The following is a 72089-nucleotide window of genomic DNA, read 5'->3' as shown; positions in this document are numbered from 1 at the left end:
TGACTTTTTTGTACCAAAAAGAAACAGAAAATTTACCGAACCGAGCGCTATGAAATACTGAACCAAACTGAATTGAGATTTTAGTGTACTGTTACACCCCTAATCACACCTGGAGCAGCTCTGTGCTTGTAAGAGAGTCAGTAGTACGTAACTTTTGGTGGCACTTGTATAATGCCAACAATGTCAAGTAATAAATAGCTTAATATTTTTTGAATTTAGAAGTCCAACACTAGTCCTTTGCTCTGTCTAAAGGGCACTGCCCTAGCTAAATGTACTTTTGTGTTTTGCTAATATAAATTTTTTGTATTACGTTTATGTTTTGCTACTTGTGTTTTTACTGGTTTTAATTATGCAATACTTTGACATTAAACTATTCATCTAAATTACTCCAAATTGGAAATAAGCGATTCTATTGTTTACATGCAATTGTGAAGTAAGTACAAAGATAAAAAGAGTAAACCATTTCCTGTTGCGTGGCGAACAGCTTTAGCTGGTTTAGTTCCCATCTTTAAGGCCTTTTAAATAGATTGCTTCTGTCAATGAATAGACTGCAATGTTGTGACTCACATTTTCATTGATCCCTTTAATTCAAACTTAATAAGAAAAAAATGAATTTAAATTGGCAGAGAAAAGAACAAATAAAAAATATTACATGAAAAATCTGTAGTGAGTTAAAACATCTCTTTTTTAATCATGGAATAAATGAACTTCAAAAGATTCTTAAAAGGCATGAAAGATAGTTCCAGTAGAGACATTTTTGCTGACATTTTTGGAATGTGAATTGATCCATTTGATGTCAAATAATCATACTACCCCAGTTGCTCAAACCACAGGAGCCTTGGAAGCATAATTTGTAACCTACAAGAGCTGTTTGCATGTCTCCTTCCTGTCTTCTTTAATGGCTGGAAAACATTTTCTAAGATTAAGAAATTATTTGGGTCTTGGTTGTTTAATAATAATCAATTTAGTTGTTTGACAACTGCTATGATAGTCATGAAATCATGCAAATAGGTGCTTAGCTTTTTTTTATAAATCTATTATGTAATTTAATACATTTTAGCTAGTTTCTTTTTTTCTTTTTGAGAAGACTAAGCATTAAACAAGTTACCGGTAAGTGAATTTTTTTGTAGTTAAACATTTCAATTTGGAAATTTTTTAATTAATTTCTACATCTCCTTGAGTTCTTTTAAATCATTGAAAAATGACTGGAATGATGATGACTAAAACAGCAAACAAATGTTTGTTGTTTCTTTTGCTTTTGTTGTTCTTGCCCTCTTTCCTTCTGTACTCTTTGTAATGGATGGGATATTGTTGGTTCTGCCCTCTGGGCAGGCAGAGTTGTTTACTTGGGTATAAAAATCCCCATCCACCAAGGGTCTCTGTAGGGGATGTTCCTGCAGCCGCCTCACTCCAAACCCCCCCTAAAGCTCCAAAAGTTAATAGCATAGAGGAGAGGTGATTGATTTCAGCCTGGGCACCCGCCACCAACAGACTCACTACTTTGTGCTTGTGGCCTGTTCAGCCGTCTCATCGATAAAGATCAGTTTTCAAATTCTCACCAAACTCAAGAAATCATGATTTGACTTCTGAAAAGCTTTTTCATAGGAAAACGTTTTGCATGCTATGGAATTAATGCCAGAAAAAAATATCTAAGGTACTTATATTGCAACTTAAATGAGGATTAGGAGCATGCATGCAAAGTGAGACTTCATTAGAAGCCTGATTAAATAAAATAAATCAGGATTTTGAAAATTATATATGATTGGAAATTACCACTTTGGAATTTTGCACTCGTTTTGTGTACCAAAACATCTGAAACCTATCGGGTTTTTTTTGCTATACAAAATATTTATTGGGTTTTATTGGTGGAAATTTAAACCTACAAATTTCATAATCTGAAAGAAATGTAGACACTGCGCAACTCTCAAGCTACAGACACAACGTGCATGTGACATTTTCAAGACTGCTAAATGCAAGTTCTCAAATGCGCATTTAACCTTTGGTGTTCACTCAGAACCAGGCAAGGCAAGGCAAGGCAAGTTTATTTGTATAGCACAATTCGTACACAAAGTAATTCAAGGTGCTTCACAAAACAGAAAAATGCATTAAAATCACAATACATCATAGAAATAATCAACGTAAAATTTACTTTAAAAGAAAAAAAAAAAAAAAAAAAAAAAAAAAAAAAAACAGCAGTGAGGGGCTTCTTTATCTTTTCCTTCTGTTTACTAGCGCACGTCTACCACCTACAGGCTTGGCGTGAAATGTTGAAACGGTGCAAATCTCCCAAAAGTTTGCTCCAGGCTTTTTCTTTTACAGTTCTATTCCGATATATGAAAGACTTAGTGTCATATAATTCAGGCAGGGCACAAAACGCAATTATTAATTTCTCCTCCATGATCAATTTCCCAACGGTTGGCAATTCCATATCAGAGCCATTGATTTATCAAAGTTTGACATGGTTTAGCTGGAAACACACGTTCAATGGACACACGTTTTGTACACAGAGCCCAAAATCTGTTGTAAAAACTTGCATAGCCACACATGTGAGAGTTTTGAATGTAGACGCCCAGACGTGCTTTTACATAGACTTGTCATTGGAAGTGGCTGCTTGAATGCACGTTGCAGATGTTAAATTTGGCATGTGACAGTATCAAAAACAAGAAAATAGAAAGATTTGTTTTTTTTTCAGCTTTGACTATCCCTAACTCATCTAGAAGCTTAGATTGTGTCACTGGAGGGTGATTTGTCTCAATATTCCTTTCAATTGGCAACCCAAAGTATTTACACTAGCTGAAAAGATGTGGCCTTTCCATTGGCTTTTGTGCCGTCTGTGCCTCCTCCTCACAACAATAACTGCCATATTTTGTGTAAAAATGTGTCTGCACCTTCTTTGCAGACATGCTAAACAAACCCAGCCACGGCAATCATATTTCATGTTTGATAAAACGTGTTTCATGTGTGACATTGATTTTTTTTGCAGCTCTTCTAAATCTTCATTTTAAAAATTCAAAGACAAGCAAAGTAAATAGACTGCATATAGCATTTTGTGAGTTTAACACGCACAATCCTCTGTTAAGTTGGTTAGCAAATCAAGTAGAAGCAAGCGTGTTCTTGTGTGGAATATAACGCCTGAACAAAATGTTACACTCAGACATCTTTATTACTGCATTTACCAACCCGCCCGTTTGTCTTACTTCCAATGTTCTTTTAAATTTTGTGTTTGTAATATTCCGGTTTCCCAGACGACAACCAGTCACTGCAAACAGTCTCTCGTCGAATCTGGTTCTGCCGGAGGTTTCTTCCTAATTTTACCATTTAGAGAATGATTGTTCACTTTCAGTCATTCTTTGCTTGCTCAGTACAGCAATTACAATAAAAACGTTTCATTGTTATATGTTAGTCACATAAAACATTTCTGTATAATTAAGATAAGAGTTTCATCATATTTATTTAAAACAATGAATTTTATTTGATATTTCTTTTTCTTTTTGAGCCATCTTCAGTTGTGAACTACATTTTTAAGGCCCAGGAATACACACATTGAATTGGATTGCAGATTCTTGAGTAACAAATAAAAGTTCTGGGATCACTGACAACATCCAGCCATCTGTTCTCCATATCTGCCCATTTCTTTTTTTCCTCTTCCTCTTTTTGGAGTCACATGATTGCTGGAGCCTATCCGAGCCACTGTTAGGTAAAGGCAAAGCACACCTCATGTGGTTCATTAGTCTATTGCAGGACCACACTGAAAGACACTCACATTCACACCTAGAGGACACTTTTAGAATTACCGATTAACCTCTGAAGTGTGGTTTTGGACAGAGGAAGGAAGCTGGAGTTCAAACCAGGGCCTGTGAGGACAGATTGCTAACCACTAAACCACCGTGCAGCCCTCACTGACAAAACAATTAAACCCAAACAAATACATCCAACCGTCATATATACGCTTTGTCCTTGCGGTTGTAGCAGTATGGATTGCAAATTACATTTAAACCCACTTCCCACACCTAAATCTATCCTCAATTTCCTTGGTTATTAGCCTCTCTTCAATTCTTTCACCGGTCATTACTGTTTAGGTGTTTCTGTAATTTCCTTGTATCCTTCTGTATTTTAACCTCTATTTTGTTTGCTTTTGACAACATGCGTTTCCAGTAGGGTTAATGCCAGATTGCTTTTAATTTGGCAAAAATGGTTTGAACACATCTGATTGTGGCAGAGGTAGAGTCTGATACGTTCCCTCAAACAAATATGTTTTATGTCTGCTAGTCAGATCTACTGACCTTAGCTGGTGCAGACTTTGGCTGACTAGACTTCATAATTGGTCAAATCTGGTAAAAGAATTTGGCTTTGGATAAAAACCTACATTGCCTCAACATTACCCACACCATCCAACAAATATTTTCACTGGAATTTTATACACTGGCACTGCGAAATAATTAGAGAGCAAGGGAACAATGAAGCTTTTTCACTGTGTCAGGCTTCATCGTAATTTACTTCCAAATAAGATAAACAAATTAGCACATCATAATTCTCACATGAAGGTGTCCCTTGCTCATCTATTGTGACCATATTTGGCTTGTTCCTGCAGGCCATTTAACTGATATCCTGAGTTGAGATTACAATGAGTCTTGTTTAGAGTTGAAAAATGAGGGGTTCATGCTTTTTGGCTGTAACAGTTTTCCTAATTTTTGAAAGAATTCTAGGCACTGAGACTGATTCCTGTTGTGGAAGCCAGTGGTTGCCAAATGATATATTGTTGTCTCCTTGAATGTGTGTGTGGATGAATTTGTGTGTGCACACTGGCATCATTTTCATTTTTAAATATACAGGCACATTTTGTTACTGTAATGCGAGCTTTACCAAGGAGAAGCAATGGTCCAGCTGCTTCAAGATTCAATTTAACCACAACTGTTTACAGCTGTCAATATAAGGACTAACAACACAATAAATGCATTAAATTGCATCTGGCCTCGTGTCACTGAAAATAAGGGGAGTGGGCTGGCTGTGTAGGTGTTGCTGGCTTTCAGTATTATTACGTGGCTGTGTCTTAAGGGTTGTCTGGGCTGCTGTCCATTGGATTTAATCAGCCTCTATTACCTGCTACCCTTTTCACAGTTAAAATAATCACCCACAATTACTGAGATAAAGGGGAGAGCTAACAGGAGAGTCTGAGGCACAGAAATCAGTAATTTCTCTCCACCTTGGTTGCTTACATGGCTTTTGATGTTTTGAGGTGTATAATAAAAAGAATGAGGGTGCCCGGTACAACACTCCTTCTGTAGTGCCGAGATATGAAAATGCTCTTTTTAAGTGCAAACACACGAGTAAATTAGACAAGAAAAATATATTATACTACCAAAAAATATGGGGCACGGTCATATTTACGAAATAAAACCTAAAAAAAAAATCCTGTGTTCATATTTGTGCAAACATGCAGGATACATGGACTCCCGTGCACAAACAGACACCCACTACCATTAATGTAAGAGGTCTGCACAATTTTTTGTAGTCTGCAGATGAAAGAAGAAGTGCAAATAATTTAATAACTGACCATTTATGAAATGAAGAAAACAGAACCAGGGTAAAAGGGACATTGTGATCTGTTGTACTTTAATCCTCAGCACACTGCTGACAAATAAGAGACATCATTAAATGTACCTTTGAAATAAATGGGCTCAATTATTTAGACGGCAGCGACTCTCTAATAAAGCTTTTGTCAAAGCAGACAAACATGGTTGGACGTTGGCTTTAACCTGGGTGAGGTAGAAATCGTTCAGAAATGCTATTTTACGTGAAAGTTAAATTTAAAATAAAGATTGCCCTGCTGGATGCAAAGAGAACTCGAATAAATTGAGTGTAATTTCTCTAGATAAAGAATGATCATTGTTGCAGCTGGAACAGTGATTAAAAAAGATGACCCACGCAATTAAAAAAAAAAATGTAGACAATGCGAACATTAGTGGCAATCATTACCACGAGGGTTGCTCAGTTACATTAGTTGTTATGTGTTCAGCAAGTAAGTTGTGTTAAATGGGTTTAGGAGAGTTGTTTTGATAATAGCATTATGTGCCATCTCTGCTTTTTAATTATCATGTCAGAGGGTAGCAGCTCAAACTCCCTCTCTTTAGTCCCTCTCAACAGTGAGTGTGGCCGACCCTTCCCACAGTAGTACGGATCACTCTGCTGTAAAAAAAATTTAAAAAAAGTCTACTAAATTGTTTTTGTCCAGACTCTTTTCTGGGAGAACTTTGAGCAAACAAAGGCAGCAACTAAATAATAAGCACTTTAACGGGGCATTAATTGCCATGCTCACCCATTTCCAAAACAATTATGGTAATAAAGACCCGATACTGTTACACAAAGGAAAACAAATCTTTAGCAATTCAAGATTTTATCCAAACAACATACCTTATGACCTTTCTATCAAAAATTTCCACCCAAAAAGTCTCGAGTTTTATCGATCTAGAAAAAAAAGACAGATCTTGCATATGGATATTCTGAATGATGTTGAATGCAACAGCTTGTCAGGGGGTAAAGGTTAAGGCCACAAGTGTCTATTAAGGGCCAGACAGAGGTCAAAAGGTCTCAGTCAGGGTCATGAGCTGATGTGACCCCAAATCTGTACTCAAAAGTTGCAATTCCATGTGACAGACATCACTCTCACCAGTTTTTTGTTGCTTTTGTTGGCTGACCCACTCCAATGGAGGACATAAAGAAACAAAAATTAAATTCCTTTTCTGGATATCTTTTTTTATTCAAATTGTGGTGAATCAGGAACAGATTTTAAAAAATGCAGTTTAAAAAGAACTTGTGGTTGTTAACTAAAATGAGAAGGCCACAAGCTTCCCGCTCCTCTCCATTCTGATGCATCCACTTGCAGAAAGACAAATCCATGTACATCTTTGTTTTCCCCATCTGAGCTGGCATCTGGCTCAAAACTGTACAGCTGAATAGCTCCAATATTGCTCATCATTAAATAGATCAAACGATGATTGGAGTGGGACGTCAAAGAATATTTCCCTTAAAAATTTTTATGATTTGTAATTTTGATCTTGAACTGATTTCGACCTTCAACAAGGAACTATGCAAACTGAAAATTGTTACCGTCTTGATTCAGGTAAAAGATTAGCTTCTAGGTTCTTAAACAGCTTTTGTTCAGTCAAAGCGAAAACGTAGCTTTTACGACTCTCAAAAAAAACAAAAAAAAGCCTCCTGCAAATAGCAACCCGTTACACATGATGTGATAATGTGTACGTGTCTTTTATTCACTAAAACACCAAATCATCCGTTCACAATCAAATATTTGGGCTAGACAAAGGGAAACGTTTACTTACCATTTTAGAAGTAGTTGCATTTAGAACTTTTGATACAAAAGAAAAATTACATTCCCAACTTGATGCTATTTTGCCAAATACAATCATTTAGTCTGCATTGTTGAAATTGAAAGTTAAAATTAAACAGAAATTTACTGTCTAAACAAATAGATTCACCTTGAAAAAATGTAAAAAAGTTGTTGCAACAACAACACTGACTCGTAGTGTTTTTTGCATCATTGCAGTAGAAAGAAAAAACCTATAATGTTGACACAAAAAGAAACGCAATTTAGGATCACATAAAATTCCCACATTAGCTTGAAGAATTACTTGAACAGAAGCTTAACAGTTTAAGAAGGGAAAGTGAGCAGAACAGTTTTTTTCTAGAAGGCAGCAGTTTGAGTCTCAGTTGGTGCATTAAACATAACAGAGTGTAATGTGTGCTACCACCCTACTGCACTACTCTTTTTGTCATTACTATTTTATATATGCGCATGATTAACACTCATTGTATGGCTGAGCTCACAGTCTCGGAGGCCTCCACCAAAGAGAGCTCAAGCTTGAATTTTTTTTCTCCTTTTTTATTGGTCATTTAAATTTTTACACTTCCATTTACCCGCCTTTTAATTTACCGTATAATGATGCCATTAGAACAAAATCCATCTGAAAGTTCTGCTGGGAGCAGTTAATGTTCCGTGGCTTTTTGTTGCTAATGCCATTGTGTCTGCATTGGCAACAGATGCTCTGAAAGCAACAGATACATTCTCTCCAATCATTACAATCACGCCCATGTCCAGGATAAATGTCGCTGCTTGTACACAGCCGACTGTGTCAGAGCCAAAGCGGTCTACTCTTCATGCTCCCAAGCTTGGAATAAAAGACCAAATCTCTCATCTAACTCAGAAGTGAATGGCACTTAAGAGGAAAAGCCATGGGGAGAGAATGGGGAAAAAGGCAGACAACGTTGTGATTAAACCTTGCTGTTGTTTTGCTCAACCAGTATGCAGTATGTTCAATTTCTAAACTTAAGTTCTTAAACTCTCACTGAAGCCATCTCAGTGACCTCTCTCCCACCCACAAACAAACACACACACATGGACAGGGCATCTTCTGTGACATAAAAGCTGGAGGGAAAAAAAGAGAAACAATTTGTTTTTAGTTGCAATTAAAATGATTAACCACATATGATAATTAATTGGAATAACAAACAATTTCCTCCATGGACGATTACTGATTAGTGGTGCTTCCATAAGCAGCTATGGCCTTTTTATCCTCTCTGCTTTAATTACTTTAATGCTTACTTTCTCTTCCAGAAATTGTTGTGATTAATTTTGTGTTTTGAATTACAGCTGCAGTGGCTTCTTGCACTTTAAAGCATTAATTAGTTCCCAATTAGATATGTTTGCTCATTTGCTCCAGTGCTGCACGGTTCTGTAGCGCTTCGTGTTTAATGTACTAATTGGGTGAGATAAAAAAAAAAAAAACTAGAAAAAAAATATAGACCTCTTATTAAAAAGAGAAAAGTTTTTCAGCTGTAGAATTCAGATAATTTATACGTGGATACTTTGAATGTTGCGTAGTCATCTAGGCCCCTGACATAAAAACAGAGTAAGTTCCAGTCCAGGTTGATGTTAATATTCACTTCCTTCCATCCTGAGAGTCTTGCTAATGTGCGATCTGAGTCTTTCCAAGCATCCAATATGTCTTAGACTATGGTGTTTTTTTCAATTTGTTCATTTTATGTCTCTTCAGTGCTTTGTTACAACCACTCGAATAGCATTAACAGCTCACTACTCCATTTACCCAAGACTTGGATTGTCTCTAACTCATTTACCACCATCAGAGGATCGACGCTTCAGGCGAACATGAGTGGGGTTGAATTCAAGAAAGAAAAAAAAAAAAAAGAAGAAAAAAAAAAGGACTGCTTTCATGTCCCAATGTGATCTTTTCAAATGGGACCTGGAACAGGAAAGTAAAATACTGTTGAGCTGTATGTACTGCACAAGCTTTTTCATCATAAGAAGAGAGATCTTGGTGTGTGTCGGACCAGAAACTGGCCTGCAGAGGATTGGCAAAGAACTGAGGTTGTGCAGATCAAAGGAATACAAACCTTGATCATTGCATCCATCAGAAACCTGTATGTGTGTGAAGCGTGATTTTTTTTTTCTGATCTTGCTAATACAGTCTTTCGTTTCTTTGAGGTGATAGAATTCTAAAAAAATAAACAGGACTCAAATTTCAGTTCTTTGCTGGTCCTTCAGAAAACTTTGAAATGCCAATAAATTGGAAACAGAAGTAGTAACTCAAAATAAATATTCAATTATTCAAATTTAATGAAGGGAGGGATTTTATTATCTTTGCAAAAAATTGAAATTTCAGTTGAATCATATTCTGTATGCTGTTGACAACACATTTATGAAAATTAATTCAACTGGTATGTATTGAGATTCTAAAATTTGACTTACATTAACTAATTCTCAATGTATTCATCATAATGTACCGAATCAAAACTACATGAAGAGAGTTACAATTACAAAAGATTACCCAGTGCTTCAGGGATACAAGTAATTTTTGGGAGCATTTGTATATCTAAGAACATTTTAGCAATACATATAATTTTCCATTTTCATCCAAATACATAAAGGCATTTAGACTTTATTGCAAGCCAGAGAGACAAAAAAAAACATCGTTAATGAACCAATTTAGCATATAAATAAATCAAAGAACTTCATCAGCTGCTTATTTGAGATCTACAACTGCTAAGCCAACAGACAAACCAATACAGGTGGACATCAGTTGTTGCAGTTTAGAGAACACAAAGAGAAGTAGAGATGCATATGCGGAACCTGTTCTTTATGCAAAAACTGTGGCATTTGTGTTCATCTCATCTTCTAACTGCCTACTTATTTCAACTTTATTTAAATAGCACTTTTTGAACACAACTGAAACCAAAAAAAAATAAACACAAGTGACACATATTTACTATGACAAATATAGTTATGGTGAATGTCCTTAGGTTTATTTCCACAAGCAAAGTCAACCATGTTACACTTTCTAAAAATAATGTCAGCTGACAATCAAATAAAATTTATAACAGATTTGCAGGAAACAACATTCTTGAAAGTTGTAGGTTTTCTAGATCTTATTTTGCCTTAATGTAGTTAAAGTATATTATAATCTGGTACACAGTCACAAGTTTAATACAGTGTATTTTGAATTTTGAGTTGACTTTTGCTACTTAATCCATTCATTGTTGTTCTCAGCTGTTTTCTCATCCAAAATCACATAGCTTGAAATGATCATCTATGCATTGACAGTTTTTATTTAGGTCCACTATACATAGAATTGCGTAGTTAGGCACAATAAGAAATACATGCACAATGAAAAGTGCTTTGGTTTCTGGTTTCCTACTGAAAATTTCAGTGACTGAGCCACATATGAAAACGTGTTATTTAGACCGTCATTGTTTAACCAAACTAAGTTTATCAATTTTACAACCTAGTATTGTGACTAAACCGTTTCATAGAGTATCTTTGCCGTCAGGGAAACTGTTGCAATGAACTGCATGATGCAAATGAAACCAAAGGCATTTCCCTGAACAGAAATACCTCAAACACAAAAGGTATTTGGTTATTGTATGTGTATCTGTGAATGCACTCTATGCCTGTACTTGAAAAAGAAATGTGCTTGTTTTTTCCGTATTTGCATGTATCAGGCGCTTTTGGTACAAGCCTTTACAACTTTTCCAGCATACAATTTTCCAACTCTGTGGAGGAAATATATCTGTTTTCCTCAGAGGGACAGAGTGGATCTAAAGGGAAAGACCCATATTCAGGATATCAAAAGAAGGGGGGGGGGGGACTTAACCATTAAAAAAAATTACAAAGACTGCAGATGATTGAAATTGCACACTTTGTTTGAGGCAACAGGATGACATGTTCAGAGAATACCCAAATAATCATCAAACTGGTATAAACCCCCCCCCAACAATCCAGGCCTAAATAAACAGGTCATCTGAATGAATTTGGAAACCATTGGTTTATATACTTGAGGATAATCAAGCTAAAAGGTAGCAGCTGTGGTAGATTCAAACTAAAACCAGGTGTGAACATGACTTTGAAAATACAAACACCTGAAAATGAAAGGCAAGACACACTATATTATGCCTCAAGCAGAATCATAAAACTCTATCACAGATATTTACAATTAAAACATCATAGAAGCAATTTGTGTCACCTTTTGAAGAAGACAAAAATTAAAATAAATAATTTGTATTTATAAGAACAGAATATGATGCTGAACGAGACGATAAATCTGTCCTGCCAAATTAACCAAATCAATTTGAAACATATAACAAAATAATTTCTTGGCACTAAGGAAGCGCATTTAGTTTAACATGGTTTTGGATGCCTTTTGACATACGGTGGTGAAGATATTCTCTTTTGAATTGCACATTCTGTGATGAAAAGAAATGTTCATAACAGATTTTTTAAAGTTGTCAAACAAATAAACACACACCCACACACATGTGTGTAGATATATAGATATGTCTGTATATCTATCTATATATATATATATTGATAGATATAGATCTATATAGATAGATAAAGATCTCTATCTATCTATCTATCTATCTATCTATCTACATAGATATATATCTATATCTATAAATCTTTATCTATATCTATATCTATCTCTCTCTCTCTATTTATATATATATATATATGGGTGGTTTTGTTTTTTAAATATATATGTTTATAACACGCCACTCTCCCCCTCCGCGGGTGGTTTCTCACCCAAGCTCTACAAGAGGACCCGATGAGCTTGAGGGTCCTGCTCAGTATCTTAGCTGTTCCTAGCACTGCACTTTTCTTGACTGAGATGTCTGAGGTCTTTCCAGGGATCTGTTGTAGCCACTCCTCCAGCTTGGGGGTTACTGCCCCGAGTGCTCCAATTACCATGGGTACCACTGTCACCTTCACTTTCCATGCTTTATCCAGTTCTTCTCTGAGTCCCTGGTATTTCTCCAGTTTCTAAAGTTCCTTTTTCCTGATGTTTCCGTTAGTTGGTACTGCCACATCGACCACAATAGTTTTCCTTTTTTTTTTAAAATGTCCTGTCCAACAGATGGGCAAACAGATGAGAGCTGAAGGCCTCTGGTATTGGACATATTTTACTTTAACAACAGGGGTTATGAATTTTCTGACAAACCAGAGGTATGTCTAAATAAACCCCCTTTTGTAATCAAGGCCAAACTTTATTCATTTTAATCGTATTTGAAAATCTTTTCTGTTGGAACGGACGGAAAAGGAAAGGAGGGAAGAAGAAAGAGGGATGTTGGGGGGGGGGGGGGGGGGTGTAGAAAGTGATTATAAGTGGGGGGTTAAAACCATCAATAAGCATAAAGCAACAAGTTGCTGGGTGTTTATCATTCCGGTGAGGTTCAGATGTAATGCAAATCTAGAAGGGGCGGGGCCTGTCCACACACACACACTCAAATGTTATAAACACACCTGTTGGCTGCAAAGATGTCCACATGTCAACATGTAAACAATACAGATAGTGTTCACACACGCATACTTATGCCTTAAAACCAACTAGTGCGAAATATTTCATTCAATCGCACAAAATATTGGTGCAAAGGTGAGCTAATACCTGTGCTTAAGTGAGTGTTTATGTTCTTCTAAATGGATGGTGGAATGTAACAAAAAAGGAGGGAGAGTTCCCAGCCACCCCCACACCAAGACCCCCGCGGCAGCAGCCGCGGCAGCCAGAACGCCCCAACGCCACTCTGCAGCAGGCAGACAACAACCGCCCCCCGGTGGTCACATCCGCCACCCAGGCCAGGGCCAGCAGGACCGCCACGGGGCCCCCAGAGACAGAGAGCAGGGAGGCACGGGGGGGACAGAGAGCGCAGCCCCAGCCCAACCAGGAGAGCAGGCCCCCCGCCGCGCTGGGCCCCACCCGAGAAGAGTGCTCACAGCCCCAGACGAGCACCCCATCACCACCCAGGAGTTCTGGGCATCTCCCCGCCCCACCCCAGGTACGGGCCAGGACCCCCCAAGGGAGACCCGCTCCGCGCTCCAGGCAGCCACCCACCCGGCCCACGGCTGGTCCAGGAAGGAGCAAGGCAGGGGTCAGCCGTCCCTGCCCAGGAGGGGGGCACCCAGGAGAAAAGGGGGCCCACAAGGGGTGTTGTAAACTTGACCCGACCAGACTCGGCCACTGTTGGAAATTTGGCGAGGCCAGCACTCAGGGGCAAGGACCAGAACCCACACCACAGGGACACGGACACCCCCGGCTCAGGTGTGATATGATCCCCGGCTCTTGGCCACAATAGTTTTTCTTTGTTCTTTATCCAGTACTACGTCTGGTTGGTTCGCCATTACCATCTTGTCAGTCTGTATCTTTAAGTCCCACTGGATCTATTTTCTACCACCTTCGGAAATGTTTCCGATTTTCACTTTGGGGTTGCCAGTTCATGTTTCTGCACACATGTTCCTGCATGTTATTCCAGCCACTTGGTTGTGGTGCTATATGTATGCTTTCCCTGCCAGCATCTTACACCCAGCAGTTATGTGCTGGATTGTTTCAGGCTCCTCTTTGCAGTCTACACCTTGGGTCTTGCCTGGTGTGGTAGATCTGAGCCTTTATTGCTCTGTTTCAGTGCTGTCCTGTAGGCCAGCCCTTTCTAGCCATTGGTAGGACTTCTTGATATCAACCACTTCAGTTTTGGTCCGGTGGTACATCAAGGGGCTTGTCTTCCCATGAGGATCTGTCCTCCATCACCGCATCCTCTGCTCACCATTGTCTGAGACGTTCACTGTGTACACTGTCATTTGGGGCCTTGAGCTTGATGTATTCATGGAGCTTGGATGTTTCATTCTGGAAAGTGGCTTGGACGCTCACAAGTCCTTGGCTTCCTTCCAGCAGGGTATCTGATAACTTGCAGTATGTAACTGTTTATTACCCGGGTCTTGTTCTTCCCATTGAGCTGGCTTCTCGGGACTTGCCTTACTCATTAGAGGTATTTGGCTGTTGCAGCTTTCCGTGTTGCCTGTTCCAGGTTGCCATTCCCCATGGAATTCCAAGGTACTTTTGACTATCCTCAATGTCTGCCTCTTGTCTTTCTGGGAGTGAGACATGTCCTGTTTGGGCTACCTTGCCTCTCTTTGTCACCATCCGACTGCATTTCTCAAGCCTGAATGACATCCCAATGTCAGTACTGTAGATCCTTGTGGTGTGGATAAGGAAGTCAATGTCGGGCTCGCTCTTACCACAGAGCTTGATATAATCCTTGTAGAGGAGGTGACTGATGGTGGCCTCATTTCTGAGTTGGTATCTATACCCAATCTTGTTGATTATTTACCTACCAATGCGCTTCAGTGCGTTGCTCATGTAATGATCCATTTGCCTGTTTATGTTGTTAGCAATGATGCCTGACATGAGCTTTCATGTTGTGGAGGGACAAATTCTTCGCCGGTAGTTTAATGGTACTGCACCCTTTGAGGTATCCTTCTGGATCAGGATTTGGCGTGAGTATAATATATATAAATATATATATATATGCACTGACCAAAAATATAAACGCAACACTTTTGTTATTGCTCCCATTTATTATGGTATGAACTCAAAGATGTGAAACATTTTTCACATACACAAAATAACCAGTTCTCTGAAATATTGTTCACAAATCTGTCAAAATCTGTGATAGTGAGCACTTCTCCTTTGCCAAGACAATCCATCCCACCTCACAGATGTGCCATATCAAGATGCTGATTAGACAGCATGATAATTGCACAGGTGTGCCTTAGACTGGCCACAAGAAAACGCCACTCTGAAATCTTCAGTTTTGTTTTATTGAGGGGGTCAGGGGACTCAGACAACCAGTCAGTATCTGGTGTGTCTACCATTTGCCTCATGAAGTGCGACACATCTCTTTCGCATAGAGTTGATCAGGTTGTCTATTGTGGCCTGTGGAATGTTGGTCCACTGTTAATCAATGGCTGTGCAAAGTTGCTGGATGTTGGCAGGAACTGGAACACGCTGTCGTATACCCCGATCCAGAGCATCCCAAACATGCTCAATGGGTGACATGTCCGGTGAGTATGCTGGCCATGCAAGTACTGGGATGTTTTCAGCTTCCAAGAATTGTGTACAGATCCTTGCAACATGGGGCCGTGCATTATCATGCTGCAACATGAGGTGATGTTATTGGATGTACGGCACAACAATGGGCCCCAGGATCTCGTCACTGTATCTCTGTGCATTCAAAATGCCATCAATGAAATGCACCTGTGTTCTTCGCCCATAAGAGATGCCTGCCCATACCATAACCCCACCACCACCATGGGCTACTCCATCCACAACATTGACATCAGAAAACCGCTCACCCACATGACGCCACACACACTGTCTGCCATCTGCCCTGAACAGTGTAAACCGGGATTCATCTGTGAAGAAAGCACCTCTCCAATGTGCCAGATGCCATCGCATGTGAGCATTTGCCCACTCAAGTCGGCTACGACGATGAACTGGAGTGAGGTCGAGACCTCAATGAGGACGACGAGCTTCCCTGAGATGGTTTCTGACAGTTTGTGCAGAAATTCTGTGGTTACGCAAACCGATTGTTTCAGCAGCTGTCCAAGTGGCTGGTCTCAGACGATCTTGGAGGTGGACATGCTGGATGTGGAGGTCTTGGGCTGGTGTGGTTACACGTGGTCTGCAGTTGTGAGGCCGGTTGGATGTGCTGCCAAATTCTCGGAAACGCCTTTGGAGATGGCTTATGGTGGAGAAATGGACAATCAATTCCCTAGCAACAGCTCTGGTGGACATTCCTGCTATCAGCATGCCAATTGCACGCTCCCTCAAAACTTGCGACATCTGTGGCATTGTGCTGTGTGATACAACTGAAGATTTCAGAGTGGCCTTTTCTTGTGGCCAGTCTGAGGCACACCTATGCAATAATCATGCTGTCTAATCAGCATCTTGATATGTCACATCTGCGAGTCGGGATGGATTGTCTTGGCAAAGGAAGTGCTCACTATCACAGATTTAGACAGATTTGTGAACAATATTTCAGAGAACTGGTTATTTTGAGTATGTGGAAAATGTTTCACATCTTTGAGTTCATACCATAAAAAAGGGGATCAATAACAAGTGATGCATTTATATTTTTGCAATATATGTGTATATATATATATATATATATATATATATATATACACATATATATATATATATATATATATATATATATATATATATATATATATATATATGTACACATATATATAATTCATTTATTTATTTATATATATATCTATATATATATATATAGATATATATATCTATATATATATATAGATATAAATGAATTATATATATGTGTATATATATAAATATATACATACATACACAGTATATGTTAATTGCAAACGCAACACAAACTCAATTGGTATACATATATATAAATATATACATATAAATATATATATCTGTGTATACATATAAATATATATATCTGTGTATACATATATATATATATATCTGTATATATATATATATATATATATATATATATATATATATATATATATATATATATATATATATATATATATATATATATATATATATATATGTATGTATGTATGATACATATATACTGTATACTGATAGTTTACATATTCCTCCCCTCCAATACTCAGACATTTTTAAAAACCACAGAAACATCTCAGTGTCATGGTGCAATGACAGTCCACATATTTTGTCTTTTGTTCAGGTCTTTATGGAGCACTTCCACTGAAACTGAGGTATCAAGATGAAAAGTATTGTCCAGTGTGAACAAATGGACACTTGATTATTTCATTGCATTTCATCTATATGGAAATCAAAACATGTGCTTTTAGGCCTTGCTGGCTTGTCTGTGTTGTCCAAAAGGAACAATAGAAAGAAAATAGGATTTGTTTGCTGGGAACTATTATAGCAGATGCCCTCATGACATCATTCCAGATCAACAGGAGAGGAAAGCAGGATGAAGGAAAAATGCAACATCAGAGAGCCAAAAATCCCTATTTCATTAAAAGGGATGTACTTTTGAAAGTAAGATTGTGCTGTACACAAGTCTTTGAAATTCGAGAGACCTGGAATTTGTTTAAATTGAATTTCATCGAGATGTGTGGTAAGACATAAGTGTGAGTTAAGAAAGGAGAGGTGTCACTATTCAGGACAAGTACTAAGAGTGTGTGTCTCTATGCTATATTTAGCTCTGTGTGTGCACATTTATGACTGAAGACAAACATCTTCAGACCTTTCAACCAATTCTTCAACTCTCAACTTTGTCCTCCTCCACCATTTCCTGCTCCAAAGGGGGACAAAGGGACCCTTGTCTGCTGGTGGTGTCCCCTACCGCTGGGACGTTAAGGCGGAGAGAATTAGGAAGGGGCAGGAACGGGGCTTCCAACTACAAGGTAACAAGGGAAAACCAATCCCACCTGGAATTATCCTGATACTGGAGACAGCGCTCACCAGACTGCAGATCAATGGAACTCTCTGGGAGAAGAAGGAAGGAGGAGGGGACCAGAGCAGGATATGTTGCCTTAAAGAAAGTGTGCCAGGCCGTGTCCAAATTACCCCCAAAGTCATGGTAGATCCAGTTACCTGTTCAGATGTTTTAGTTTGAATGTTCACTTCACTGTTTTGGCTGTGTGCCCATGCTACACCAAGCAAGGATCTGTCTTTGTGACTAGTGTTACAGAGTACAATGACACAGAATTGTCCAACAAAGCTTTATTCTGTAAAGATCTAATACAAGGTGCTCAGAAAAGTCAAGATGACATGGAGGCAAAAGAGTGTTGCAGTTTGGAGATGGAATTGGTACTGCATAGCTTTTTTTCTCTATTTTTTCCCTCAGATAGATGTCCTGTGTTTGTTCAGGTTACCTGTAAATTTAAAGCTGCTTTAGAAAAAAGGAAGTGATTAATAAGCTGGGCAGGCAGACGGTTTATAATCTATTCAGCCTCAATGAAAGGCTTTCTTGTCACATAGTCCCTAGCAGTGTTGCTATTGCTGGTGCTTTTTACATTCAAGCAAGACATTAAATTCTTAGCGTTCACAGACCGAAACACAGAAACATCCACCATATCTGTTTAAAATTGCTCTATTATCAAACAGAACTGCCTAAAAACATCTGGAAAACATGCTGTGGAAATTTTGTTAAACTCCGAAATTATTTTAAAACTGTTAAGCACAAGAGAATAATCTACACAAACATATTAAATTTGAGTGTGACCAGTAAAATCACATGACCCATTTGTGGAAAATTTCAGTGCAACCTGAATACAAACATCCTCAGGATGGCAACAGATTTACAGACGTTTAACTTAAAACATTTCTAAGAATCCCTAATATTACATTTTAGACCCTATGTACAAACAATGCAAATTGCTATAGACATGTGAATTGACCGCCTTGATTCCCGTTGTGCCAAGTTTAAACGCCTATCGGGAAACTTTTAACCACTACCAGTAATCCCTATTTTTAAACCATTTCACCATGAATTTGGACTTTCCCATTTTCCAGCATCAAGGAGCATTAGCTAATTAGCTAGCTGAGATTGAACGATTCACCACCAGTTCATCACACAGTGCATCCTTGAAATGTATTTTGTGTAGTGACAGGAAGTATTAATGAGAGAAAAATTCACCAGAATTTAAGCAAATTCAATGCTTTTTAAAGCTCCGTTTTAGTTTGATAAAAGTTTAAAAAATGTAAAGATCCACAGCCACCCCGGTACTCTCATAAACACATGAACTGCAAATGGTTATTTCTACCTTTTTTGACAGATTTGTACATTTGCTTAAAAGTCAAGTCTTCCTTCCAAAAATCTAAATAATAATAATTTTACAGAATTACCTGAATTATGAATAAGTATACAATGAAGATTAAGGAGAATTGTTGACCTTTCATTATGAAGCATGTTTGAAAAGAGAAACAGAAGACACCCAGTTCACCAAATACCCACTAGTGAAATGTTGCACAAGTCGGTCAGTCCCATTAAGTTAAAAGGAAAAAGCACTGGCTATAATCTTGTGATTCCTCTGAGACTTGTTTCATGATCAAAACAGGATCCTAGCTTTAAACATTTTAGTTTTCAAGCTATTATTCAAATCTTAAAACTCCCTCAAATGCAATTTGCTTGAGTCTTGCTTGTGTGGAAGACTTAATTCAATCTCTCTAGACAAAAAAACCCATAAAAATCGAATTGACAAAATAACCAATCATCACATGTTCAGCCATACGTCTGGGTTAGCTTTCACAAAAAATCTACAAAGTGGCTGTCTTAATCACCAAATACATACAATTAACTGCTTTTGCAAATTTAAAGAATAAGTTACACTTTTGTAAGACACTAGATAAACTGAAATAAAAAAATAGATGGTGGTGGCACGGTGGAGCAGTGGTTAGTGCTCTTGCCTCACAGCAAAAAGGCCCCTGGTTCAAGTCCGGGCTGGGGGATCTGCAACAGAACATCAATGGAGTTTGCATGTTCTCCCCGTGCATGCCTGGGTTCTCTCCGGGGTCTCCGGCTTCCTCCCACTGTCCAAAAACATGCTGCACATGTCAATTGGAAACTGTAGATTGTCCCTATGTGTGGGTGTGAGAGTGAATGTGTTTGTGATTGTGGCCCTGCGACAGACTGGCTAACAGTCCAGGGTATAGCCTGCCTTCGCCCACGGGTGGCGAGGATGGGCTCCGGTAGCCCAGTGACTCCGAAAGGGACAAAACAGTAGAAAATTAATGAATGACACTTTGATTTAACAAAAAGAGAAAGATCTCTCTATAAACTTTTAACTCTATGGTCAATTTACTTTAATGACCCAAAAATACAACAAAAATAAGCACAATAATTTATTATTTATAAAAAATTAGATTACTTATGTGTCATGAAAACATATAATGTGTTGACTGCAACTTTCCATTTGCTTGAAGACTGTTGATAGGCTCCAACTGATGCTTGCGACATTAAATAGTCAATCAAACTAATAAATATTTTGGTTTTGGAGATGGATGTACAACTTGAGTGACCATTTTTCTATATTTCCATTGTTTCAATGATCCATAATAATAAGCGTTTGGATGTTGCCATGAAGTATGTGTGAACAAGTTTTTTGTTTGAGGGAAAAATTAGGTTTTTGAAATTTCTACAGTTTCTCCAGCGCTTTCATCTCTATAAAATGACGCTCTTCTGTCTTCCTTTATTCAATAAAGCACATTGCTCTTCCTCTCGCCTGTTGTCTGCTTTTATGAAAGCATTACGCATCTTCTTTGAATCTGAGCACACTGGAAATGAAAGAGCGGAACACTCCTGGTTCTCGCCCTCCCTGTCACCACCACCACCCTAGCCATACAATGGACTCTTGTCCTGTACCATGGTTCGAGTGAATGTCATCATCCAACATCTATGAATGAGTAAAGCACACTGCATCACATATTGATCCACTCCCTTTGTGAGGCCTTGCAAGCTTGTGATAATTAACGTCGTCCATTAGCGACTTTGCCACGCTTACATGCCCATTAAGAGTCAAAGCTTCTTTTCTTCTCTGTGAGCATTCATTTGGCCTGGATTTTCGTCTTAAAAGAGCATAACAAGGAAATGGTGAAATACCTTGTGGAGAGATGAAAAGTGGATACCATAAAGTGGGTGTTTAAATGCATTAAAAAGCATCTCGATTTAATTAACACCTTGAATAGCTGGCAGCTTTGTCTGGTGTGCTGCAAATGATCATCTCAGCAAAGACAAGAGCTATAATTTTGAGTATGTTTTCAAAAGATGCTCCTCTGAATCATCGCAGAGGCCTTCGTTCTCAACCAGAATGCTAAATTTATTTTTGTAAGTCTCAATGAGAATACAAATTATTTTTTTAGCTCAGCCTTGTTCTTCTGCTATGTTCCTGTATTCCTTTTTATGCCCCCCCCCCCCCCCCCCCCCCCTAAAAAAAGGGTGTGATCCAAAGGGATTTAATTCATTTATTTGCTGTTACCACTTCATCCCATTTAGGGCCACAAAACAAGTGAAGCTGCTGAGCCTATCACAGCTGTTATGGAAGACTTGGGGTGACATCTAAATAGGTCGTCAGTGGACCGCACAGAGACAAAAAGCTTTGCATACTCACACTGACTCACAATAACATTGTAGGCTCCAATGTGCCAAATTAAAAAAAATAGTATTTGCAACGTGCGCAAATGCTTTATTTGCACTATATTTGCTGATAACATCAATTTATCTTGGGTAGAAATATTTACATTCTGAAAGATTCCTATTGTTTTTAATTATTTCATAAATGTGTTTAATGTTGGTTTTCATAGTCTAATAAACCAAATTAAAAAACACTTGGAAATTTGACATCAAACTTCTGGGTTGTTCATACTAGAGATTAAGCTGGAAGTCAACTGAAGATTACAATAAAGATAGAATATTAAATAAAAGGGAAATATACAGACCTACAATTTGTTACATATACATCACCTACTGTGTGTTGCAGGAACTACTCATAAAACTATTAAAAATTTTGAACTCATGCTACAAGAAAACGCCGCCAGATTTATTAACAATTCTAATGTTAAAAATCTTGGTGTGCCTAATTGTGAAAGTTTTAATAATGGAAAAGGATACATTTTAATTTTTTTTACCGTAGATGTTTGTTTGACTTTCATTTATAATTTTTACAATTTGAAACAGTTTATGCAAAAGCTGCATATTTTGAATACGAGTACATAGAAGGAAACTAATGTTTAGGAAAAAGTAATAAATAACTTTTCAAATATGTGTCTCTACCTAATGTTTCAATTTATGGAAGTAAAGGTTAACACAAAACATATGTTTACCATAGGTTTCATATTTCTTAACTATATTATAATATCAACGCATTAATACTGTTAATAATTATTGCATTTTACAGTTTTTCTCAGTCGCTTTAGTACAATTCTCAGATCAGAATTGAAGTTTGCAAATACGTGTGTGCATTTCTCAAAACGATTTGTACAAACAGCAAAACACTATGGATTTCTTGCAAAAGCCTGTAACTTGCTCAAAATCTTTAGTTCATCTCTCAAAACTAAGTCTTTATGTCATTGAACATGTCAGTGCCATCAGAATGTCAAGTCCTTGTGTCATTGTCTACGAACAAGACAGTCAAATTACTTAGTCATGTTGTCAATATAACTGTGTACTTCAGAGGGAGGTTCTGATGTAAACTATGGCTAAAGTTTTGATGACAATTATTGTAAAATGTAAGTTACACCTTTTTTGTTTTTTGCAAGAGACTGGACAAGATTCACATTTACACTTTTATTGTTCATATTGTAATTTGTTGACAGACCAAGTCATACCAGCATAGAAAAAACCCACTGCAAACAGTAACACAAAGGGAAAAAAAAGATAGGACAATGTTCTGTACAACAGTACAGGCAGTCCAGTAGGAATTGGTGTGGTCTTCCTACACCTCTTGTCGTTCCTGTATGTTAGGCACAAATTCTCATCCACAACACGCCGAATATCCTCTCTTGCAATGCAGCGAAATATGTTTGTCACATTATGACAACTTGGTCAACCATTTTGCAGTGAATGACTTATACGATGAACTAATGACTAGGTGTTTTGAGGAGGAAGACTATTGCACAGTGAACTGTATAATACATTTTGATCAACATGACATAAACAATTGATAATGTAGCAAAGAGCAGAGAATTGTACATAATCATTTGCATGGATGTACCAAAGCAATTGCAACTTGTTCAAAGAAGTGAGAAACTGCTTATATGATGTGCACAAGTGACATCATGATGTGAAGATTGAGCAAATAGTTTTGGGAATTTCATTTTGATCTGATAATTGTACTTAAGCGACTGAGAAAAACTGTAATACTGATGTATAAAGACACACATTGTTTTCAGCATTCAGGCACTAACTATCTATCTCTCTCTATCTCTATCTAACTCTCTCTCTCTCTCTCTAATTGTTTTTAATGTTTAAATCACTGTAAAAATATACGAATATACAAAACTGAATAAATATTTCAGAATCAATGATACATTTGTGTGTCTGTAAAACGTATCTGAGTTCAGTTAAATAGAGAAAAAACTTGGCAATCACACAACAAGACAAAGAATTTGCACCTGACATCTAATTTGTGAGAGGAGAAAAAACTGAACCCCTTAGTAAAATCCCTTCAGGGATTTATTAACTTTATGCAACCTTCTGACTTGGTCTGAAGAACATTTGGTCAAAGTTTATAAATTAATAAAACCAGAAATGAAGAAGTGGATGACATTGTCAGGTTCTGGCAGAAATGTGGTGCCAAGAGAACCTACCATCCAGAATATAAAAAGTAGCTTCAAGCGGATCACATTCACACTAGATGGAATTGTTCCTTGGGCAGTCCAGACGGGAGCTGTGATTGCAGCACAAGAGGTTCACATCTACGTGTTTACTTTCTCTGTTTACTGTTTGTATTCCTCTGGCAGGCAAAGATATTATTTTTCTGTTGAGGGCCCTAGAAATGCGACCACCCTGCGCTCAGTGTTCGACCCCAGCACCCACTGTAGCACTACGGATATAATGAGAGAGTGTGGAGAGAAACTGCCAGCGCCAGTAGATGCTCTCGGGTAGGCATCCAAACAGCAGCCTCTGCTCTTGCCTCTATGAATGGCATTCTAGGATGCATGCATGTCATGTTGACCTTACTGGCCATCAGCCGGCTAAGAGCAGAAATGAGCGCAGAGCATGAGAAGCAGGGGGCACCAAAGTAAAGTGCTCACCCAGGGCCATTATGATTAACCATCAGCAGTTTTTGTGTAATCATCGTCAATGAGCTTGCTGCAGGAAAGAGCTGCAGAGGAAAATCAATCACATTATATTACTGTGGACATGCTTTATTGACTTCTGTTGGTGTTCACACATTTCATACTTGATTTGTATCTACTGGCAGGCATTTAGAACAATGTGGGCAATTTGGGCAATGAGGAAAAACAGGGCAGCATTTTTGGGTCTGAAGCCCATGCCTATTGATTGAGTGCTGCTTTTCCCATTTATTTGCACTTCCTGTATGCATTTCCTACCATGAGTATACTATAGATAGATAGATAGATAGATAGATAGATAGATAGATAGATAGATAGATAGATAGATAGATAGATAGATAGATAGATAGATAGATAGATAGATAGATAGATAGATAGATAGATAGATAGATAGATAGATAGATAGATAGATAGATAGATAGATAGATAGATAGATAGATAGATAGATAGATAGATAGATAGATAGATAGATAGATAGATAGATAGATAGATAGATAGAATTTGAGGACAGCACTCAATAAGGCTAAGATTTTCATTATCTGAATGCCAAACCTTGACAGCTACCGTCTTTCAAAATCTATTGTATATAAAGGTTAAGAGTAGTTATGAGAAAAGTAATGTATTATTAAAATACCTTTTGGAGTGAAGTACTTTCTGATATATTTTTCTTGGTAATGAAAGTAGGGTTCAGTGATGTGGTAATTTGGAGACCCATTTCTTTAAAGCCTTTATTCCATCTCTCCCACTTCAACTATTTTTTCCGGGGGGAGAGTGAAGAGCTCACAGCCAGCGAACAGACAGTAAACAGTTTGTTATAGCTGGAACCATCTCTTATTACGGGTTTTTCATTAAAAAAAGAAAGGCTTTCGAAGCATTCAAAGCATTTCGGCAGATGAAGATGCTTCACAATTTTCTTCCTCTCACCCTCTTTCTCCGCTCACTATATGTGAATCCTTTCTCTTTTTCATGCTGTTAAGAGAGTAATTGAGTGCAGAAAATGGCTTGGCTTATTTGGACTGAGCCTGATCCAGAAATGATTAAAGCTAAAGGGGCTTGAGGTATTCAAAGGGAGAGAATGACAGAAAGAATATGGTTAATGCTTTTTTTTCTTCTTTTCTTTTTCCATTTTGTGAGAAGAGAAGGAGACAGGAGGGGTGGACAGGCTGAGCAGCCAGACAGGTTGGTGTTGGAGATGGGGTACGGAAAGGAGGGGGGGACACTGAATAGCTTCTACTCATACCCCTATTAGGAGCATCAGGGTAGTCAGAGACAGTAAAAAGACAGGAAATCACTGCAAGAAATGAAGCTTCTTTTACCAATTACTGAATACCGAGTGCACACCTTGGAGCTCTTTGTCCTCTGTAGCACCAGTTCCCTGTCTCTCAACCCCTTTATCTTTTTTCCTGTTCTCCACCTTTCTGTCTCCTGTACTGGCTTACAGCCTTTGAGTCGGATACATTAGTACCGAAGCCTGGAGAAGAGGCAACGTTTTCAAAGCCTGGTTGGACTCACTTCTAGCCTGTCGTTGTGGCTCCTTTTCAGGCTTTTATTCACACACAGCAGGGGCAGGTCTGAAAGGGACGCCCTCAACCTCTCCACTCAAACAGTTATCTCTCCCTTTCTCCCTTGCTAAGCCAGAGATGATTAGCAAAGGGAGCCATTTACCGATTTGCCTCGTCTTTCCATAAAGCGTGTTAAAAACTAAAAAGGGAGCAGATTCAGCATGTCTGATTAACACACACCCCCACACAGGCAGACGTATGCATTCAAATACATTTTCTCAAACAAACAGGTTGTATTCATGGACAGTCAAGAACACAAATGGACACAAATGTGTATCAGTCTAATTATGCACTTTGGTTAAGGGTGAGAGCAGCCCTTTTTTTTTAATAAATTCTCTTTTGTATCATCAATAATGGATGTGAGTTTGAGTCTTTAGTTGAGCATCTGTCAGGTCATTGAGCTTGGATAGATGGGCTCTGTCGCGCCCTCTCACCTCAGCCATGACTCTTGGGACCTATAAACACCTCACAGACTGGCTCTCCATTCCACTTATTGACCAAGTCAGTTAATTACTTTCCAGTAAAAACAATGCCAAAAAGCTAATTCAGTCTGCAGAGACTATTTAATGCATTTTGTTGTGCAGGTTTGTAGCCTGTTCACGGATGTAACAGCGTGGTCCAATGTGGGTGTTCTTGATTCACTTGTGAGCATTGTTGCTGTGGATGCAGTTATTCTAAAGCCACCGGTAATGGTGTCGTAAAAGAAGATATAGCTTCCAAATTAGATGTGCATGAAGCATACTTACTATGGATATAGCTGCCTTCAGGACCCATAACATTGTTAGCGGGTTTTCATAGACCTTGCAGACAGATTCTGTCGGCTTGCTCTGGGTTTTCTTTTATCAAGACACATGAGGATATTATTATGAAAGATTACTCATTCTGACAGGATTTAACTCAGGGTCTGTTCCTGTATACATCCACTCCAAACACCTCTACCAAATCTGCGCCCCACATCAATTCCTCACCACCTCATAAGTCATTGCTGGTCCCAGACAGCAGGAGACACTTTTCAAATCCCTGTGTTTTGCCACAAGCTGTGTTGCTAAATAATATTTTCGTGCACTCATATTTTAGCCGGCCGTGTGAGTGCTGGTATTTTTAATGGTTAAAGATTTTGGGGTTTCCTGTTAATGTCAGCCATAGCAGAAAGTTGACAGCAAAGGAAAGCAGCATGAGCCATTGCTTTTCTCTGGCAGCCATTTGCAAGGTTAATGTTGTAGAAACAGCATCCATCTCTCGGCTCCCCCTTTCAGAACACTTTCATTAGTCCTAGTGCTCTGGCCCCTCTTCTTAGCGTATTGTCAGGTATGACATGCTTCGTATTATCAGAGAGTGAAGCAATCAATAAAAATTCTAGCCAGAGCTGCTAGCAATTTACTCAGCCAGTGTGAATATTTTAAAAACACTGGGTCAAAGTGGCATTGTGTAGTCGCCTATCTAGCGTTCATTCAGTCAGATGATAAATAAGACATGCTGAAGGCAAGACTATCATTAATAACAGCCGAATAACTTTAGTTTCATGATGAGGAAAGCTTGTGTTCCTGTACACAGCTTTGTTGGGTGTCACACTGCAGTTTTCTGAGTGATTAGGTCTCAGAAAAATACTTTGTTTCAGTGAATTACATTAGGCAACTGATATTTGTTTCAGTCCAACTTATTTTGAGTCACGTCTCAAAGACTTTAAATTATTTGCCACCAAGAGTTATTTTAATTAAAGAGAATGTATTTATTTGTGGGCATCCACAGTTAATTTTATCATTTGGTCGATGGCTAATGTGTGATTACACTGCAGCACACCTAACTGCAGAAAAAGATGTTAAACGTTTTAACATTTATAGCTTGAGAAAAGATTATGTAGTATATTTCTGCTAAAAAACAGGCAGGATAAGACTGTGGGTGAATTTTTCTTTTTCTTTTTTATTGTTCTGTCCAGCAGCTGAGCAAACAGATAAGAACTGAAGGCCTCTTGTGTTGGACAGATTTACTGTTACCTAAGGGGGTTAAGGACACTTAACTTAAGCTTAAGCCCCTTTTGTATTTGAGGGTACACTTTAATTATATTAATTATGTTTGTATACATTTTTGTTGGTAAGAAAATTGGAGAATTATTAAGAAGTAGAAAAGAAGTTTGACAGTACTGAGAAAATGCTGGCGCTTCTCCAGCCTGGCAGCTCATTGGAATAACTTCCATTCCTGTCATTTACCACTTAGATTTAACTAAAAATTCAACTTCATCTGACTTAGCAAGGCTCTATTCAGGTCTGGCATGTTCCACAGTTAGACTTAAAGTAACTGAAAGTGAGGTTATTGTTTGGGAGGAAATCTACCAACAAGCAAGAGGTTTTCCTCTTTCTCACAGCAAATAATTTATTAATGGGTAAGTTTTTTCATGGTACAGGTGTGTAAGATGTGCTGATTTGCTCTTTTAACCTCATCCTTAAGTACAAATTATTCACTCAAAATTACATATTCATAAGGTTTTTGGAAAATTATTATTTTGATTCATTTTACTATAATTGTGTTGTCATTTTTTTCAACAACACATAAATCGTGTCTTTGGAATCCTTTCAGTTTAGATCTAAAAATTGCAGTCAGAAGGCATAAATGCTGATCGAATCAAAAGAAGGAGTCTGAAAGAGAAGTTGTTCCTGTTGTCTTACGTAACATGATCAAATAGTAAAAAAAAATTGCAGCAACGGGAGGTTTTCCAGAACAGAAAAAAAAAACTATCCACAATGAAGCAATAAAACAAAACAAAAAAGGAGTAAGATACAAAAATAGGCCATCTAAAATGACTGAGCGACAAAAATATTGAAAATCTATTATTCAAAGAGTTGTATTTGTTTTATTATTAAAACTAACGTATTGCTTTGCAATTGTTAATTTAGAATTCTCTCTCTACAAGTATTTTAATGTTGCTTGATGCCTTCATTGAACAACAGATCATTGTTATTTCCAACACGGATGCTGCCACAAATGCTGTGGCTGCAGTAAGTGTGTCAAATGCACCAGACAGGACAACGGATTGAAGGTCTCATGCTCAAATATTCTGAGAGCCTGACACATTTGCAAAATGACCTGCAGGTAATCAGTGAATAAAATATTCTGATGCCTGAGCCAACAGAAATGGACAGAAAAGTACTGATAAATTGCTTTGCTCATTGTAAATTTCATGCTCAATTGTCACATTTTCCAGGGTAAATGGAATTATACATTAAAGTCTGAATATGCCTGACTTTGGGAGACTGTTTCATTTTATTTTCTCTTTTTTTCCTGCAGATGTGGCCTGTGAAAGCCACAGTATTGCAGTGCTTTCAGTGAAAAGGCCATCTTTAGGACCTCTTGATCAATCTGTGACCTTTAAGTACATAGCCATCTCGTAAATAGTAGGGTGCGCTTACAGAGACTTCAAAAGCAAGGGGACCCGATAATTTCAAAATGGAGCAGTGTGGAGTGGCGCTGGTGGGGAGTCCATAAAAGCCTGCCTTGTTCTTCACACACCTCCTCTTTGCTCCACAACAGCCAGTTAGGGTAATAGCTCAATGGAGAAAGGGGAAGAGGGAGAGGAGGAGGGATAGATGGATGGATGAAGGGAATAAGGGAAAAAACTGGTAATTACTTGTAGTCATTTGTTGAGGAAGAGCTGATGACCCCTACGGTAAAACAGATTGTATTGTTCGATGTGCAAAAACCTGTGTAGGGATCAGATGGAGACCTGAATGACTCGCAAATCAACTGCAAACTTTAATTCCATCACAATCATGCAGAAATATTATTTGTCACTTAATAGATCTCATAGGTTCACTCAATGAAAATGGCCATGTCCTTTATGAAATTGCAACCTTTTCATGTAGATCAAGCAACTGTGGTTCAATACAAAATGGGCCAATTCCACAAAAGAACTGAAAACTGGGTAGTGGAAGCACCTGGAGCAGAGTATTATCAACTAAATACCAAAACCTTCTGTTTGGTTTTGGGTTTTTATTTGGGCATTGGAAGTTGGACAAAATCATTCCACACCAAGTGTTTTTGAGGCCTACAATTCATTCAGATTATTATTATCTTTAATGCAGACTGCAGACCATTCAGCTTCCAGATTGAAACCTGTCTAAAAGCCAAAGTAACTGGAGCCAGAAACAATTCATCTGGTAATGAATAGGGACAGTTGCTTTAGCTGGCCAGTCTTGGTTTAACTTTAAAAAAAAACAAAAAAAAAAAAAACATACAGGTTCTTGTTTTAATTGTTGCTGCTATTTTAGACATGTTCTCAAGGACTATTTTACAGGGCATTAGCCATGAACCTGAACAAGTCGCCAGTCTGTTGCAAGACCATACAATAACAAAGACATACATTTACACCCAGGAACAAAGTAGTATGTATTCAGACTGGAAAGGTCTGTTGTTCCGGACTAATTTCATTTAATTTCGACCGGATCGAGTCTGTGTTTGGTCTGTATTCAGACTGCCGTCAAGCGGACATTTCTGTTTCAAACCAAAGCTTGTAAACAAAGCAACCTGACTAAAGATATCTTCAATCATTGGCAAGGAATTACGAGAGTGGGGCAGAGCAATGAGAGAAAGAATAATGGAAGTCCTAAGCTTTGCAATCCTTGTCGAGATAGTTCCCCTTTTCAAACGTTATATTTTGCTGAACAATTTTGAACATCTTAATTAATGTAAAGTGCAACACTTTTGACTTTGGGACAGCAGAGGCATGCTGCAAGGCGATAACTGAGGAGATGTCAGCTAAGAAGATACACTGATAAGTGTTTATGACATATGCAGTAGACTGTCAGGAAAACAGTGTGAGAGACAATGTGTATCATGTTAAAAGTTGTTTTAATGAGCCTGCATTTATCCAATGAAACTTCAATGAGTTGCTGTGTTTCGTCATCATGGTTGCTACCTTTCTACTCTGTTTACATTACGTAATGCCCGGCTACGTTGGTCGTTTTGGTCCAGTTGTTCCGCTCTGAGCACGGAGCCTATTCAGACTGGGAAAACTCAGAGTGAACCGAAGATCAAACGATTAGAAAGAAACAAATCTAGACCCCCTCACAAGATGGGTCCAAGAGCACTTACTGGTTCCACGGTTTGCTTTGGTGTATTCAGACTGAAAATTTGTTCCAGATAATGGAGGAAAACTAACTTTGGGCGAGCCAAATGTGTCCATCCTGAGTAGACCCTTAGATACACCAATTAAGCATGTTTTTGGACTGTGGGATAAAGACAGATTGGCTGGAAGAAATCCCTGCATGCACAGGGAGAACAAGCACAACTCTAAAAAGAAAGGTCTCAGCTGGGATTCTAACCAGGCAAGAGTTCTCACCACTACACCACTGAGCAGTGCTGATCTAACACTATCTGACTGGTTTATAGCATCTATTGTCCCATTTTTGGTGAGGACTGGTTGACATCTGGGCAAAAGGCTGACCTTTGGTGACAGAAAACTGTTGTCAAATCTGACTAGTCAAGACCTCACAACACATCTGACCTCCACTTATGAAATGCCAATAATCTAAAACATAATTTCCATGAATGTCTCTTAAAGGTTTTTATTTTCATCTTGACACCTTTTTATTGGAAAAATCTCTCACTATTTGGTGGAAAGTGCATAATCCTTTCCTTACTTTTAAATCCAGTTAGTAAATCTCTATACCCATAGATGAAGTAAAACTGTGTTGCTGCAAATTAAAACCTTAAACATGTGGTACAGAACCTGAACAAAAATCAGCCTTAAAGCAGAAATGGGTGTCAGATTGCAAGAAATGAGAGCGCAATTTACTTTTGAATGATTTCTTTTACTGCTTCACACTGTTCAGACCTTAACGGAGCCGGTGACACAGGAAGACTTATTGATTTTGAGCAGTGTCTCTTCCTAAACTCAGAGCGACTAGACGGTCGCTTCATGACAGTGGGAATCTTTATTAAATCAATTGGGAGCACTTGTCCCACTTGTACCTGTTTGTAACTGATAAAACAACACTTCAGACAACTGATATCGATTTGCTGATAAATAACAGCTAATCCCTATATTGGGGAAAAGCAAAGAAAAAACTTGGAAAGAAACTTGCCTGAAACGCTAAGCTTCATGTGTTAATTCAACAATAATGTTCACAAAGATGCCATCGTATTCAAATTACAAATCCAAACAGGCATGATTATTTTTAACCCTCAAAACTTATCTCATGTTTTTCTTGGAACTGTGTCAAAGGCTGTGCTCTGTAGAGTTACTTAACACTCATGAGATCATTGCTATTTCCTACATATCCCATAACAGTAATAAAAGAAACCCTCGTTCTGATCCTGCCCTATTTAAGAAAAGAAAAAACCTTGATCCTTTAAAGTTGACCTAACTGCTAAAAAATAGCTTAAATTTCCAAATCAAGTATAAAACTTATACAGAATATTAAAAAAACACAACATCTTTGCTAAAGAACAACATAATAAATTATGAATGGTGAGTGGGAAAGGGATGAATGAAGCAGACGCCTCTTGTGTTGACATGTGACAGCCCGAAGTGTTGTCATGGGAAACTCATCACTTAAACAGCTCACATCAAAATGTGCCGCTGGGGGGTTCTCTCCATCAGCACTGCCAGACAATGCAGGTGCATATCCTACTCTGTTTGTTTTCAAAATTACTGTATCACTAAAACACAATCCACACCCTTGCAATATCCTGTTTTGTTCGAAGACTCAGCCCATGCTAAGTTTTTGTGGTGGCCATTCAAAGGGAATTACCAATAACACCACTAATGATAAAAGGCCTGTAATGGATAGTGGAGAGGGGGGGGGGGGTTCCTACAGTTGAATCTAGCCTGCAGGTACTTCAGCAGTGGAGGACAGGTAATGTGAGACTCAAAGATTCGCTGCATTAGTTCTGCTCAGCTAACCGTGAATGCTAATTGCAGGAAGAACAAACTGCTACTCTCCCTCCTTTTTCTCTCTCCCCCCTCTTGGTTGACTGTATCACCAGCCAAGAAGCCCAAAACACACAACTTTTCTTAATGAAGAAAAACAAAGAAGATTGTTCTGCAAGGAAAGCTTCAATGTGTTGGGCATTTAGCTCATGCTGCTTCGTTCTACGCTGAAACTTTATTCGGTCAAATAAGCCGAAATCCACAAGAATTAGCTTCATGTCACAAATCATATGTAAATTGATGCCCATTTGTACAATGATGAGCTTGGAGGATGTTAGAAATAGAAATCTCATAGATTCTAAGTCTGGAAAATATAATTTCAGTTCTCTAATACAACTGTGCTGTGAAGAATCAAAGTCATACACTGACACCAAACACAAATAATTCAGCTTCAAAACTTCTTACAGTTGAAAGAAACCTGGGCTTGACACGTCCTCAAAAGAAAAAAAAAGACAAAGAATGGAAAGGTTCAATCCAGGTCTTCCTCCGATATTGATACTAATCTGTGGGCAAGGTCAAAGACCTAGTTACTCACCAGAGGCTATAAAAGCTGAGAAGTACTGGTCAGCCTTATCCACCCAGCCTGTGATCACACTGGGGTTCTGACCTGGGCAAAGAGGGGGCTACAACCCTGTTGGCAACCACCTACATCTTATCAATCTTATATTCAGACATTTATAGACAACCTTCAGGCCACTAGGACTCCCCTATCGTATAGCCCCTGTACCAAGCACTTCTGTCTTTCACTCGCAATGGAGATTTATTGTCATTTGAAAATTCCTTTACAAAAGCTTAGGATCAGTGTTTCTCTAAGAATCTCTGTGCGGTCCCAAGGGGACGTCCTTTGATCCTGACCTTCGAACCCTTTGGGTTAAGCCTTTCCTTTGCAAATGAGCTTGTCATGATGAGCCACTTTCTAGTTTGAGAATTGTTCCTTGCTATTTGTGGCTATTAGGAGATGAGAACTTTTAGGTTAAAAAAAACATTGGAAGGTTAAAAAAAATAGTTAGGTTTCTTCTTATAAACAATGTGTAGTATTTCGTTGAGGGTTTTGCATGTCAGGATTTATGTTTTCTCCTTGTCTCTCCCCTCACCTTAGTCCTAACTGTGAGTCTGCCTAATCATGCTAAAGCCTTGTAGTTTTCTTACCATTAGAATCTTTAGAAAAGAAATTGTTGTTGAGTCCCACCCTGTAGCATCTTTTTATCAGTCACAGGACTTGGTGCAAAAAGCAAAAACTTCACCAGTGTCCCTGCAGGTTTCCGCAAGGCAACACATCAGAACTGAAATATTATATTGAATCACTGTACTGAAGCAGTTTAAAGTTCCACTCATCATCTTTAGATCTTTTGTAAAAGTGTTTCCAGTGGTCTTTTAGTTATGAATTTATGAATATTCAGTTTTTAGACAAAATCATTAGACCTGTGTCGTTTTCTAGAATGTAGTTTCTGCAAAGCAACAGGAGTTGATTAGAAATTTGCCTCTGAGTTGTGGGTATGACTGTTGATGCTGAGTAAGCCTCCACTCCTTTCCCATCAACTATTTGTTAACGCTATCCCGCTAGCTTACAGCCTCTCACAACCCCAAGCTAACATTACTCGTGCAACAAAAATGGCGAGCAATATCGGAGCCGTACAGTTTTGATCCAGATGCCAGCTAAGACAGGGAAAACAAAGACGTACGTGGATCTAGCCGTCTACAAATGAAAGCATCAGAATGGAGCGTAGCAGAGAGCTTGTGGCCTACCAATTGTAGTTTGAATGTAACAACCACAAGCTTTTTCAAACTGCGTTTTTATTTTTTTTGTTCTGCTCTTAAATCCCTATGATTTAAATAAAGAAATACTCAGAAATGTGATTCAAGCTCAATTTTCTTTTTATATGTTCTCCATCATAAGAAAAATATATACGAACATGTTAAAAACACAATTTTCAATAGAGTGGGTATTTAAGGCGTTTTCATTTTGGTTTATTTAATAATTTCAGATCATTTTCCATTCATTCTAGACCACATGCAGGGAAATCCTTGAAACCAGTAAAAAGCAGAAGAAGGTAGAGCATCAAACGATGTAATGATGCATCAAGAAATGTAACTCAAGTAGGTAAAAAGTGTTCATCAAAATAAGTACTTGAATGTACTTGCCGTAAAAACTTAACTAGGGACAAAGACAGTGAAGCACAGAGTAACAATTTGTTAGTTTAAAATATTTTCAGATTCTGAAATAAATATTTGAATTACCTGTGCCTTTGTTTTATTTATTGGAGAAAATCCTTCGCCACACATCAATGCTGCTTCACAATTATTACAGACAAGACTGCGAATTCTCCCTGGGATTTCCCTCCTCAACCGAACTGATGTCTTCAGCATGCCATGCAGTAAAAGCTGCACACTGGCCCATTCACATGTGAACCTTTCAGCCTATCATCTCCTAATGCCAATCGTATATTGATTTTATTGTATATTGTAGACTGTACAGACCTTTACAAACAAAAAGGTAAGACAGATACAGATCAATCTAACTGGTTTATAATCAAAAACCTATTTGAGTAAAATTAAAAATAGAAAAACCTCTCTGAGGAGTAATTTTTTTACCAAAACTTATATAAGTACATGCAACGACCAATAAGTGAATGGAACTCGTTACTACCAATCTGTGGTAGCATAAAAATGCCCATTTTAACACAATAATTAGTTCTGCGAGTTGTATGTTTGATATGTGACTCCTTTTATTCCTCCTTTAAAGCTCTTCAATATTTTTTTTCTGTCACTAAAGAAACATGAAGTAAATGATCTTTCAGATCTGCCTGCTAAACATGAGTCAGATGGATTAGTCAGTAACCTTTCCCCATGACTTCTCTGAGGTTTGTCCACCTGCAGGAGCATGGGAATCCCCTCCAAAATGCATCTTTCCCCAGCAGACACAGAGAGCGTGCCTCACCAGCCACCTTGCACCAAGACAGATTGTTGGAGTCCAGAATTAGAGCAGGGAATCCTTGGCCTCGGGCCTCACTAATTCCTTTCTAATGTGACAACAATTCTTTTGAAGAGCTGTTTTCTCGCTGACCAAATCTCTTAAAAAGCACCTTGGGAGAAGAAACGGGGCTGAGAGGGAGTGCGTTGTTGCAGGCCACACCAGGGCCAGAGGGGGGGCTCAAGTTACGCCTTGCCTGCCGTGATGCATTGTCGGTGGGACGCTTAGGCTCCAGTGCCCCCCACCCCCACCCCCCCACACACACACACTTGTCCTTACCCCCTAAAACACCACTGCTATCCTCTGTGCCGTCCCTCCAACAGAAGCTGCTACTGAGCCTCACAGAAACTTTGACACCAGTCCAGAGGATGCACTCTGCACATGAAACCTTACACTCAACTAATGGTTGTAAATGTGTTTTCAAAGAAATCTTTGGTCTCATTGGTATAAACCAGGCTCACCAGTAGATGTCTGCACGCACACACACATAAAGTGCCACATATATGGACACAGCAGCACAACAAATTGGTGACAGCTGTGCCCTCTGACGGAGGACAACATTAGAACGATTTTTTTCTTAAGATATGAGATTTTTTGATTAATCGAAGACAGAGAATCTCAGCAACACTCCGTTTTTCCACCATAATTGCATAACAAATTGCCGTAGTGAAAACAAAACATGCTCCCTTGCAGGAGTCGCCCCGAGAAGCTGCAGGTGGCTTGTAACTTTGATTGACACTTCACACAAATTTGAGTGACCTATTGCTTTCTTGCTCTTTTTCCCTCAAAGACAATGTATTCCCTTCCATGGGAGTAATCCCTAATTAGCTGTCAGGTGATAGGGTGTTGCTCTTATTGTGCTCCCTGCTGCTGCTGCACTGCAGGCAATGTGGTCGGGAGCAAGTCTCAGGCTGAAGCGACAGATCATCTCTCTGCACACCAGACGCCTGCAGCTGAAAGAGACCACTTGGTCTTTACAAAGAGATTCCTACTGCCTTTATTCAGAGGACCTCAGTATCAGATCCCATAACAAACAGATCACTGACCCTGCAAAGACAAAGAAATCACTTGATAATCTTTTTGAAAAAAATAAGTTTTCTTTTTTTAGAAAGGTAAGAATAAAATTCTATTACGCGTTTTACGATTTGACTTATTTTCCAACTAACTCTTAGAGGCTTAATGGAGACATACTTGACTTGCTGTTTTCAAACATGCAGTAAAAGTCCCCTTTTTTTTCTTTTTTCCAATAAATGGCATATCTTCTTACTTTCCAGGATATAGCAGGTCATTTCTGATATACAGATATGACTTCTTCCTGTCTGTCTGTTGGGTTCACTGCAGGTCTCCTCTAGACAGTTCCAGTATCCACCCAAGCAGCAGAGGGACCTTGTTTGAAGGTCATGTCAGCACCAGGGCGTAAACGTTAGACCTTTTTGTGGTCAGGGTAAATGTACAAGGCTGCCCTGCGGGAGCACTCCTTCCCTCTCTTTAATCGGCGTGTAACAGGCCCTTGTAGAGCCAAACTGTCTGCGACACATCAGCACTTAGAAATAAAAACCCCTCAGCCAACCCTGCAAGAGCTGCGGTTTGAGTACAGCAGCTGGATCATTTCAGAGGGACAACACTGACGGGTGTGCTAACCGAAGACAGTCTGTTTCTAAGTTTGAGCTTTTTCAAATCAAGAAGTTATGTTTTGTTTTTTCAAGGACTTTCAGAGGTTCTTTTAAACAACAAAACAACTCCATTCTTATATTTTGTTTCACCAAGCCTTTAACAAATGTTTTTTTCAAATGATTGCTTTGTGCACTGAGAACAAGACATATGTTTTTTTACTGCTTCATGGTCTGAAAATGGTGTCAATACAAACTGTCAAACAAATTTTTGGAAATATTATGGTGTTCCAACAGAAGCACATAAAATGCATTTCGAACAAACGCTTCTCTGTCAGCATACCCAATCATTTGAAGCAGCCGAGAAAGCAAACTCAACAGCTCTAATGCTCCAGCTGAGAAACTTTATTTACCAATTTGCAGGAAGACAAGATGGCAGGAAACAAGCCAATTTGCCACGTGTGCAGCGCACAGCGAACCCCAGCCTTGCTCCCCCGGCCTCATGAGAGGTAATTACGCCTAAAAAAGAATGCCATGCCGTATTAAGATGTGGCCGCATCAAAACGAGGGAGACAGCCTCATTACAGGTAATTATGAGGGAATTAGAAACATCATTTAACTAAATGAGCAAATAATGTCCAGGATATTGAAGAAGCTGCCTGCACTTCTGCCGACCACTGCAAGTCCCATTACAAAAATTGTAGGCCTTTAATAGAATAATGACATGCTTTATCTTCCTTGCCTCTCTGTGAGAGGGTCTAGCAGCAGAGGGAGGGGCTGAGGGAAAGCAAGGAGGATATAAATACAACTGTTGCAGAGCTTTCTGTCTCGGTGGTCTCTCGCTTCAATGTGTAGCATGAGGCCTTTAAGATAATTCCCTCATTATCTTTACAAATACAAAATGGAGAGTGTAAAATTGTACCCCTGCCATTATTATGTCAGAGGTAATGTTAATGGACTTATCAATGGAGCTGAAATCTCGACATTAACTGTAGTCCATAATAGTCTGATGCATATTGTACCTCGATTGCCTCTTCAAATCCGATGTTTTTAAGAAATGGCTGGTAATTTTTACAATAAAGAATAATGTTGATCAGAAAGGGGTTAATCCCCATGTTTTGTTTTAGTGTTCCCCATAAAAAGTGCTGCTTGGTGTCCGAAAGGTTTCAGTGGCGGATCTGAAAAGGTTGTGGGTTTTACATAAAACATCAAGTCCTATGTTTTTTGGAATATGACATCAAAAAACGAAACATGCAGTGTCTATCGAGGTCCCAGACTGAATAATATTTGGAATCAAAATATATTTTATTTTATTTAGTCAGCATTATGGGTGATGCATATAATTTTCCTAAATCCTTATAATACATGTATGACCCATTTTCCCTTTAATATGTTGTATTTGTAATGGCTTTTTCCCCAGTAGCATATTTATCTGCTGTTAGGTGGGAAGGGGCTGCGAAGGGGGAACAAACACAATTTCCCTTCAGCTCCTTCATTTCCCATTGATATAAAACAGAATCATGAAAAATCACTCCTGCACCAAGCTCTCCTTTTTGACCATTAAGCCATAAATAGAGGAGCTGGTTAAAACCAATGGATGACCAAAAAAAAACCTTGTTATGCTCCCCTCAAATTCATTTAGAGGCCAAACAGGTCTTGAGAGTTGCCTGGCTTAATGCGTTGCAATTGCTTTTAAAAGTCTTGAGGCAAACCTGGAGCTCTGCATCCATGTTACACTTCATATCCTTTCTCTGTAATATGACACATGTGCCCCGTTTCATTCACATGACTGTAAATCTATTGAGAGTTGAAAAGCCCTTGTCCAAGTAAACGGTAAAATTATAAAATATGTTAAAATGAGACCTTGCAGCATTGGAGGGGTTAATAATATTGTCGCAGGCTGCTTGAATGTAATGGAGTCTTGATTGAGTTAGTTTAGATCCAAATCATTTTATCTAAAGATGTGAAACAGTTGATGCTTGATGATATATTATTATTTTTGTAATTCATAATGATGATGTAAACATGCTGAGAATCAGCTCTGTCTTTGCCTCTCCCTCTCACACCCTGTGCAGCCCACAGCTTCCATTACTCCCATCATAAATTATCCCACGGAGTGAATTACAGTTGCTTTTCACCTTACCAGGCAGGTTTGATGAATCCTAAGGCACAACATATCATCTCAACAAATCTTCATCACATTGCCAGCTGCTGTCTCTTTGCAGTTTAAACCACTTCAAATCACTTTCATTGCCTTGCTATTAAAATTTGTAATTCACGCCTGCCATTGCGGTGATACATAGTTACATCGAACGGCCTCTTCTACCTCCCACCGATTCCTGTATTTTACTTTCTCCTTGCAGCCTCTTCGCACATCTCTCTTCCTCCCTGTCTTGTAAATCAAACAACCTCAGGTGACAGGTCATGCAGATTTCCCACAAGTCAGGGATTGCAAACATCCATCCAAAAGAGCGACGGCACATTGCCGTCGCAGATGATGACATAATGACCACTTGGAAACTAATAAACAGCTTCATTCAACCAAAGCGATTGCTCCATTTCATAAGTCCCCCATCCCTCTGTCTCTGTTTCCATCCTATCTGTCACAAATTCATCCTCCTGCACCTCACCTATACTCACTGTGACTGGAGTGACCCATAAATCATGGCTGTAGTCTAACGTTATCCATTTTCCCAGAAACACAGGCCGTCTGTTGCAGAAATTGGGTCAGGAATAATCTGTGAGGCTGCAGAGCCTGGCTATAGTCATGATTCTGATAGTTGTAACCATTAGCACACAATGAGGCGGTGGGGAAGGAGTGGATTTGGCGTGAAGAAAGGTTCTCCTTTACAACATCCAAGAAAAGCTGCCAAATCATGTACGTTTATTTGTTTATTTTTTTACTCTGTGAAAGCTAAACTTTTGTTTGCACTGCAATGCATCCGTGTTAGATAAATGAAAATAAACATTTTAAAAATCGAATTTATCCTGAGAAAAACTGAAGGTTCATGCAGTGCTTGTTCATTTCATAAAAATAGAACTGTGGAGCTTAGTGAAAGCCAGAGTCTTGAACTTTTACAGTATAGACTACCAACATCTTAAATTTCCTCTTAGGGGCCTGATGCTTGAAGCCCTTGCATTCTGATTTCAAATGAGAGAAGATCCCGCCCAGAGGCAGGATTGGCTGGTAGCACACCTCTCATTTCCATCTTGAAATAAGCCTTCTTCTGTTCATAAACAAATCTCTTCTTTATTGCTTCTTTACTCATGTGAACGTTTATGGGTATTGATCAAATTAGAAATTTTAAAAAACCCATCTTTGTCAGACAAAGTTTAACAAGCAAGATTAAATTTTGACTAACATATTTAGTCATAATTTTTGTTTCAGCATTTAGGCTCAAATACAGCAAGGCTACTATTTTAAGGTTTGCAGTTAAAAAAGCAAAAAAGAAAAGCCAATGGAGATTTTTTTTTAAATTACATTAAATTTATGTCAATGTATTTAAAAAGCTCAATATCTTTTAAATATGATTTATGTTTAAGAAATAACTCAAACAAACTGAATAAATGAAGTGTATTAAATTAAAGTGTTGTCTTCCACCTTAACATGTCTACAGCTGAATATATTTAATGAGTTGTGGAATTCATGAGCTGTAAGAAATGTATTGACATTCACCAATAATTATACTAAATATTTGATGAAAATATTCTGCCTTTTGAAATATATTCATTATATGTAACCAAAATTAAAAAAATATAATTCAGTAAGACAGTGTACATCCAAATAAAAAAATGTAAAAAAAAATCTCTTGTAATAAAACAAAGCAAGCCAAATTCTCTCTGAAATAGAAAAATTTATTGAATGAGGTTATAATTGAAGACTTAAATTACAATAAAAAAAAACAAATATATATATATTTGTGTGTATATATATATGTTTTCCCGTATGGAAAAACTTCAGAGTCACATGAATTTTAGTCTCAGCCAAATCATTTGTATATTCATTTTCCATATTTTGACTCCAATCACTTTTTAAATGAAATGTAGAGGAAAGTCAAATATTGTTGGATAAAGAAAATGAAAGTACAAAAGTGATATTTAGAATTATACATGGCAGGCTTAATTGCTTTTTTTTTAAAGAAACGTACAGGTTTTTTTTTTTGCATAATTGAGTTATTCCAACAAATAACAATTAATATACAAGGGTTATGTGGAGACACTTAAGAGAATGCTGTCTTGTGTTGTGGACTGCAGTGGTAAAGTCAGTACTCGATTTTGTTGTACAGGTTGTATAAAGGTAAAGCTGGAAGGTTGCTCCCCGGGTAGTAGAGGGGCGTCGGGAAGGCGATGGAGCGGGGAACAGGTACGCGCAGTAAGTTGTTATCTCTGAAAACCAGCGGCATCCCCACTAATGTCTGTGCGGACGCGTGGGCCATGTTGGCCGCCTCCAGTTCCGCAGAGAGCTGCCTTTTCCATTTGTTCCTTCTGTTCTGGAACCACGTCTTGACTTGAGTCTCCGTCAGCTGCAGGCTGGAGGCCAAGCAGGCCCGCTCCGAGCTGCTCAGGTACCGCTTCATGTCGAAGGTGGACTCCAGCTGGTACACCTGACTCCGGGAGAAAACCGTGCGCGTCTTCTTCTTGGCCGAGTTGCTCTGCTTGTCTGCACCGTCTGTCTGCCTGTCGTCCGACAGCGGTGACATTTGATGGCATGCTCGGTCCTGCTCCTCCTTATAATCCTGCAGCAGAGGCTGGGACAGGTGCGGCCGCCGGGCGAGCCCCTCAGTCCCGGAAAGAAGTCCTTTTCCAGAACCTGACAGGAGAAGACAGAGGAGACGATGAGTGAACATGCCACCGAAAACACCTCCATCCATTACTCAACTTTTTACATTATCTCCTCATGTTTATCTTGCACATGTTTCCCACACTTTTTAAAAGTTTGTCAAGTGTGACTCCTTAATACTTTGGACAAATAAGTCATGATCCGTGTATTAATTAAATCCCACTCTTTAACACTCAATTGGCGACGTGCGCTGACGCCAATTTGGAAACATGTTCCATCAATTAGTGGGCTCAATTGCATTTGAAATGAGAGGAAGACAGGGGCTAATTATTTGACCTTCCACCCTTCCACTGCCGCCGCGGTGACAGTGTTGTGCACATAAAACGTGAGCGGAAAAGGATGGGCTGCGTGGAAAACGAATTATGTCACCCAAAGTACAAACAGAACGTTAGAAATAAGGCGCTTATATACATTAATATTACTTTTGGTAACAACAACTTAGTAATAACATTTATAATAATACCTAGGCAGGAGAAGTTGTGGGGTTGGTGCTGCGTGCAGCGCTCGCTGTGACCCGTGTCTGAGCAGAAGCAGTCCGCCGAGTCCTCCCCGCCGCTGCACTCCTCCTCTGAGGACACGGACAGAGAGCGCCTCCGCGGCGGAGGTGGCGGCGGCGCGCCCTTGGAGAGCTCTTTGGTCCCGGAGCGCGGCTCATCGGACGCCGTACCCAAAATGGACTGGATGGTAAAGCTGGAAATCGGGCCCGACGAGCACTTGCTCCCGCTGTCCTCTGCGCTACTCATTCTCGCTTCATAACAGTATTGAAGTGTTGACTGAATCGGTCTGTCCGCTTGTATTCCGTGATTGCTTTCTAAACGAATGATGCGTAAAAATTTCGAAAGCTTCTTTTGTCGGCTTGATTTTTTTTTCTCTTCCCACCCCAGCCTGTTTACTGTGGCGTTTAAACGTTGGGTGTGTTTTTTTCTAGAGCTCAGAGGAACGTGAGTGTATTCCTGGTTCTCCTCATCACGCTCTGGATCAGAGGCAGCAAGGTTGCGTTGCTTCATTTGCATGTAGGTAAGCTCCTCCTGGGCCAATCACAGCGTCCTGCATGAGCCCGGAAACTTCAAACTCCTGTCAGGGTTTGGAGATGGGCTGGAGAGAGGGAGAGAGCCGCTGCGTTTCTACAACCGGCTGAACAAGAGCTTCATACGAGAATATTTTCCACATAATATTTAGACTTTTGAAATGTAATTTTTTAAAGTATCGTCCAATAGTACAGCAAATGTTTAATTTCAAAATGCAAATATAAAATATTGTGCGTAATTTTAGAATGAGCTGAAACGGAGGAGGTTTCTTTTTGTTTTTACGCACATCCCTTGCGAACAATCCAACAATCGCAGGGACCTTTAAGGTATAAGCTCTTATCTTTTTCTTTCTTTCCAGAAAACAATAAACTAATTCCACGTCTATTATCAACGATTAAGAATTAATTTGATCATTATTGATCCAATCTACCTCACGATGACCGCGCGTGGGGTAGTGGCCGGCTAATTGATTGACTAATTGATTGGAGGTGGCGGGAGTTGAGGGTGCGCCTGCAATGAGTGCAAAAAGGAGGCGGGGGAGACTCTCATCCCCTATCATCATCATCCCATATTCATGCGCGCATGTGTGTGCTAATTGGGTTCCAGCACATCATGTCCCTTAGAAGCCTCAAACGCATCACCTGTGCCGTTTAAAAACAGGAAAAGACCTGTTGCGGTTATGGACCGGGCCTTTTTTTTAGCGTTGCTCATCCTGGCCGCAGATCCATCTGGAGGCGAAAATATCCGGCACAGAGTCCAGCAGCTGCTAAACGATCTTCCCCAAACGCCGGCTTCGCTGAAGGGGGGGGGGGGGGGTAAATATACGAGCCCAGTCTGAGCGAATGCTGGATTTATGGTGGTTACACATAGGGCGTGAAATCTGCAATGACAGTTAAATGGGTTTGTTTTATATGCCGCTATTTCCAAACAAAGACGCTTGTCAGCACAGGCGCCCTTGTCGTTTCCAAACGACTTTAACAAAGTGAGAAAGGTTCATCAGGCAGATAGTGGACACAACACACAGCTATTGTTGTGCTGCCGCGGATAAATTACACATACTCTTTTGTGTCAGAGTTGGCGTTTATGGGCCAGTGGAACAGTCCAAGCAAGCGCTGTAGTTTATTCCATTAGTATGGAAATGTTCTCTCTCTGTGTTCCGTGTCTCCCCACCTGACGTGGACCAAACAGCGAGGAGCGGGCCTAAGTTCCTGCTCTATCACAATGATAAGTGGTGTATGGCCGCCCTACCGCAATAACAGAACAAGATCTTTAGCAGGAGAGAGGGGGGGAAAAGTCCGAAGAAAACAGATGAAGTTATGAGGCGCTTTGATCTGGAAATCAAGCTTCGATAAATATTAAACAAAGACCCTTTACACGTGTGTATTATGATATATGGCGTGTCCAAGTCTAAAATAAGGAAATTACTAGAGAAAATGATATCAATAAATTTTCTAAGTATAAACGTTGATTATGTTTCGATTTTCATTCAAGAAAGCGAGGTGTGCTCTTTTTCTGTGTGTGCCCTATACACTAACCGGTGTGTGTTTCTGTGCGTGAGTGTGTATGTGAGAGAGAGTTGTAAACGCAAGCAGAGCACCACAGCCCTGGAGGTGTACAATTTATGTAATCTGAGTGTGGAAATGAACTGGGTAATTTATTGGAAAACACAAAGTCAGGAAGATTGGATCAGTACAGCCTATCCAAGGGCTCCTATCCATCAAGTTCCAATTAACAACCTAACCATTGAGTTTTAATGGCTTTCCAATCTACTGCCCTGATAGACTCATCAATTCCTCGGGGAGAAATTAAGAAAATCGACCGCCCCTCGGCGTTTCGCTGTCATTCTTCACAGCAACTATATGTCAAATTAAAAACACAATTAAAATTTAAACTGTTCCAATCAGACGGTGCCCCGCAACCTATGTTTCACTTAATAGAACTTTGATGAAAATCGGATGCTTACGTTTAATCAGAAAAGCAAATGGCACGGGTATAAAACAAGATTTCATTTTTTTTCAGGAAATGAAGGAAATTGTTGTTCGAACGTGTTTCCTATTTGCGCAGTCGCATATAAATGCGATGGCAACATTTATTTGGTTTAAAATGTGCGCCCAAGATTTCCCCAAACTTTTGTCACGAATCACATTGCAGCATGTAGGTGAGTTATGTTAATAATATTTGAAGATTTAGGCGCAGAAAATCATTCTAAATGTATTCTTTCCTTTAAAGACATTAAAAAAACTTTTTTTTTTTGCTTCCTCTGTGCCAAAAAAAGCATTACAGCTCAAATGCAGCTTGCCTTTACAAACTCTTAGTGCGCATGGTAACAGGTGCCGCAGCATAAAAGAGCTTTCTACATTATTCAAGGTGTTCCGGCCACTTGTGGGTTTTCAAACTGGCCCTGTAACCAGTGATAAGCCTCAAAATGATCCATTCAGCTCTCGGTTTAATGCATTGAGCGCTGTCCCCGATCACGCCCGTTTGTCCTCATTCTCTCCATCTGATTCCGGCCCTTCTCCCTCCTGCTCCTTTACATAAAGATGTCGAACAAATGGAAATTATCGAGTGGTAATTTTTTCAATTTATGCGCGCAAATCAAGGTCACGAGCTGGGCCCAAACTGTGCGTGGACGTTGCTCTTACTTGGCGCAGCGCGCCGCAGACGTCCACGGATCGATATGTGCCAGAGGAATAATGCCATACTAATCTATTAATTTGCGGTAATGGGCCAGTGTTGAGTGTGCGTGGTAGGTACACGTCAATACTTGGGCGATCTGATGAAATTTGAATGAACCCTTTGTCTCTTGATGAGGTCATCATATAGCTGACTGATTAATTTCCAATAACTGTGTTAGCCCGCAGATGAAAGCGCTAAAAGGCTTTAGGGTTGCTCTGAGTGAAAAGTGAGCCTGCGTCGCCATAAGGTTTACGCATCATCTCACCTGCTCAGTTGTGACTTTCAGCCGTTTTCTTATTTGGGTGGTGCAAATGGAACACACGGCTATCTGTTATTACATGCTTCTATTCCGGACATTACAGGTGCATTAGTCTGTGATGCGCCAATTACAGCCGTCTTCAAACTGTGAAGCTGCAGTTATATTGGGAATCATGTGCGTCAAACACTGAGCACGCTTGCGCTATACGAAGGACGACTCATCCCCTCCATGAAAATCGGTGTTTGAATTACGCAGACAGAAGGATGGAGAATGGCCCCTGATCAGCTCTGTTCACTTGGAAAGCAGGAAAAATCACTTACGTTGGAAAACTGTTTCTACAGAAAACATTATGCTTCGTGAATATGATTAATTCATTTATTTATTTATTTAAGAATTGATTATTGTTGCATTATATTTTCAACACGTCCTCAAATCCCTGAATTCCTAAACATATGCTAAGAAGTTTTCTTTCATTTCCCTATTTTTTTTACAGAAGGTCATATCATCATTTCTTTAGTGAGTTATTACCTCAGGTGTCCACGGACACCTGTGGGATCTCGAAACAAAGTGTCAGTGTGTCAAATCATTTCAGCTTTTAGTTTGAAATAGATCACAAAAGTATTATTGTTGGCTAATTTTACTATGTAGCGTTTGGGGTAGGAAAATTCGCACAACGGTCACATCAATTAAGGAACAGTGAAAGCTTGACATGCATTTTGTCAAAAAAGTGGTTTATATTTAAGAAAATCAATTCATGCAATTTATAGAAATTAATCCAGATATAGGTCAAATTTGGTTTACTTAATGGTTAGTAATGATTGATCACAGCAAAACAATTTGTGGATTAAATCCAGAAAAAAACTGACGACGTTGAAAGAAAAAAAGGAAGTCAACTCTGTCTTTGAGTATTATTTGCTTTTAAGTGCCAATTATAAATCTAATTTAAAAAACAGTTTTCAATAGTAAAAAGAAGATGTTTGTGATCACATAAACCTGCTTTTTTTTATATGTATGCATATGAGAGCATGATAATATTCATTAAAAAAAATACAGAATATTTTCCATTTATTTCACAACATTGTTCATCATTACAATATCAAAAACGTGGTTCCTGTACAAACGAGAAGCCTCTTCCCCGCCCCTCATTAAATATATACATTTACGTCTTTTTATTCCAGTGTTGTAGACTTTTTGCTGCTCAAATACACAAAGTAACTTCAATGATTTGTGCTTCAAATGCGTTTCCGTGTCCAGAGAGTGACAGAAAGAAGCTAAGTGGCTGTTTTTACAGCTCAGAGAACCTTGATTGTCCCTCGTCAAGCTTTTTTTTAAAAGAAAAAGAAATAAAAACAGTCAGTCAGTATTCTGATGGATGACAAAACAGGCTTGTTCCGTTCAGAGCTTCATTAATTTACAGTACACCCACTGCAATCATCCTGCAATAAAGTGAATAGTTTGAATACAGGCTACTTGTCGACAACTTTTTTTTTTTTTTTTTTTTTGTAATCAGGTAGTGTCTGTACATCACTGGACTCAGTCTGGCAACAATCATATTAAAAAACAAACCACAACAAATTAAAGGCAGTATAATGGGTTAAATCCTGAGAAAATAATATTAACAATAAAATAATAATAATAATAATAATAATAATAATAATAATAATAATAATAATAATAACATCTTGTAGGGGAAACGTTTTTGAAATATTAAAACAGTCTTTCTTTGTTTCTTTTAGTGTCTTTAGTCGCACAGTGTCATCAAAAAAAATATGGTTTCATTTTTTCTATTTAGTTTCTTTATATTTTTTTAATCAGGACACCAACAAAACCCTGTTCCATTTTTCAAACCGGTCTAAGCAACGGCACAGATGTGACGATGGGGTGGGAGTAATACACACTGGGGTGAGGAAAAGTGAGCAGCGGCTGGCTCACGGGCACGTTGGCAGCGGCGCCCCCGCCCTCTGAGGCCGAGTTCTCGTGGTAAAGGATGGGGACGCGGACTATCCTCTGCGCCGCGGCGTGGCTGAGGTTGGCAGCCTCCAGTTCTGCGGCCAGCTGCCGCTTCCACTTGTTCCTTCTGTTCTGAAACCAGATCTTCACCTGAGTCTCTGTGAGATGGAGAGACGCGGCCAGGCCCGCGCGCTCAGAGCTGCTCAGGTACCGCTTCATGTCGAAGGTGGACTCCAGCTGGAAGACCTGGCTCCGGGAGAAAACCGTGCGCGTCTTCTTCTTGCGACACGGCTTCTTATCCTCATCCCTCTTCTTCCACTCCTCCAGCTCCTCTTTTTTGGTCTCCTCGGCGTCGCTTTCCTCCAGGATGATCTCGTCGCTGCTCTTGTTGTTGTTGTGCTCATCGTCATCCTCGTCTTCTTTGGCGTCTGGTTCGGTTTTGAGTACCAGATCTGGAGAGTCTCTGTCTGTGCCCGAGGTTGGAGAGGAGTCCCTGGCTCCTGGTCTCTCGGTGACTAGAGTGGAAACATTTAGAAGAGACACTCAGTCATAAGCAAGGAGTGTTTGGAAAATTATTGGAGCCAAACGAGATTATTTTGAGTAAAGTAAAAGGGCGCACAAATGAGCGCCAAATAAAGTCTTCAAAACAATTTCAGGGGTGGATTGGCAGTAAATCTCAAACTATAAAATTAAAAAATTCTGTCCTAAATAAAAACAGTTTTCTTTTATGCAACAAACTTTAATCATGCTACTTATTTTAAAATAAATGTGCGTGTTGTATAGTGCACTGAGAATGTGCCAGTGCGCGTTCAAAAGGTTGTCAGTGACCAACCTTAAGGGTGAAGATGTGCTGCGTGAGCGCCAACACACAAATCACAGGCGCGCTGCGCATCATCGCCCTCACCCAATGATTTCATGATGTCTGCTTCATTTTATGCACACTTTATTGATCCATTATCCCATCCAATGTGGAATAACAAAATAGCTCCATATTTATTTTAAGCCTTAAGTCAAATTACGACATTAGATTGTTTTTTTACCGTCACAAAAACGCAAAAAGCTCTGCAAGTTTGCACATTTATTATATAGGAACCAAATACTACTTTTTGGCGTTGCATTTAATATTTCAAGTGGATTAAAGCCTTTTACCTTCCGTTCTGTGAAGATGCACTCCTGAGCTGAGCGTGTACGGGTACCACCACGCCGATGTGCGCTCCAAGTAGTGAGCCGGTAGACTGAACCTTTGCGCAGGCAGCTCAAAGCGAGGGAAGTTGAACTCTCCGACTTGGGAAAGGGAGAATCCTCCCTCTAGGGCCGCCTTAGTCGCAGCCAGTACCGGCCTGGGTTTGGATGGTTTGCTGTCACAGTTCAGTAGGTTCTTAATGAAGAAGGGAGAATCCTTGGCCGGAGCGCACGTCTCTTGCGTTGTCTCTGGCATCGCTGTGACTGTGGTCTGAGCACCGACAACCACGGAAGCAGGAGTTTGGGGAGGGGGAAGGAGGGGGAAAAGCGAAGCTCACCTACAGCCGGAGAATATCCTGGCTCAGAGGAGTCCCAGTTTTTCTGTGAATTTCTCCCGTGGAGCGCGACAGCGCGCAAGTCCTTCTATGCAAGGGGGTGGAATGAAAAAAATTATAAAGATAGTAAACAAAGGGCTCGAGAGGTTAAAAAAAGACATGAACAAACAAGGACATGTCCCATCCGGGGGTTTCCGTCAAACTGTGTCCACCGTGTCAGTCAGTCTGGCGTCTGATGCTAATGATGAAATAAAAATGTCATCCAAGTTAAATGCGGAAAGTATAGGTGATTGGGCATGTACAATGGCAAATGGGATTAAGGGAGAGCCGGTGAGGGGAGGGAGGAAGAGAGGGAGAGAGCATCTTCCCCTCCCTGTGCGCTCTGGCTGCTGACTGCGCGCTCCCCTGTTATTGGTTTCACAGTCCAATTAGCAGCAAACCAACACGGGGCTGCTACCTCCAAAGGGGGGCGACAAGAAGGGGCGCCTCTTGCATCCCCTTCACTGCAGCTCACCATCTTTTTATTTTTAACTTTCAGGCAATAAGAGTAATCTTTAAATGCTGTGTGGTTGCGGCACCTGTTGTGTATATTCTGTCTTTACTGTTGACAGCTTGGATAGGCCCCAAAACTTTCATACCACAAACCAGAGAATGAAGAGAAAACATATGAAGTTATGGTTTTTAAAATTCAAAATATCTGACTCCACGTTTTGATTTTTTGTTGATTTGAGATAGGCCATGGGCCAAAATTCAGAATTTAGCATTATTTGAGAAACATTTTTTTATCATTTAAATTACTTTATTTCAAATAAAAAAAATAAAAAAGAAGAAGCCCCATGACTGGAGTACAAAGTTCCAGAGCACAAATCCTTTTTGAGCCCATAAGCACACAATAGGGCCTTTCTCCACTGACAAGCAAACTCATTGAAGAATACACCTAGAATGCATTTGCATATTATGTTGCAATTCTGATTAATTTAAGGAGCCAGATTTTTTCATTACCCACCTCAAAGTTTAAGCAAAATTACATTTTTGACTGTGTAACAATGTCTTTGTCAGAACTCCTCAAATCATAACAGTTATGCGATCAGGCTGCAGCTCCTCAGTGTGTGCCCACTGGAGGTGGTGGTGATGGTGTGGGGGGTGGGGGCACATTCATATTGGTAATTCTTTTTTTTTTCAGCGAGGCGCACTTCCAGGACGTCCATGAGTAGCGTGGTCATTTTTTTCACCCCTAATCGATTTAGTTAATTCACCTCTCAGATTGCACTCTTTGTAAATGTGCTATGTATATTCACTCATTGATATTAATTGACTTGTTAAAAAGCCGTTCATTGCACAGCCACAATGAAGAAATGGCGCCCTCTGTGGGCCGCAAGAAGAAAAAGCGCTTGAGTAGAAAACGTGGGAGTGGATTTATTTTTTTTACTGCTATTTGATTCTTTAAAACATTTCAATTTCATAGATATGAGACCCTCATTTAAAATACTAAACATGTACAGTCATGTAATATATATTTGTGAACTGTTTAGGTAGTTTAAAGTGAATACATTTGTACTTTTGGATTAAACATTTAAAGCATCCCTACATCAAAGACCTTTGTGTCCGTTATGAGAAAAGACACATAATGGTCACATCATCCTATTGTGCTAGTATTATTTTATCCTAATTTGGGTTAAAACATCCCTATATATTTTATTAATTGATGCAAAGTTATTTTTTACATCATTGTTATTGTAAAAGGTCTTGGAATTATTGTTAAAAAAATTATGCCTTGCAATATTATTAATCATAAATATACGTCACCAAAACTACAAGTAGGAATATGAGAAATACAAAATTATCAATGTTCTACATTCAATATTAATTTTTAACAGCTTAATTCTTTGCCCAATTGCATTCAGGTTTACAATAAAAAACAAGACTATCTTAAAATTGTTTTATAACACAGGCATTTTTATGTTGATGTAACATATTTATAGTACATGACTTGCAAAGCTCCCTTGACACAAAATGGCAGAAAAAAGCCACTAAATAAATATGAACTTTGTCTTTTTGTATTTACCCACTTGTTTCCAACAACCAACTTCATAAAAGCCACATAGGGCTTCGCTGATATTGCACTATGTGCTATTCTATAAAAATTTAAATCAGAGTGTTCAGCAAATGCACAATGAATCATTGGAATGATTACATGCTCCAAACATGACAACATAATAGGCTTAATTTATGCCATTTCAAACTGCCAGAAAAAAAGTACAAAAAAGTAGTGTATTAACCTAATTCCTGTTGAAAACATTTTAAAAATGAACATTTTTAACTTCCAAACTGCAGTAGATTCTACTTTGTGGTCATACAGGCTCTCTAAATGCTCCATAAGTCTATTTTTGTTGCTCCTTGGGTAGGTTACAATGACTTTTATATTATTTACTTCAAAGCGCCCTGATATTGATTATTTCACAAGGAAAAATGACAAATGGCAGGAGGGAATGACACGGTCAGCAGGTTCTATTAGAGAAATGATAGTGTTGCTCGTGGTTTGTTAAAAGGTCCAGTTTAGATACTTTATAGGTTTACATCCATCATCGTCTAATGACCTGTTTGATGAAAAACACGCGCTCTGGTGACAACAGCCCCGCGCAGCCAACTTTGCTTTATAATTGCCCCCATATTAAATATAGATTTTTGTTTTGATATCTTGTGAGAATTCCTTTCTGTGGGTCAGAATTGTGATGAAAGACAATGGCGAAAGCTCAGAGGCAGAAAAGTGGGAAGAGAATGGGTGGAAAAGGCAGCTTCGATATAAGAGGCGAATCAAGAGTTTGTGTAAGTTCTGTGCGATGTTGGACAAAAGATTCGGCAACTTGATTTAAAAAAAAGGCTTTTTAGAAAGTTAAAAGAAATATTAAAATTAAAACTCTATTTTGCTTAGGTTATTCTAACTGTGTAGTGCATTCAAAATGATGCAATTTAATTGCATTTTGCTTTAATGTCATTGAATTTAAATTGCAAAACAATTAATTAATCCAGTTTCATTTAAAATACTTAGGTATAATGCTGAGGGTGATGTTCTTGGTATATTTCTTATTTTAACTTCCTTTTGTTCTTTCCTTTTAAAACTTCTTGTCTACATTTTTCCAGATTTCTTCCCAATCCTTTTTTCTTTTTAACTGATTTCCTTTTATTCCAAATTCCTTCTCTACCCTTATTTCCTCTCAAATTGTATTCATTTCTTTCACAATTACTTCCCTCATTGCTACTTTTCTTGTCTTCTCCTTCGCTTTTTTTGTTGGTCATGAAGAATCGTAAGGAATCTCTGTGCACAGGGAAAATAATAATAATAATAATAATAATAATAACAATAATAATAATAATAATAAAAATATATAATTATAATAATAATAATATATTGGTAATTACCTCTGTCCTATTACTAATCTTTTAAATTGCCTTTTTTATTTATTTCATCATGAAACAAAAAACATTCAAAAAAGGAGGGTATAAACTGCTGGCTAGTGAGGTGAATATCAAACAGAGAACAAGTTAATGAAATTAAATCTGTGATGGAAATAAAAAATAAAAAACATAGTAATTACAGTCAAGAATTCTATCAGTTTGCAAAGAATAAAACTGGACCCATATAGACTGCAGCATTCAACACCGCTAGCGTCCTCCCTTTACTTTTCAAACTGTTCACTCAGGTTAAAACGGGCCATTAAACCAACGAAGGCCACACTGTGATTGGTTAGATTTAAGCATTGCATTTAAAGGAATTAGTGGCTGTCCACTGACCCAACAAACTTTAATTGGCATTGTGCAGGTATTGATTGTAAGTGGCAAGGTGAATCTTAAATTACAGCCTGATTAGCTTTTATTCGGCACTTTACATTGGCTAGTCTAGGGGGCTCGATAATCGCTCAGCTAGATTCTAAAAAGCAATTTCTTACTTCCTGTGTAAAAGGGAAACATGGATGATAGCCCTTGGAACACATTTTATCAAAGTTTTTTAAGAAATTATTAAAGACGTGTTGCATGATGTGTTCCCTAAGGGCAGGCAGAAAATATGTTCCTCCACTTTTACCTTCCCGGCTTTCATTTTATCTACATTTTATCACCCTTTCTCTTTTCTTTATTGTTTCTCAGCAGAGATGATGACCTCTGTAAGGTTTGGATGGAAACAGTCATGGAATTGATGTAGCTCTTTTTCTCCATTATGAGTAGCTTCACCAGAGCCCTCCAGGCAGCCAGGCTCAGTGTCTATCACCTGTATCTCCAAAAATCTTTCCCTGAATTGTCAGTTTTTACCCAGCCTGCCTGTCTGTGTCATGACAAGTCGGTAATCTGGGAAGGGTGGCAGAAAAGTTCTCATCATTGTCAGGCTGAGATATAGATATGGGCTGGGTAACAAATGGCCAAATGCACAGGCAGCAGAGCACGCCATCAATAAAGCAATTTCTTGTGTCATAACAGCCACGCTTTTCCTAAAGCCAACCTTTAAAAACTTTTCCCTCTGCAAATCGCTGCAGCCCCACCATTAGAGTCCTGCCTTGTGAATTTAATGGATTCCGTACAAATAATATTCCACCATAATGGAAAAGGTTGAAGTCACTGAAGACAGATGAAGTCATAAACACATATAATTGAGAATCAAAGACCGATAAATTTTAAACTGCTATCCATTTTCTCTTTTTAGATGATGATCTATGTCGGTGCGGCTGCAGGAAAATGGAAGAGATTAAGGGGGAAAATTATAACAATAAATTTTCTAAACATACACCTTGATTATGCTTCGATTTTTTGGAAGGGTAGAGGGACAGGGAGGGGGGTTTGAAAGAAAGCTGGGATTGCTGAAAGCTTGCTGGCTAAATGGCACCATAAAATACGCTCCCTGCTCTTTTGCCTGCAGAGCGCAGGCATGCCTGGAGGTGTGATTCCCCCACCCCACCTCTTCCCCTAAATGGGGGAAATGAATTGTGTAATTTATTGCAAACGTGCACCCAGTGAGATTAGATCAGCATATCCCATCAAAGGAACAACAATCAATCAGCCTCTAGTTAACAGCTTGAAACACATAAACCAGGGCACCTAATGGCTTTCCAATTTAACAGATTGATAGACTTATCCGGTCCTGAGGGATGAATTAAGAAAACCGGTTACTTTCACACGGGCACTGGCACTATTGCCAGGACCTTTTCCCCCCTGCCGCTCATACTGTCTTTTTTCATGAATGCAGAGACAAGGTTAAAGTCAAAATGAAAAGAAAGTTTTTTTTTTTCTCTGTCTCTGATTCAGAAAGCACGCTTGAGCTTTTTTGTCATTCTGATGAGCGGGGAGTGGAAGTGTGTCAGATGTGGGAATGGGCCGACTTTAATGACCTGATTATCGTGGGTCATTTGGAGCGCTGAAATCCAGGGGAGCTATTCAAAGCCACTTAGCAATATCTAAATGTGGCCCAGGCGATCCATTCAAGCAAGGATGTAGTTTAAAAGAAGGGAGCATGTTTGTTTCATATGTAATTAATCCCATAATTGATTGATGCAAACTCAGCCAAATCAAATACTGAAGGGAACATATTAGGAACATTTTTTTTCCACAAGAACACATTTGGGAATCTTTAAAGCGATTAGCACTGAAGCTTAAAATTATTCAATCGTGTTGCATTCATGGTAAAATAAAAGTGGGAAGTTAAAACACTTTTGGTCCTGAGTTTTGTCAATAATTGTGTGCTTTAAAAAAATAATTCTCATGAAGTAAATGGTTTATAAAAAAACGATTTTAAAAATAGAACTTTGCAAATGTGTCAAGGGAACCAGAAAATGTAGATTCAAGCATTTGAAATAAAAGAACATGTATATTTGGACACATTTATCCCGAAAAGGCAATTACCTGAAACAGAATCAGCTGTGGTGATTAGTAACTCAAACCAGGCATGGTCATGAGGGGGTGGAGCTAAAACATGAGCCACACAAATGGACAAAAGAAACACAAGTGAAAAAAATTATAGGCAAAAAGAATAAACCCCCTACAAAAACAAAAACAAATACTTGCATCCTCACATAAAGCATTCATTAATGTTAGTTGATGGCAGGAACACAAAAAACTTTCATGAAACGCTCTTGAAAAACAAAAAGGATGTCTGGCAGTGACTCAGATGGAGCGATCAGGATGTCAATGCATGAAGACTGAGATTGAGAGATTAAACTTTATTGTCATTGTCAGGACAAGGCAATAACATTCCATTGGATCAAACCTAAATGCCAAAATGCAGATGCACATACAGAGAGAAGGAGAATTTTGGACTATATGTCCAAGCAAAGTAATGGTGAAGTACAGAAAATATTTAGAGTGTGTAGAATAGTTGTAAAGAGCAATATAAGTACATTACTGACAGTTATGGATGGATTCAAGAAAAGACAAAATGCATTTATTAACAATATTTTTTATTACAAACATCACGATTAGGTGGATGAGGTAGTTTCAACATTCCAAGACTCCATGGATTACCATCCTGCTACATCAGCAAAACATTAAATACACTATATTTCTTTTAATATTTCAATATTTTTGAGTATTTCTTTTTTCAAATTAGAAGAAAAAATACATGCAGTTTGAAAAAGCCTGTAGCTGTAGGTGCTACAGTCGATGGACCACAAGCTCCCTGCTCCCCTCCTTTCTGATACATCCACTTACAAATAGATCCATGTGCGTCTTTGTTTTCCACTTCCAAGCTGGAATCTGGCTCAAAAATGTACGGCTGGATAGCTCCAATATTGTTGCCATTTTTTTTGCACCGCTAATGTTAGGTTGGGGGTGTGAGGGGCTATAAGCTAGTGGGATAGAGTAAACGGAGGGATTATGGGAAATGAGTGCAGGCTTACTCCCAGCCAACAGTCCCGTCCACATCTCAGAGGCAATTTTTATTTAACTCCTGCCACTCTGCAGAAAATATGTCCTATAAAGGACACAGGTTTTTAAATTTTGACTAAAAACGGCATACCGGTAATCAAAATTAATAGCCCACTGGGAATGCTATGAATATACATAAAAAGAGGATCGGAGTGGGACTCTAAATGCTATAAAATAAAAACAGGTTCTATTATCATTTTATGAAACCATTTCTTTGCAACATGTAAGACTTGTGAAATGTGTGTTTTTATTACATTCGTTTTTCATTGTTTTTCCTGGAAACTATACAAAATTACATTTTGCAGTTAACGTTGAACAACCACTGCAGGTAAAGACATGTGTCAAATTCACTCTGTGTGGCTATACTGTCCTCTTCTACCTGTACAACTGATCTTTCTGTGTTGCTGCATAATTGAGGAGCTGTTGTAATCAAGGATGTGATCCTTTGAGGGATGAGAAAGTGTTACCCTTAACACTGGACACTAGATACACAATAGACTTGAGTGATCCCAGAATCAGAGACAAGGGGTATCTATGGGCCAGAGATGGCCAACAGTTTCCATCCATACATCCACACACCCATCCATATCCATTCATCCAGTTGTCTCTTATTAAGGAGTGGAGTCAGTTTGTTCTTTAATATTACACTTACCACTTATGAAACGTAACAAGTTCTCTATGCTTTAGTCTCTTAGACAATTTTGCAAACTTGTGTTTCATCATACCTATAATAAAATGCTCAAGATGCATGTTTTTTTATGGCAAAAACAGGGAAATATTTTGTTTTGTTTTTTTACTCAACACAATTATCCTCCAGGAGAAAACAGCTTTGCTGGTCCTCTTGTTTGCCTGCTAACACAAGCAAGAAACACATTATTACAAAGTAAGACCAAACTTGATTGCCTCTGCCCCCCTCTCCTCGTGACAGACAGTAATGAGTGTCTGTTTACCCACTTATCTCGCTCTATTGTGCCATGTGCTGGTTAAGAGCGCCATTACGGTCACTGATTAGCATGCATTCTCTTTATCTCCTAGCAGATGCCGGGGCTTATTAATAAAAGGAAATGTGAGTAGAGTGTGAGTCAGATCCATATTGATGAGGTTACCCTGCGTTGGAACAACACCAGCCTGTAAGCAGCAGTTTGACAAAACTACTTCCTTTTTTCAAACCAGCCATGATTCCTTAAGTCCAGTGTGTACAACTTCACAGCTGTTTCTGTGGGAGAACTTGAGTTAAATCCTCCGTGTTGTAAAGAATTAAAATTTACGGATATAAGAAAAAGAAGTTTGAATAAATGCTAATGTTCATGTGATACAAAGTATGCAATTTATGTGTGACATTTTTGTCAACATAGGTAGACCCAAACCTGTTTTAACTAAAATTCTAATTCAATTAACAGTATTGCACAGAACAAAACTATTTAAAATAACGAAAAAGAAAATATAAAGACAGGCATAGGAGCGTAAAACCCACTGCAAATTTAACTGATTTGAGTTAGAAAAGAAATTTTTGACAGAATATGCCACCTTAACATAATGGCAAATTTAAAAAAAGTACCATTGATCAACATTTTTTCCACTTTTCACAAATCTGGAAATTTTCTTTCTTTGTTTATTAAATTTTCCTTCTTCTGTAAAATATTTAGAGACTAGTTATTAGTTTAGTGCTGCAGTTTTGAATGGGTACCTTTTCCAATGTGTTTATAAGGTTTCCCTTTACTGCCAACTTGGATTTCAAGTATTGTAAGCCAACTTCAGCATTGTGGTCTTTCAGGTGTTTGGCCGTGTCAAATTGTTGCAGGCATCTTTTTATTTATTCATATAATTGTAATTTTTACCAGTTAGGTGTTATTGCAATGCATGCAAAATGTTGGTGCTCCTTTTTAACTTACATTGTTCTCATATCTTGTAATCAAACTATCTATGGTATAAAAGGCCTCACGAACTAACAGAAAAGGAAATCATGCAGGCATTGATAGGGGAATTAAGTTAATGTAACACCAGAATTAAGCTTTGTTTAAAATTAATCTACTATTAAAAACAATTTAAACAGCACACACCAGATGGAGGAAAAAAGACAAAATTAAACCTCAAATGTTAATAAATCATATTGGAGTTTATTATTTGTGACATTGTCACACAGTGATTCCAAAATGAGTGTTGCCATAAAAGAAAAAAAAATATCTTCAAGAACACCTTTGAGCCTAATATTTCACCTTGTTATTTTTTACATTTTTGATTGGCAACCTAAATATGCCTGATTAAAATCCTTTGCATTAATAAAGACCGTTACCAATAGCACTTCATACCTGCTTTTACCTGAATTTTACTTTTTGCTTTGTGTTAATATTAATTATTACGATTAATTTTTGCTCATAATTGGATATACTTAAAGAATCAAATTTTAAGTTTTAAAAATGTGTTTAAATAAATTCATTTTTTCAGTAAAACATTGGTTTTGTTTCTTTTTTTCATACTGAGCAGAATATGATGTTTGTAGAGTAATAGAGACAGAAAAAAAGAAGCTGAGGTTTATAAATATTTTCAAATGCCACACATACCAACAATTTTTAAGTATTTATACTTTAAAAACTGAAAATAATTTTATTTTTTTTCACCTAAAACTCAGTTTGACCAAAGAATGTGACTTTGTAGAAAATACACATCTATATTGGTTTCAAATGCTAACAAATTACATAAAGAATCTTTGTAAAGGTCAGTGAAAGTTGTTTCTAATGTGTGCACAGATTTCTATCACCTATTCTTTACCACATATGAACAAGTTTGGATCCTCTTTTTTTATTTTTTACATCCTCATTCAGCTGTCATGGCAAGCAGTGACACCTGTTCCACCTGTGTCTACACACCCCCAGGAAAACTCTTGTCTTTTCATCCTCATCACCACCAAGACTGTAAGGGACTGTATTTTTCTCCAAAGCTCTCTCTGGACTGGCTTTATGCACTAAAATTTTTCTCAGCAAATTAAAATTTCAAAATGTAGTCACGGTACAAAAGTTATGCTGCGCCTTCATTCTATCTCCAAGCTTTTCTAATTAAAATAGTCTTAATTTTGATCATAAAAGGAGGGAATAAACAATGATCATGGTAAAATTAAGCATTCATTTACTGTTCTAAAAATAAGCATTCTTACCAGCTAATCCAGGGCTGCTCCTATGTCATAACACATAATTACTGAAGTCAAATTGACAAAGCAAAAATAAAAAAAATAAAAAAGAATTGGAGCTTTGTTTTTAAAACACACCACGTCAAATGTTCACATTTTTTGCTACGTAAAAAATTATTATTGCCAAGCAATAGCTGATGCACATTCCAGTGGACTGGTTATTGGTCAGCTGTGTGAGACTTCTGTTCATCCACCTGGACTACTGATTTTTTTTTTTTTTTGACAAATACCTATCATAGCTTTCCACTCCATCCGACCACGGGATGGTAATAAGTTAGTGTTGTAGATGTGTGGTAGTTATTTTTTTTACTTTTACCAGATTCCCACATTTTGAACTAAAACACAAGAATGCACTTATAAAATAAAAATGGTAGCAATTTATTCAATTAAAAATCTATTCAGATTTCTGACAATTCACACTATTAAAGACTAGACTTTTCCACAGGTAAGCAATAACATCAAAAGCATCTACGTACGTTTTATCTATAAAAGTTGAAAAGTGTATTAGTCATTTAGACTTTTTAATACCTCAGTTTCAGTTTTAAAAGTTGGAGATATGAAGGATATGCAATCAATCTTTAGTCTGGCTTTTTAAATTGCTCTTTTAATATATCAAGTAATCACACTAACCCTTCACAACTCCATCTTCCTCCTGTCTTACAGCGTCTCCGTAGTCCGCAGGGCACCTAGAAAAATTAACCATTTAATGGCAATAAATAACAAAGTCTGACTCAGAGGGACTTTAAATCACTCACTCTCTCAGATACACACACCAAATACAGAAATACCTGCATGAAAGTGCTTACACACCCATGTTGAGTCAAAAATTAATAAAAGTGTCACAGACTTTCTCTTTATCCATCTTTACTTTTTATGTCCTTAAAAATAGACAGCGTAAGCCAAGACCTTTACAAGTCCTTTTTTCACAAGTTCAAGTTAAGTCTTTGTATTGAATTTCAAGTCAAACCTCAAATCTTAAAACTTTTAGTTTAATGAACCTTTCTGTGTCACTAAACTACATTTAGATGAATTGTGAAGAAATTACAGGAAGTTGATATTGTTTCCCTTACCAAGAAGGAGGGTTTAAGGACAGGGATGCTCAGTTTAGCTTACCGTAGTCTGTTTAGTTTATATTAGCCAATACCTATTGAATTCTATGATTTAATGTTCTTAATTTCATGTTTATTATACAATTACCGGTATGAAGCCTATTGAGACAACTTTTGTTGTAACATTGGGCTATATAAATAAAATGTAATTGAATTGAATATTTCTGCATTCCCCATGCAAAAGCATTGTTTTGATTTGATTTTTGATTTTGATTTGATTTGAAATGGTTTATTTCAAGCAATCAAATAAGAATGGTGCTGTTACGGTATCTCAGGATGACCCAAATGCAGGACCAGACTCCAAAGTTGAGAAAAGATCCAAAGATCTTTAATAACAAATGAAAAACACCACACTATGTGGAAAAAAACTCCACAACATAACAGGACTAGGGACCAACATGATACAGACCAAACAAAGAACACACTCCGACACAAAAGGCAGAAACAGACAGACTTAAATAGTGTACAAACAAATTAGCCTAACTGCAGACAGCTGAGTGCCACTCATGGAGAGCCACAGGAGAGGGGGCGGGGCTGAAGACTGTGTCAAGTACATAAAAACATTACAATTATCTTAAGGTTTAGTCTCAAGTCTTTGCATGTGACCCTTAAATGGAGTCCAAAAACATGCTTTCTGAAAATAGAAAATCTTTTCTCCAATTTAGAAACACAATTATATTCCTTTAAAAAAGGTTCTAACTGTGTAATATATATTATGTTTTGCTGATCAATAAGGAACTTGTGTTAACAGATCTGGAAGTATGGGTGGTTCTGCAAGTCTGGAACACACTGTTGATTATACTTGGTCTTGTTGCTTAGAGAGAGCCCACCTGGAATCCTGCTTGTACCAATGCACCAACAATAGTTGTGCCTTATATCAGAGTGTGGGGCATAATTGTTTGTTAGGGTATTAAAATGGCACCATAAACCAAAGGCCAGAAGAGTGTCAGGGCAGGCTGATGTCTTTCTTTGAGGTAAACCAATGAGTCAAAACTGCAGGGCTTTATGCTACATTCAAATAACTCAAAAGCTTGTTCTTGAATGCGTGTTTAGCTGTGGCGTTCACACTGGACTGTCGCTACCTGATACGAGCGCATGTACTCACAGTTAGAAGAGGCTTGGTGTAAAATGTCGAAGCGGTGCAACTCTCATGAATCTTGCTCCAGGCTTTTCTTTCAAAGCTTTGATACAATAAATGAAAAACTTGGTGTAATATATGCACAAACCACAATTATTCATTTCTCTTTCATGATCAAATTTCAAACGCTTGGCACTTCCGTTACAGAAAAGGGATGCCATCCATACGTGACTACCAAATCAGACCCCATTATTAGTCACAGTTCAACAGATTTAACCTTCAAAGGCCATGCATTTTGTACATAGTGCCAAAAAACTGTCTTTTAAACCTACATAGTGATGTGTGAATGCAAGAGTTTTGAACAGGAAAGTGCGGACCGTGCATTTACATAGATTTTTCATTGAAAGTTGTCACTTTAAATGGCGTAGACTTCTATAGCGCTTTTCTACCTACATGGCCCAAGGCGCTTTTCAGTCACAGACCCATTCACCCAGTCACACACACATTCACACACTGGTGGCAGCTCCGCTCCCGAACACTGGCGCCAACCTATCACCAGAGGCAAGGTGGGGTTCAGTGTCTTGCCCATGGACACTTCGACTCGTTGTCGTGCAAGGTGGGAATCGAACCTGCAATCTCACGATCATGGGTTGACCGCCCTACCGCTGCACCACGGCCACCCTAATGCCCTTTAACAGGTGTTGTCAAGGATGGTGTGAATCTATCTTCATATGAAATGGTTGTTGTTTATAATTCTTTGAATCCATCCATCTTCTGAACCTGAAGGAATCCCTTTCGAGGCCAGATTGCTCCTGGAGCCAACCCAGCTACTGTTGGGTAAGGGTGGGGTACACCCTTAAGAGGTCCCCAGTCTATTGCAAGGCCACACACTCTCACATGCACACCTAGGTGCCCGGAGAAAACCCACACATGCATAAGGAGAACATACAAACTCCACACAGAAAGGCCTGGATTCTGACCTGGACCTTCTGTCCATTTTCATTTAATTGTTCATTTCATGTAGTTACTTATTGCTGTAATATTTACTCATATAAATTTTTTTTTTTTAAAGTTTAGGAAACATTGCCATCAAAGGGACAAGTATTGTATAAAAGAGTTGGGGACAATATTTGATTTTTCTTGTATGTTAAATCTTTTCTTGCTGTTTTTTAAAAAAAAATGTATTTGTACTCCATTTGTCTATTTCTGTCAGACATAGACTTCAAGTGTCTATTTCTGATGGTGTCACAAATTCTTTTACTGAATTTGAAAAAGCACAAGGCTAACTATGAGATCATTTTTATTTCTTTTCTGTCGGTGACATTTTCTTTGACTTGTATCCTTTTTGTTCTGTGTTTGCTTTGACATTGTGCATTCTGTCACAAGCCTTTGCACTGGTCAAAATGGAACATTGATTATTTGTAAAAACATAAGTGCAAATCAAATCAATGCTGTATACACTCTGACACAAAAGAGCTGCTTACCTGTGCACACGCAGGAAAAAAAAGAGCAGTTATTGACCAATTGATTTGACGTTAAAGAGGGGCATTCTTCTTCCCCACAGTGGAAAGACCTTGACTGTAAGGCTAGCAATCACTCCACCACCTTACCTCCGACTACAACTGCCTCTAATACCCAACTGTGTCCTCAATCTCCACTCCAGCGGGGCCCAAGTATGCAACCCTTCCGTCAGCAGCGTTATGTATTTGGCTTTCTATTTCACTTTAAAAGGGGAGAAATTGCCAACATATTCTTTTACAGCCCCCTGGCACCATTAGAAAGCCACCTGTCATTTGGATTATTTATGAAAAACTATTTCATGCTTACTTACATTTGCCGCTTATTTTCCCCTAGTGTGACCTGCAGGAGATTTAGTTCCATTTTGAAAGCCTTAAAGCCAATTCTTTATGTCTGCGGGTCAGCCTTCTCGATTGAGTTGAGATTGAAATACCAGCAAAGAGGGTGGAAAGGTATGGCAAGAGGAAACCAATGGTCTTTTAATGTTTAAAAGATGTGGTAAAAAGAAAAGGAAGGGGTATGGCACTGAGGTGGAAGCATAAGAAGAAGAAAAAAATGGATTTTAGGCGCATGTGGAGTCTGACGCAGAAGCAGAAGACAATGCAAATGCAGCAACAGGAGCTGAAGAGTGAACACTGCAAAGATCGAGCTGCATCTCAGCGGTAAAAGTCAACAACAAAAAAAATCCAAAAGAACTGTGTCAGCGTGTTGGCATTGAACATAAAAACAGAGAAGACATAAAGAAAAATTGGCCTTAAATCTGCAAGCTTTTATGTTTCATCCAAAAACATGTCAAAAACCTTGCCCCGCACAGTTTTTACTCCTTGGACAACAGTGATAGATTAGATTTCTTTTCTCTTCTATGTTATAAACATTTGTTCACACATGCTGTTGTCAGATAAAAGCAGCTTCACGTTTCCCTGACAAAACACGCCTCTTGGAGATGCATCTATGCTCATGTTATCTCACGCTGTATGAGATGGGGTCTTACACTGTCCATTGAACACACCCACACACATTTTTGATCCAGGCATGGCCTGAGCTTTATACAGTGACCTTAATAAACTGCGGCGTGGCTGTGTAGGTTTGTCACTGTCACAGGTAAATGATGTAATTAATGAGACTGTAGTGTTGTGGATGGAAGCTGGGGTGTTAGCTTTTAAACACCTCCTCAGCTGACTGAGTTTGGAGAGGCCCAGCTGGACAGCCAGCAGATCGATGCGGGGTCAGAGGTCATTCAACCCTCCCATTATGACTGAGGTAGAACCCATCATCGTCTGGCTAACGATGCCTGCAGGAGGACTACAGAGGATACGACTGAAGGAGGGAGACATGGCTTTTGCAGTTTGGAACGAGGAAGAGGGGGTTTCAGAAACTTTAGGAGAAAAGTTGATATATTTTTAAAGTGTTACACTCATGCTCTAAAAAACATCATCTTACAAATTAGAAAGTCATGTTTTTTATGCTATATAACATACACAACATTGTTATGCTTACATTTTTACTTTTTTTTGTAAATTTCTTCAACATGAACAATGGACAGAAGGAATATGTTTTGCATCCTTGCAAAATTTGAAAGTAATAAAAACCTGTTTGCAGATAGGACCCAAGCAGTAATGTATACCACGGTAACATCCTTTATGTTTTGACTACATTAAAGAAGTGAAAATGACTTTTAAAAACAATTAATTTAAAGACAGAAAAAAATTGTGCAACCTCTGTATATATTTTTGAATGAATTTAGTAACTATGGTTTAAACTTTTTAATAAACCCAAAAAATCCACAAAAAACTGACGTAGCCATTTGTTTATTTAAAGCAAACTTCTTAAAAATGAATAAATAAATAAAATGTAATAAAAATGAGCAGTATAAGCAACAGATTATTACAAATAATTAATAGGATTCAACCTAAATTTCAATCTTGATTTAGCATATTTTGGGATTCTTATTAAGGTGTCATTTTGATTGGCTGTTGTCTAAGTTTCTGTCAGTCAGGTTTACTGTTCTTGCATGTTTTTGAAAATCTAAACAATATTTGCAATTATTTCTATGTATCTACTTCCAGTTTTCAGCTTGTTTCGTTTTCCCTGAATACAGTTTGCAATACATTTCTTATCGTGTCACTGTCAGGATCTGCACCCACATCTGGTTTTTGACACTCATATGTGGGGTTAGGAATTGGTCAAAAAGAAAAATATTCATAACAAAATTTAGTTTTACGTTTAAAAGTTCTGTTGAGAATATGATTTGATGATAACTCACTATCAAAAATATGTCACAGAGTGACAGGCATATACTGTACATTAAGTCCCGAAACATAGATTGTTTAAATTTGCGCATGCATCTTGAAGTTTATTTATTCAAGCCTATCGCTGCCCTCCGCCAGTGGCCGGCTGGCAAATGGGAGAGTGGTGTCAGCAAGGAATTTGGGATCCCGACACTTGTCGGCCCTGTCCTGTGGGGGGGCATTCTGGGGGAGGGGGGGGGCACTATTGGTACGGGGCAGGGGGGGTTGACGGGTCAGGGTCTCCGCTGAGGCTATCGGCGGTTTCCCCGGCCGGTTGGCTGCCTCGGTCCCGTCGAGGCCTGACCAGAGCTCTTCTAGGGCCGGCGTTTGGGGGTGGGGGCCTGGGCTTGCTCCGGGGGGGGGGGGGGGGGGGGGGCGACGCTTTCTGGCTCCTCTCTCTCTTTGTGGGGTGGGTGGTGCTGGGCCTGGGGTGTCGGCGCCTCCGGGGGTGGGGCCCCTGGGCTGGGTGGGCCTGGCCCTTTGCTGGGGGGGGGGGGCAGCTGTTTGACCACCGGGGGACAGTCTACCAGCTGTCCCCAACTTACCCCCCTTCCTCATATAACCTCATATTAGACATTACATCTGAGCCGGGGTGTTCGTGTCCCTGGGGGGTGGGTTCTGGTCCCTGCTCCTGAGCGCTGGGCCCCGCCAAATTTCCAACTGTGCCCGAGCCTGGTCGGGCCATATTTACAACACCCCTTGTGGGCCCTCTTTTTTCCCCGGGGTTCCCCCTCTTGGGCGGGGGCGGCTGGCCCCTTCCTTGCTCCTCCCTGGACCAACCGTGGGCCGGGCGGATGGCTGCCTGGAGTTCGGAGCGGGTCTCCCTTGGGGGGTCCTGGCTCGTACCTGGGGTAGGGGCGGGGGGATGCCCGGAACTCCTGGGTGGTGGTGGGGTGCTCGTCTGGGGCTGTGGGCGTCCTTCTCCGGTGGGGCCCTGCGTTGGGCGCTCCCGGCGCGGCGGGGGGGCTGCTCTCCTGGTTGTGCTGTGGCGGCGCTCTCTTTCCCTCCGTGCCTCCCTGTTCTCTGGCTCTGGGGGCCTTGCGGCGGTCCTGCTGGCCCTGGCCTGTGTGGCGGGCTTGGTCGCCCGGGCGGCGGTTGTTCCCTGCCGGTTCCCGTGTGGCGTTGGGGGGATTCCGGCTGCCGCTGCTGCTGCGGTGGGGGTCTTGGGGTGGGGATGGCTGGGCACTCTCCCTCCTTCTTGTCACGTTCCACCATCCATTTTAGAAGAACATAAACACTCACCTGAGCACATGTGTTAGCTCACCTTTGCACTATCAGTTTGCATGATTGAATGACTGAAATATTTCACACTAGTTGGTTTTAAGGCATAAGTATGCGTGTGAACACTATCTGTTTTGTGTACATGTCGACAGGTGGACATTTTTGCAGCTAGCAGGTGTCTTTATAACATTTGAGTGTGTGTGGATAGGCCCCGCCCTTTTGGTACTACATTTGAACCTTACCATAATGATTAACAACCAGTAAACTTGTTGCTTTATGCTGCTTCATGGTCTTACCCCCCTTCCCCTCCTATTATCACCCTCCTACCCCCCCCTCTCTCTAACATCTCTCTCTCTTCTTCCCCTCTTTCCTTTTCCATCCGGTCCAACACCAAAGATTTTCAAACATGATTGAAATTAATAAAGTTTGGCCTCAATTACAAAAGGGGTTTATTCAGACATACCTTTGGTTTGTCTGAAGATTAATAACCCCTCTTGTTAAAGTAAAATATGTCCAACACAAGAGGCCCTCAGCTCTCATCTGTCTGCCTAGCTGTTGGACAGGACAAGTTAAAAGAAAAAAAAAAAAAATAGTTACCCCAGCTTCAAACTTCTATCAGCCTAGTGACAACTTCATTGTTATTGTTCAGTTCAACAAGCAAGAGTCATAATCAAATCATAGACAAATCGTATTCAAAACACTCGTGTGAAATGTAAAACTAAATGTTGTAGTCATATTTTTTTATTTCAAGTTGTGCACAAAGCATTCATTTGTGCACAATTTTGTATTTATCCTGCTGTCCATATCCTGTTTACCCCTCACTTGCTGTCCAATTACACTCATTTGGTGCAGCTGGAACCTGCCCTATTTAAGCTCCTCTGTTTGTTCCTTTGCTGAGTCAATTTGTTGTGATCTCCGGATGGAAATGGCGCCTGTTAAAGTTTGTGGTCCTTGGCTAGCTGTGCTTTACCTTTGCTTTGTTTGCATTCTGAGTTGAATATTCCCTTTGCGTGTCGGTTGGTCACATTTTTGGGGGATTTTCTCTGGAATGTGGCAGCACTTATATTAGTATGTTCCCTGCATTTCTCCAGTTATGTCCCCATTACTGAGCTTCTAGTAACAGTAACAATGTGTCATATGGAAACTGAATATTTGGAAAGTTATTCCCAGAGCTCTGCAAACTGAGGCTTTGGAGCCCTATGTGTCATCCTTCCATCACTGCTTTTTTATCTTTGATGAAAAACGATACTATTTAAAAAAAATAATGGTACAAAGTGACAATGATAGGAAATGCTGTGTTTGACTTCAAGTAAATCTGCTGCACCAAGAGGATCTTTTTTGACACAATTATTTGGGTGTACTTTGAAAAATAACTTGTATGTTCTGCTGTTAAAGAAAAGGAAGTAAAAATTGTTAACCTTATGTAGAAAAACATAACAATTTATACTTCAATTATTGTAAATATTTAGAAGCTGTGTTTTATAAATAAATAGCTTGATGGGAACAATTTTTTTATTTTATTTTTTTAAACAGGGAAGTGGGACTTTATGGTTCTTAGTGAGAAACCAACCTTGGCTCTTTTATCATTAAAGGTTGTAGACCCCTGGTTACTGAACAAAAACCTGATTTTTGTTTTTTCTATTGTGAAATTCTAAAGCTACACATTTCAATAGGTTTTGGAAAAATTTAAACTTGTTTTTGCATTTCAGTCTTGGAAATTGCTTTTTTGGGGTGTTTTTATTTTATTTAATATGTCTATGAAGACTTTCATTCATCCAGGTAGATTCCATCTTAATAGTAGGTTTTAAAGGTTGTCATCAGAATTGACAAAGCCTTTTGGAGGTGAATTGTCTCCACCTTAAAAAACTAAGTCCAGATGACAACCTTTAAACCTACTTTTTTAATTTATTATGTTTTATTTTAACTATTTAAAACAAGTGAATCTTTGAAGAATTACCCATGAAGGAGCTGAGGCCTGATTAGTCCGACCCCACCACCATAGTGTAAGATTTTCCATTTCAGGCCACTCTACAGCAGAGGCTGTGCCACCTCTGAAGATCCAACAGATCAAAACAGATCATTTAAAGAGTCTTTCACCATACCTGGAGCTTTGAGTTTTTTATCTTGCCGACGCCCCGAGGAATACAGTGACCAGTTTTGTTCCTGATGTTGATACATTATCAACATTACAGCAGGGGACCATGGGAAATCGTTCCTGGCCAGATTGCATTTGATCGATATCCTCAAAGAGCAGAGACCTCATTAATCTAAAACTTCTCTCACATTAGCAACGCTGTCCAATTCAGAGCCCTCTTTAGTCTGACTCAATAAACACTCCAGCACATCAGGACAGAAATACTGAAACCTGTTTCAATAATGAGCTTTATAATATATTTTTTTTAATAATAAATTATAATTGATTTTATTTATTACAATTCGGACATTAATTTCTAATAAAGCTATTTATGACTTATGCCTAAACATTTAGAACTGCTGTCTACAAATCAATTGGGCTTGTTGTTGCCTCACATTTATGAAAGTGATGGGATGTTTTAAAGTTTTTACTTAAGAAGATTAAAATGTGAAAGTAGAGTTACATTTATACAGCTGCTGGATTTAAAAAAAAAAATTCCTACACAAAAAATGCTGAAACTGAAAGAAAAAATGCTTACAAATAGGGTGAAAAGAAAAAACTGCGTAAATCATTAAATGCCTTTCTTTGAGAAAAGGAGAAACTATGAAACAGAAATTTATACATTTGTGTTTTTGCTGCAAAAGCACATTTAGACAGAAATGGCTGTGATGAGTTTGTACACCTGATTAAAGAGAAAAAAACTAATTTTTAATGAATCCAAATCATAAGTATAAATTTAAATAAACAAATAAAAAGAACAGATTTTTTTATTCAGCCAGTTTGAGCTGTTATGACGAGTGCTGTGAAATATAAGCATATTAGCAGAGTTGCAGTCACGCTGAGAGTTGATACTCCACGTGGTGCCCAATGCTCTTTAAGTCTGTCCAGGTGGATGCACTATATTATCTTCCTATGGACAGGCTAATCTATTACCAGTCTTCTTGCAGCTCGACTGAAGTGCTCTTATTAGGGCAACTGTGCGTTCAGAGGCATCATTCAGGACAATGAGCTATCGTCAGAGACTGACAAGCTAGAAAAATGTCCCCACTTTTCAGGCTGTACAAATGACGTTTGGCCCCCATAAGTCACAACTGGACACTTCATTTCAAGTTGGAAGCTAGCTGGCCAGTCACAAGCTATTATACCATCTTCTTTATTTGTAGCCCATGGTTTTGCTAAAGGGACTGTCAAATAAATACTGCTAAAATGCCACTTCAGTCAAAAATATCGACCAATTCTTTCTCGGCTGTGACCGGGTCCGGATGGCAACCTATGTCCGACGATATAAAACTTTGATTTGGTGGTCAAACAGCCAACCTCCATCACACAACAAAAACATCATGAATTAAAGCTGGAAATGTATGCAAGGCAGTCCTGCTGGCTGCTTACAGTCAGGCTAAAAACGTTAAAATAAAATAGACTGATTACCAATTGATCAGTGGGGAGTTGCTTGCTTAATTGAATAATAACTCACTGTTAAAGATAAATGGCAATGAATACTTTTCAAGGATGACAATCGTTCAGGAGTAGTAGTTCAATTTGTCACCTGTGAAATTTTATTTGATTGTTCACAATATTTTCAGAGTATATAGAATTTTGAACAGAACCAATGCCGAATTAATTACCCTTCTTTGACATGGAAGCAGATTGAGGATCACATTGAAGCAGCTTTATTGTAAATCACAGTTGCAGAAGCAAAGACAATGAGTTAACACCTGCATGGTATTTGTGTGAAAGGGTCTAAAGCAAACTGTACTCAAGACAGGAACATTTTTTTAAGCATTTCCACCCAATCTCCAGTAGCTGTGGTCAAACATTGGTCAATAAAATGTCTGTTCGTACACCAAGTTGCCACACCCATTAAATAATGAAATTTTGTCTTTAAGAGAAAGATAAAATTCAGAAATAAGAACCTTTCTATGTAACAAGCAGGAAATTAATCAAGGAAATGTTTTTTTTTTTTTTTTGGTGTGCCTGTATCACATCTAATCTATCCTTTGTCCACATGTAGCCGCCTCCGAGCCTCCCCAATCAAGAGCGACACGCTGGTTTTATGAAAAGCCACTTGTTCCCTGCACAATTGGGGGGTCTGACTGCTGAGTTAAATGGGAGCTGAAGATGGAGGGAGGGCCAGTGTTGTTTGCCCATGTAAAGTGTGATCCAGATAATAGCATTCTCATCAAAGGCAGCAATTACATTCATTACAACGGAGCAAGGCGCGCCTGCAAGGAAATTAAGTGGTGAGAGGAAAGAAAAGCTTAATATATACCTCCTTTATCCTATCCCCCCACCTCTCGGTTCCATTTCAAATGCTCCATGTGGAGCAGGAGACCTCAAGAAAGCAACAATCGCAGTCACAGAAGAATAAATCTCCTCCAAGTCCCCTTTTCAACTTTCTGCCTCCAAGAAGCTGCTGTCTGCTGTTACTATGGCTGCACTTGTCTGGGATTAAAAAGCTTTTCCAGAAGAGTGATCTCTAATTCTGCTTTTTAGACAAGCATAACAAATGACACTGGGTCTTAAAAAACTGCTTAAGACCTTATTTAAATTAAATTCCAATTACTTTTGAAAAAAAGGAGAAGCAAATGAATTGTCTTGTGTTCCTATTAACCAAATGGCCTGTAAATCAAGTGATTGGGAGAAAGGAAGCCTTTCATCCTGTTCTTTTTAACAGGAATCGGGGCAAGTGGATGACACTAGATGCTTCTCAAAGACAGGTGTTGTCAATAGTCAGATCTGCATGTGGCGATGTGTTTATTCTTGTCTCAATCTTATGACATTTTAGACCATGTCTTTCAAAGATTTTAGTACAACCTTTTCAAAATAAATTGTATTGATTGATTATATTGATTATATGGATTTCTCATATATATATATATATATATATATATATATATATATGTATGTATGTATGTATGTATGTATGTATGTATGTATGTATGTATGTATGTATGTATGTATGTATGTATGTATGTATGTATGTATGTATATGTATGTATGTATATATGTATATGTATGTATATATATATGTATATGTATGTGTATATATATATATATATATATATATATATATATATATATATATATATATATATATATATATATATATATATATATATATATATATATGTATG

General features: G+C 38.8%; 2 protein-coding genes across 2 annotated transcripts; both read right to left on the bottom strand.

Annotated features, from left to right (window-relative positions):
- Nucleotides 1–41081: 41081 nt before the first annotated feature.
- hmx2 (H6 family homeobox 2) lies at nucleotides 41082–43144 on the bottom strand. The gene is made up of 2 exons (XM_004077075.5): nucleotides 42551–43144; nucleotides 41082–42057 (listed from the first exon to the last, which is right to left on the bottom strand). Exons 1-2 carry the CDS (start codon nucleotides 43098–43100, stop codon nucleotides 41510–41512), a joined length of 1098 nt encoding a protein of 365 aa, XP_004077123.2. The 5' UTR covers nucleotides 43101–43144; the 3' UTR covers nucleotides 41082–41509.
- Nucleotides 43145–47098: 3954 nt separating this feature from the next.
- hmx3a (H6 family homeobox 3a) lies at nucleotides 47099–49928 on the bottom strand. Its single transcript, XM_004077074.5, has 2 exons — nucleotides 49150–49928; nucleotides 47099–48515 (listed from the first exon to the last, which is right to left on the bottom strand). Exons 1-2 carry the CDS (start codon nucleotides 49436–49438, stop codon nucleotides 47893–47895), a joined length of 912 nt encoding a protein of 303 aa, XP_004077122.1. The 5' UTR covers nucleotides 49439–49928; the 3' UTR covers nucleotides 47099–47892.
- Between the last annotated feature and the right edge of the window lie 22161 nt (nucleotides 49929–72089).

Source organism: Oryzias latipes, chromosome 15, assembly GCF_053564925.1.
Source record: "Oryzias latipes strain Hd-rR chromosome 15, Olatipes_Hd-rR_3.1".
NCBI lineage: Eukaryota > Metazoa > Chordata > Actinopteri > Beloniformes > Adrianichthyidae > Oryzias > Oryzias latipes.
The sequence above is the reverse complement of the archived record's forward strand: the minus strand, read 5'-3'. Positions and strand labels throughout refer to the sequence as shown.

Excerpts from the sequence above, each read along its gene's own strand:
- hmx2 (XM_004077075.5), bottom strand. The coding sequence starts at position 43,100 with ATGCAAATGAAGCAACGCAACCTTGCTGCCTCTGATCCAGAGCGTGAT. Across the intron at positions 42,058-42,550 it reads CCACAACTTCTCCTGCCTAG|GTTCTGGAAAAGGACTTCTT; the intron begins GTATTATTATAA and ends TTCTCCTGTCAG.
- hmx3a (XM_004077074.5), bottom strand. The coding sequence starts at position 49,438 with ATGCCAGAGACAACGCAAGAGACGTGCGCTCCGGCCAAGGATTCTCCC. Across the intron at positions 48,516-49,149 it reads GCATCTTCACAGAACGGAAG|TCACCGAGAGACCAGGAGCC; the intron begins GTAAAAGGCTTT and ends TTTCCACTCTAG.